This window comes from Ictalurus furcatus, chromosome 28 (assembly GCF_023375685.1).
Source record: "Ictalurus furcatus strain D&B chromosome 28, Billie_1.0, whole genome shotgun sequence".
In the NCBI taxonomy this organism is placed as follows: Eukaryota; Metazoa; Chordata; class Actinopteri; order Siluriformes; family Ictaluridae; genus Ictalurus; species Ictalurus furcatus.
The window spans coordinates 18,007,606-18,079,160 of record NC_071282.1 but is presented as its reverse complement, the minus strand read 5'-3'; the positions used below and the strand labels follow the sequence as shown (position 1 = coordinate 18,079,160).

General features: G+C 41.0%; 1 long non-coding RNA gene across 1 annotated transcript; it reads left to right on the top strand.

Annotated features, from left to right (window-relative positions):
• Positions 1-25,673: 25,673 nt before the first annotated feature.
• Positions 25,674-35,621, top strand: LOC128603948 (uncharacterized). Its single transcript, XR_008385111.1, has 3 exons — positions 25,674-25,743; positions 28,242-28,382; positions 35,172-35,621. It is a non-coding gene; the product is annotated as an uncharacterized LOC128603948 (long non-coding RNA).
• The last annotated feature ends 35,934 nt before the right edge of the window (positions 35,622-71,555 follow it).

Sequence of the window (71,555 nt, the reverse complement as noted above, 5' to 3'; positions counted from 1 at the left end):
ATATCATGTCATAATGCATTCATAAGGCATTACGTATGTCACAGTTCTTTATGGAGACGCACTACTCTGCTATCGTTATCACGCGTTATGGATAGACGTGTTCATAATACATTTTCATATCACCACTATGAAATAAACCCAGGCCATATTTGCATCGTTGATATAATTACCTATGAAGATGCACGACACTTCAAAGCGACACTTATTATGCATTATGCATCGCTAACATAGCAATGTAATGATTAGTATGCAGTGCTTATATTATAGAAACCTTCTGGTTTCTTCAGTTCTGATACAGTATAACGTGTTATAATCTGTGCACATAATGCATCCCGTTAACAATTTATAAATGCATTATAAACATTACGTTAAACTGTAATGCCTTTTCGTAAATAATTATTAGACTTTAATGCTTTATAACAGGTCATGAATGTTTCCATAGGTCATTATACATTTGCCTTTCAAACACTACTCACAGCGCATCGTGCTCTATATACAATAAATAAATAATTATATCAGTGTGTATTATGACTCATAAATGCATTATAACATGTTATGAATGTAGGCCTTCATAGAAAGTGTCAGCAACCATTTTTTTTTTCCCAACATTGTTTTGCTATGTAGATTCGTCTGTTCTAACTGGACAAGCTTTATAAAGGCTTTGTACATGCGTATAAACAATGCTTCGTGCTCAAATCAACACACGTGCTAATTACGTGTTTATGCGACAATCCCTTGGTAATCAAAATGACTTCAGAGGAAAAGAGAGTCTAAATGGGTGAAGAAACCACGGATTTGTCGGATTTGCATGACAAAGGGTGGAACTTGGAAAGACGTGCGATTGTTCTGGTGGCTTTCTGGCAAGTGTGTTACTAGCAGCATGGCGCTAGCACATGGCTCATGTTATCTGACAGTGTGAAACCATTTATAGCCAAAAAAGTGTTGTCGGTGGTGTAGTAAGACAGATTGCGGCAGGTCATCTACGGTGCCCCTCCCCCGCCTTTTCCCCCCCCTTACCAACTGGAAAATTCCCTCATGAGAGAATATAGATGGGGGAGAAAAAAAAAAAAAAGCGCAAACAACAACAACAAAAAAAACACCTCCTTGCACCCTTTCTCTTCTGACAGACAGGTAAGATGTTTTACAGGAATGGACTCTGAATTGCGACTATAAAGTCTGTAAAGTCTGACAGAGTTTCAATTGCAGTGTATAATGAAATGGAATAAACTGTCAGGAGGGATAGTTTATAAAGCGGCAAAAGAAAACGGACGAAAGAAGACAATAAGGGCTGTCCATATTGTCTATGATCAGCCTATGATGTTTTGTCCTATATTACACGTTTTTTTTTTTGTTTTTTTTTTGGACGCATTTCAATTATTGAATTAATAAGAATTGAACGAGTTTATAATTTAATCGCAATAAATGGATTTGAATTGGAATGTTTCTTTTTTTTTATCTTACTTCAAACTGCATGCCATATAAGTTGAACTGGAAGTGATTATATATTATTTGAGTAGTTTGCCTACTGTAGTAACTCAACATACTATATAATATAAGATGTTATATATTATATGATACGACATATAACTGAAACATTATAACATCATAATGTACTTCGCTTCACCGTATCGATGCTAGAAGACAACAAAATGTACCGTATTCCAGAAAACACGGTATGTTGTAATGTTGTAAGTGTATTCAACGATTAAAATTTGCTAAAATCCTGCCGTTCATAGAGATACATTAGACCTACGTAAGCCCTTTATGACAACTGACGTAATATGACCAAATGTTTTTAAGAAGGCTTATGCTAACCAGAGGTAAAATCATGAAGATTGCAGTAGTACCACTTAAGGGCAGTATTTAAATAGCTACGCAACATGTACATAAGACCGTTATGACAACTGACATACGGTAGAACAACAGTTAATGATGAGTGCATAGGGATACATTAGACCTACATAAGCCCTTTATGAGTCAGAAAAAAAGTAGCAATTGAAGGTGATGTTATTTTAGAGTTTGGTTATTAATTATTTGCTTTCATGCAAGTTTTATGACACTGTTACCATTGACAACAGCATACTGTTTTTGCATTACTGTTTTATCTAATCAGCAACCCCACTGAGGTTAAGAGTGTGTGTGTGTGTGTGTGTGAGAGAGAGAGAGAGAGAGAGAGAGAGAGAGAGAGAGGGTAAGTCTATGAGTGCTTGTATTTGTGTTTGTGTGTGTGTGTGTGCAAGTGTTAGTGTTTGTGCGTGGGTGTTTGGCTCATGTTTGATCGGTCTCATATTTCCCCAGGTTCTCTTATGAAGTATTTAGGAGGGCCTCGCACCATGAACCCTGGGGAACTCGCTGGTGAAGGAACCACAAGCACTTCCTCCACCTCCACTGATCCTCCGCCTACTGCCGAAGAGACCTCAAGTACTTCCTCCACCTCCACTGAGCAATGTTTTATACTCCTGCATGTGGATCTTTTTTTTTTCTATTTGTGTATTCTTGTATATTTGTGTATTTATTTTCACATATAATTTGTTCATTCTCACAAATGATTCATTATTTGTCATATGTTCCTTCTCTACCTGATGATTCATCTACCGCATGTTCACATGGGATTTGTTCACACGTGATCTTTGCTCGATTCGTTTATTTTCACACACAGTTCATCCATTTTTATACGTGATTTTTGTGTGATTAGTTCTTTTCACTCGATTCTTGCACGTGATTTGTTCATTCCGACGTGTTGTTTGTACGTGATTTGTTTACTTTAGGTGATATTTACACGATTCATTTACTTCACAGACTGTATTTTTACGCACGATTCATTTGCTTCACGTGATTCGTTGGTTTCCCCATGTGATATTTACACACGATTCATTTATTTCACACATGATTCGTTTATTTCACACATGATTCGTTTATTTCACAAGCGATTCATTCAATTTCCATATGTGAGATTTACACACGGTTCGTTTATTTCACACACGATTCATTTAATTTCCATATGTGATATTTACACACGATCCGTTTATTTCACACACGATCCGTTTTTCACACACGATTCGTTTATTTCACACACGATTCATTTATTTCACACACGATTCGTTTATTTCACAGATGATTCGTTTATTTCACAGATGATTCGTTTATTTCACACATGATTCGTTTATTTCACAGATGATTCGTTTATTTCACAGATGATTCATTTAATTTCCGTACGTGATATTTACACACGATTCTTTTATTTTCGCATCGATTCATTTATTCCCACGAATGATTCATTATTTGTCAGAAGTGCTTTTTATACCGGATGCATTCATTTTCACATGACACATGACTCACTTTTCACACGTGATTTGTTCACACGAATCACTTTTCACACGTGATTCTTACATGATTCATGTGTTTCCTCATATGATTTTCCTAACAATTCACAGTTGCCGATTTTTCAGGTTTTCTCTCGCACGTGCTCACCTATTCTTCACGTCATGTCGAAATATACTTTCATGCATGATTACAGGTCAATGTGCGGTATGTGATTTTTTTTTCCATTAGGCTGACATGCCTACTGTATATCTAAGATCATCTAAGAATACGTGTTGGACTCATTGTTAAGCCTTGCTGTCCCCTGACTGGTGTTTCACACTTTAGTTGTAGAAAGGGAACGTAGCATGACAGTACAGTACAGTACAGTACAGTAGAGTAGTTCACAGCAGGAAGTCTAATCAAAGATCATTCCTAAATATAGATGTTGGTAATAAAGCCAAGTCAAGCTCAGGGTCCTGCTGTAGCGCTCTTTTGTGACAATGATCAATGTGAAGTGACCGGAAAGATCAATGGACTTCGGAGGCTGATGAACCGCAATCGATAACAGCCGGCTTGCTGGATCTTTCTTTTACCAAGCTTGGTGGTTTCAGAGGCAGTCACGGTGATGCTGGGGAAGTCAGAGATGGAAGGGGCAATTACGGGATGGTTTTGTAATCGGAGGGAGTGTGTGAGTGTGTTCGCTGATGCTTTTTACACACTTGATGCCACTCTAGCCATTTCTTTTGTGCTGCACTTATTCATGCGGGGGGGGGGGGGGGGGGGGAGTTAAAAAAGTGTAATATCCATCCATCCATCCATCTTCTATACCACTTATCCTTTTCAGGGTCGTGGGGAAACCTGGAGCCTATCCCAGGGAATATGGGGCACAAGGACACCCTGGACAGGGTGCCAATCCATCACAGGGCACAATCACATACACACTCACACACCCATTCATACACTACGGACACTTTGGACACGCCAATCAGCCTACCATGCATGTCTTTGGACTGGGGGAGGAAACCGGAGTACCCGGAGGAAACCCCCGCAGCACGGGGAGAACATGCAAACTCCGCCCACACAGGACCACGGTGGGAATCGAACCCCCGACCCTGGAGGTGTGAGGCAAACGTGCTAACCACATATATATACATACACATATATATATACATACACACACACACACACACACACACACGTATATATAATATATATATATATATGGCTGGTATCATTTGCTTTTCCCTAGTGAGGCATGGAATCATGTTTTTTTATTCTGTAACCAAACCACTATACTAACCCCTCAATCAATCACAGAGTTAAATAAGCGTAACTGTAATGTGCTTGCTCGCTCTTTTCCTTCAGGTTTCGGTGCATTGTTTGTGGAGAGAAACTGCTGGAAATCCAGGTCACCTCGCCCACACCGGCTCTGAGTACTGCACTTCTTTCACACAGAAACCCTTTGTGTCAGCTCTTCACAGTGGTTAAAGTGTGGCGGTGTACGTGGACGTCTCGCTGTCCTTGCTTTTTTTTTTTTTTTTTTTTTTTTTTTCTTCTCCACTTTCCTTGGGTTGAAACTGCTGATGTTTTCTCACCATACCTGGGGACTTAACAACTAATTCTGACATCCAAGGGCAATTACGGGCAATTTTAGCCTTCAGTGGGTTTCTGTCAGTCGGTGGTATAGATATGTAATTTCTGGTTAATATTGGCTTTCTCAGTGCGACGGGGTTTGCACGACTGTTTCACCATTCGCTCCGGACATCTGGCAGCGATACAAGATGCCGGTATAACTATGCGAGGAATAAAACACTGTGTCTTGTCTTGTTCTAGGCAAATAATTGGTGTGACAAAGTGGAGTCATTGTTACAACCGCAAACTGATTGTTTCCCAATAACAGCACGTCCCAAAGTGTTTACTCCTCTTATACTACAACAATGACAGTTTACCGATTTATTAACGAATGACATATAGCCCTATAAACACTGCCCGGAATGAATATTTTTATGTATTTATCACACTTTACTTAAGGACAGTGTTAAATAACATTAACCTACAAAATCTTGAATTCAATGAACAAGCACGCTTTGTGCCAGATTTCATCTGTTAGAAGCAGCCTTTATAAATGCTTATGTATGTTTATGTCACTTCAGTTCGGTGTTAATAGGGCTACATGACGTGAGACCTTGTCATATCACAGCCAAGCCAAGACTCAGTTTCCCAGGAGACACCGCTGTCTACAAACATGGCCGCTGAGAACACGGCCGTACAACTCTGACAATCTCATCTGACCTCTGAAGCAAAGCAAAGTTGGGCCTGGTTAGTACGTGGTTGGGAGACCGAATGGGAATACTAGGTGCTGTAAGTTCTCAGCGGCCATGTTTGTAGTCAGCGGTGTCTCCTTGGAAACTGACTCTTGGCTTGGCTGTGATATGACAGACCTATATACCCAGACGCCATGACTGTTATCGTAAGTAGCCTTTATAACACTTTATACAGGTTTACATCAGTTCCATAGCCCTTCATATATGTTTATAAGCCTGCAGAAGACCTACATACTGTCGGCAGCATTACGAATGCTTAAGTAGGTTTATATCACTTGTCCTAAAGCTCTTCACGTTGACATTTATAGGGCTACATAAAACATACAGTATATTTTTATGTTTTAATTTATTTATTCATTTTCATATGATTCATTTACATGTGATTCATTTTCATGTGATTCATATTCATGTGATTCATTTTCATGTGATTCATATTCATGTGATTCATTTTCATGTGATTCATTTACCTTTTCTCTTCTCTCCTCCCTTCCCTTTCCCAAATATTTCATTGAGTCATACAGTATATTTTATGACAGTCATTACCTGTTAAAAGCAGCCTTTATAAATGCTTATGTAGGTTTATGTTGGTTGTCGCATGCACACACACACACACACACACACACACACATATATATATATATAAATATCCTAAAGTGTTACTTTCTGTGCTGACATAGATATGAACTCTTGCAGAGTACATTTCATTGTAAGCTGCCTATTAGCTAAAAATACAATGATGAGCTGAGAAATATAGCAAGCGCCTTTTTTTTTTTTTTTTCCACCGTGCAACTTGGTTCAAGAATTTAATCTCGACCACTTCAAATCCAGAACCTTGAATTATTCTCCCAAGGCATGCTGTTATGACTCCTGCTTGGCTGGAGGATGGCTGGATGTTTTTTTCTCTCTCTCTCTCTCTCTCTCTCCCTCCACACAGAGTTCTCAATAACCCCAGACTGTCATCCATCTTGCGTTCAGCTCATCTCGTAGCTGTCGGCGCTGTGTTTGAGAGCTTTGCACTGACCGTGGCTAATGCTTCTCTCTGAGGGAAGCTGGAGAATCTCCTCTTCTGACCCGCTATCGATCAGACTGTCGCTTCTTCTAGTTAGCACTCTTGGCGCGTTCACTGACCTCTGCGTCTTCTCACACTATTAAAATCGCCGATAAATCAAGACGTTTATCCCCATGCTTATGATCGGAATGACGAGAAAATACTGTTCGTTGTATCGCGAAGCAAAGTTTCTTCGAGGGTTGTTTTGGCATGAAGCATGGTAAGACGTTCAGTGTTAATAGGGCGACATTAGACCTTCATAAGACCTTTATGCCGGCTGACGTAGATTGTTTTAAGAGGAGATTATTCTAACCGGAGGTTTGATTGTAGCAGTACTACTTAAGGGCAGTGTTTACAAGGCTACGTCACATGTACATAAGCCCTTTATGACAACTGACATACTACTTAAGGGCAGCATTTATAATGCCGCATGATGACTAACATTTCATGAGGGCTTATATTAACAGGAGTTAACAGTCATAAAGATTTCCGTAATACTTTTTAAGGGAATTATATAGAAGGGCTATATGACATTTGTATACGCACTTTATGACAACTGGTATAATACGACATAAACATCGTATGAAGGTTAATTCTAAAAGGAGATCATTAAGATTGCGCTAATGCTACTTAAGGGCAATGTTTGATGACGTGTACATAAGTCCTTTATTACAACCGACATAGAATGTCAAACATGATCTATTCTAACTGGAACTCACAGTTAGAAATATTGTGGAAGTAATAACTACGGGTGATATTTGAATGACAATTGGAACGGCAGATTTGGTGGAGGTGGGTGTTAAAGTTCGGGTTAGGGTTTGCTGTATAACTATGTAAGGGCAATGCATATTACATAAGAATTTTATAACCATTGGCATAAAAAGACAAACATTTTATGAGTTAGCTATGGTGAAGTTACATCGTTGTAGTAGTACCTAAGGGCGGTCTTTACAGGGCGACGTAAGGCTTTCCCGAAACACATCATAAACTTGTATAAACATTCATGAAGGCGCATTCCAACAGCTGTCTTCGTGACAGACGTCACCTGTTAGAATAAGCCATCATATGTCAAACGCTGTACTTAAGAGGTGGAGTTATAAAGCTTCATGACACCTACATAAGGCTAAATAGTAGTTTCGCACCCTTTGGTATCCTCACGTTAGCAATTTCCTTTAGTTGAAAATCGAAGGTGTCGTTTTTGGCCATTTTTGTCTACTGTAAAGCAAAAGTGTACAAGCTCGGTCTCAAATCTCGGTTCCATTACAAACAATATGACAAATAAATAAATAAGTTACACGATCCCAGAGAGCGGTATCACTAGGGGGCTAAACCTCTCCCGAACCCATTATAAAAGACTTTGAAATGATTCTTTCAAAGTCTTTTGCACCGGGCTCGGGAGACGCAGCTTCAAAGCCGTACCCCTCCTGACTGCCTGACTTCTGCATGTTAGCTATTCTAGCCAGGTTTGGGAAGGAAAGGTGACTGTGGGAAGAGATGAAGAAGAAGGAGAACGAGAAGTAGAAACAAAGCATAAAGTTCATATTACTCCATGTTTTATTCATGCTCGGCAGTAAGCGGGACAGATAAGCCGCGTCGTGGATGTTTATGGACGGGTTTTATAAATGAGGGCTCGCTTTCTCCTTGGCTGTGTACTCCAAGGTACATCCTGAATAAAATTACCGCATGGATAAATATGAAATCCTTTCATCCATTCTGTTTTCAACCATTGCTAAAATAATTACGAACTGTTCACAAAAACGTTAAAAAAGGAAACAAAACGGCGTTGCCGTTTTGTATAGCATTGGCGCTAAACAGCATAACGTCGTTATCCACCGATCCCCAACCAACGTTAATGACTCGGTAGCACTTTCTATGAATACACATGCTATTATTACTCTTATGAACATGTTCTTATCGTGTTATAATGCAGTCATGAGACATTATACACATTGTTATAAGTATTTCTGAAAATGTATTACACCGTCCAGCTATCTGTATGATGCGTTATAACATGTTATAGACGCTTAGAAGTTGTTATGCCTACGGCCTTCTTTAAGTGTGTGTGTGGGTGTGTGTGTGTGTGTAATAGTCTACCACACATCATTCTTTTCATTCCATTGGAGCTATTGTTGGACATTAGTTTTTATCCTAAATCGAGCTTCCAGCGTTCGCTGTGAATGTGATTTCTACCTCTAAACTCTATCGTGAAGGTGGATAGTAAAATAAAAAATAAAAAAAAAAAGCAGTGGTTGCTTAATCCTTGCTGTTCTTCACGTTCTCTCTTCACCTAGAGGCTGCTTTCTCGCTGCACTCCTCTGTGTTCAATCATGAGACAACACTGCCCCCTGTCGGTATTTCTGTCGCTGTGCAGTTCTTTTACAGGGCAAGTTCAGGTTTAAAAAAAAAAAAAAAAAAAAAAAAAAAATAGGGGCAATCCCAAAAGGCACGTGTTTCTGTCATGGCTCTGTGTTTAATGGTGTGCTGTATGTTAGGATTGGATTGACATAAAAAATAAATTCAATTCAGTTCAATTTTATTTGTCTCAGAGCAGCTTTACAGAAACGTATAAACACAGGATGGAGATTTTAAGAGTGTGAATTTATCCCTGTTGAGCGAGCCGGTGGTGACGGTGGTGAGGAAAAACTCCCTGAGATGATACGAGGAAGAACCTTGAGAGGAACCGGACTCAGAAGGGAACCCGTCCTCATCTGGGTCACGACGGATAGTGTGAGAGTAAAAGAAAGTTCATTATGGTGTTTATATGAAGTCTGTTTGTTGAACTCGTCCACGGTTCACTAAAGGAGACCCGAGTGTAAAACTGTACGTGGTAATTGCAGTCCTAACGCCATCGCAGCAACCGTAATCCCAGCAACCACAGCGAGAACGTCCATGTGGATTTGACGTCCAAAACCGTTTCACGGTACTAAATTAGACATCAATTGAACTATACCACACGTTCGCACGTGCACTTTATATAGAAACGTGTAGGTTTTATTTAGTTCTGTGTCGTCTCATGGGGTTAATGTGTTAGTTTACGGTATGTAGCACCATGGTCCTGAAGGAACGTTGTTTCGTTTCACTCTGACAAGAAAAGCCACTGCTTCTCTTTTGTTAGCAACAAGCTAGCCAGCTAACTGTAACGAGCGACGCATATTTTCCTCCTCAAAACAACGCACTGTAGGGTCAGTGTTATTGATTTAACAAGCGAACATCTCCGTATGTTGATTGAAAGGACGAACGGAAATGCTCGTATATACCACCGTATAACCCGTTTAAAGATGAGTAACGCTACGGTGTTTACCGCTGGTGCCGTGAGCGGCCGTGTCGATTTGACGTCACTTGCTGAACTCCAACGTTCCAGAGCAGGAATTCTGAACTGAGGGGGCGTTTTCGTCGGGAATTACGAGTCACGGCCTCTGGTCGAACGTAGCATTAAGCATCTGTTTCTGCTCTTGTCAGAAATCCTTCTATACCAGTCCAAAGACATGCATGGTAGGCGGATTGGCATTTCCAAAGTGTCCGTAGTGTATGAATGGGTGTGTGAGTCACTGCGCCCGGGGGTCATCTTCACTCGTCTTGACTCAGTCTTGCCACTGGATCATGGCTTGCCACTGGATCGTGTTTCATGGACAGTGACGCCAACCTCATCGTGCTGGTCTTCCTTCTGGCACAGATGACCGGAGCTGAAAAAAAACCCCCAAATGACCTAAATAGACAATAAGCACACCGATTGGCTTCCTGCAGCTCGGTTCATCTTTACTGGTGATGATTCCCTCGATTGGTCAGAAGGTGTTGATTCATCTTCTATAACAGCAGCTCAGTGCGCTCGTTCGAATACGTTACGGTCGCTATAGTAACAGCTCATTCACGGGGACTCGTACAGCCGATTATAAAAACACGCGTAATCTTTGATACGGTGACGCTTTCTGTCGTGAGACGTTCACGTCACGAGAAATGAAAGAGAGAAAAAAGCGACGCAGGTGAAGGAACAAATTTTTTTATTTTGTAGCTGCGGTAGCAACATTGAATGTAACCATAAACGGATAAAAAATAAAGGAAGTGCTTTTTGCATTAAAAAATAAACACTATTTTTGAATTAAAATGCTAACTGTTGATTTTTGGCTTTATGGCTTTTTATTTCATTGGATTTGTGGAGTGTGTTGTGAATCCTACTGGATTTTTCTGGATTGTTTATTAGAATATAGACTGATTTCTATGGTATTGGATATCTATGACGTTTTTCTGGGTTGTCTGTATGAATATGGTCTTAGTTCTACTGGAATTTCTCCTGGAGTATTACTGGTACCTGCTGAAATGTGGTGCTGGTCCTACTGGGTTTTTCTGAATTGATTCTTGGGATATTGTCTAATGTATGTGCCATTTCTATTGGATTGTTATGGAATGTGGTCAGACTGGGAGTTCTTATTGGATTTTTATGGCTCGCCTTGGAGTGCGGTCTGATTTCTACAGCGGTTCCTACTGGAGTTTTATTGGTACGCTGTGGAATGTGGTGTGAATCCCATTGGCTTTCTTCTGGATTGATTATTGGAATATAAACTGATTTCTATGGTATTCCTATTTTAAAAACATTTCTACTGGATTTCTGTGGTTCCCCCATTGGAATATGATCTAATTTCTACGGGAATTCATCCTAAGTGTTATTACTCCCACCGGATTGTAGTCCGAATCCTACCGGATTCGTCGATTACGTGAAGTGTACCTTTCAGTCCTACGGCATGCGCTGGGTTTTACGGGAGTCTTATCGAGGTTCCGTGTGCATTTTATGTTCATCTGGCATTCCATGTAAGGCTGGGTATCATTACTTTTGATAGATTTCCACGAATCCGCCATGGCCTCTTCTGGAGGAGCTCCATAATTCAACCCACCACTCCCAATCGGAATCCCACTGGAATCTTCCATAAGGGTCAGCGGTTTCCTGCCACATTAAGCTGATTTTCCTAACTTTGCTCCTGCAGTTTAACAGCTGTGCACATCTTGCACCAATGCGTTTCAAGCTCTAACACCTGACTCGACTCATTAGCTCGTTAACAAACCTTTCGTAGGTTAAATTAAGCGTGTTAGAGCCGAAAACATAGTAAAGGTGTGCAGAGTAGGGAAGTGGGGGGGGGGGGGGGAATGCTTCAAAATGAGCACAAATAGCTTGAACATTTGGCTATGTGCTATTGCCATGACAGCAGGGCCATCTTCTTTTCTTTTTTTTTTAAATTCCAATCGGGCAAATTAAATTTAGGAAGACCATTAGGATGTACCCCTTAGGGATGTTACCATAACAACCTCGCACCAACCTCAGTCATTGTGCTAATAAGATCTCCGTCTCGGGAGGCTCAGATTGAGTGTGTCTCCATCTCTCTCAGGGAGTGTGAAAACCACAAGCAAACGCACTTGTGAGACAAGAAGAAGAAAAAAAAAGAAGGAGAGTGAAACAAGGAGGGAAAAAAAAAAAAAAAAAATGAAACGTAACCTTGTACTGTAGAGCCACACCAAAGCAGGAGTCCCTACAGAAAAGTCCTCATACAAAGCAACATGTTCCTTATCCCCTTAAATCATTCAGGGTTCCTCTCCACCACGTCCACCCTCGTCCACCGCCCCTTGTTTCTCTCGCTGCCGTGTGTGACCGGGTTCCTAACGACGCGTTCAGTCTCTCTTACCATTAAAATTATATAAGTGTGTTTTTTCCTCTCAGCACGGCACACTGAGATGAAGCATTATCTGTTCGGGAACAGATGTTCCACCGACCGATCGCGAGAATCTCACATCATCCGCATCATCACTGCAGCTGGGCTGTAATGGAAGTTTCTTGCTCTATAACGAATTTATGGAACGCATAAGCTCATTTCCTTTTGGATTCACAATTCTGATCGGTCATAACGTGTTAATTAATTATCTATAACAGCAGCTCTGAGAGGCGCGCCGGCTGTAATTCGCATCAGCGGGTGATACCGATGCGCTTCTTCTAATACGCTATAATGCACAATATATAACTTTTAACGGGGATTTCTATAGCGGAACTCTTCGCATTAAGGGATTTTAAGAAATACAATAAAAACATTCATGGAAGGAGTCTCTAGTGTCGGTGTTTTGTAACAGTCCGAGGTAAAGGTGTCATTTCTTTTTTTTTTTATCTTCAGGACGGAGGAGTTTTTGCTATGCGTTAAACTATAAATGGATAGAAAGCACCATGTGTTGCTGTTATGCAGACGTATACGGTATAAATGTGTATATTATGGAAGTTACGGGAATTAAGCAGTGCTTTTTAAAGCTTCATTTAATTCTCCGAAAAATTTTTTCCATTATAAATAATATCCATCCATTCATTTTCTGTACCGTTTATCCTACACAGGGTCGCGGGGAGCCTGGAGCCCATCCCAGGGGACTCGGGCATGAGGTGGAGAACACTCTGGACAGGGTGCCAACCCATCGCGGGGCACAATGACACACATTCACACACTGCAGACAATTTAGAAATGCCCATCGGCCTACCGTGCACGTCTTCGGACTGGGGGAGGAAACCGGAGTACCCGGAGGAAACCCCCGACGCACGGGGAGAACATGAAAGCTCCGTGCACACAGGGTGGAGGTGGGATTCGAGTTCCCAACCCTGGAGGTGCGAGGCAAACGTGCTAACCACTAAGCCACAGTTCCCACCATCATAAACGCTAGGGTTTATTTACTTTAATGTATTGTGGGGTTTTTTTTATATAAAAAATCATTTGTTCTATTTTTCCCGTAATGTTATTTTTAGGCTGTTAATACATTTCGATGTTTTGTACCTCTACACCTACGCTAGTAACACACACACTGTGGATGTGTGGATGGAAACACAGGTGTCCACTTTCAGGAAGCCGGAACTCGCGGCTCTGCTGACTTGTTAAAAACCACCTCGGCTGAACGAGTGTGCTCGCTGGCGAATATTTCATCATGACATGCAGATAATTAAGGCCACTCATTTTTCCCCCACCACCCTCTGCTCTCAGCCGCCTCACCACGTCGCTTTTTCTCCATGTAGAGCAGATACAGTAATACGCTGGCGATTTTCTTCCATTTTCCTCCATTAATGCGGTTGACTATATCACATTATTATCCAGCAGACTTGGGGATAATGGCTGGGGATGGTGGCTGCTGGTACATTGTTCGACAGAGTTTTGGACATTCAACACACACACACACACATACAAATACAGAGTGTGATACTCACTCTGTTTTCATCCAGGATCGTCGACATGGCAGTGAAATTACGCATCACGCTTTACTCCCGTCTCCGTCCGAATTACATCACGCGTCCTGGCATTTCGTGACAGGCGTCCTGCCTCGTTAGCGTGCGCTCTGACGGATATGCCCAATGGCGACATGCTGAAAAGCATCTCTAATGACCAACAAACTGGAATTTCTCGTCTAGACGTTTTACTGTTTATTACGCCTCGGCCACTAGGTGGCGTTATGTTTTCAGGTCGTGCGTCCGTCTGAGATCCTCATTAAGGCGATATCTCAAGATCGAGAGGCTGAAAGTTTGTAGGAATTATATGGAGTCATTATTGTACAGTAGCTAGCAGATGCACTGATTAGATTTCGGAATAGATCCCAACAGGGCTCAAGGTCACAGCAAGGTCAAATGTCTGGAATCGTAATTCTTGAAGATTGCTTCCTGTTTGAAGTGTATTTCAAGGGGATTTCAGGCGTTAATAACAAGCAGGACTAGACTTCTTGGTGGTGGAGGCATCTTCATCAGCGCCGTTTGCATCGAGTGCTACTTGATGTACTATTTTTTTCTCTAAAGCAACCCAGGAGCTGTTCTACATGTTTTTCAAAAGAAATAATAATAATAAAAAAAACCCATCATTTGAGCTTTAATGTTAGGAATGATGTTGATCGAGATGCCCGACTTTATCTTTAAAAGCACGATGAAATGAAGTGCGATGTACACTAAATAGACATGAGATGTACCAGTGCAGCGCTAGTCACAAATCCGCCGCTTTTTTTTTCTTTTTTTTTTTTAAACGAAGTGTTGACACCACAGCAGAGCTGACTGCTTCTAATTTGTCACTCGGTTAAACACATTCAGCTAGCGTTGCTCCTCGTGGGTTTATGTGATTATAATTCCCCACTGATCGGCACTGGCGTAGCGGTATAGCACGATATCCTCAACATTTTAATAATGAAAAAAAAAAAAACAACAACAACAACGACGACAACTTTACATTCACGTTTCACATCCAGTGGAGTTTTGCAGCAGCCTCGTTATCTCGCCGAGACGACGTGACCTTGACGATGTTCAGTGACGATCAAGCTGCGTGGAGGAACCGTAAAAGCGTCCTGGTATATCAGAACGGAGCGGATTTGCATAAATAGCCAGATGTTCACGTCAGCGGAGAGAGTTAGTGCACGAGTCTGGCTCAGTAGTGTGTAAGATGAGCTACGTGGATGTTTTTAATGATACAGCATCCAGAGTGGAGAACTGTTTCTTTTGGTTTAAAATGGGTTTGCTTTGGGTAAAAAGGCAAAGTAAAAAAAAATAATGAAAAATTCATTAAATAAAAGTCGATAAGCTTTTACGTTTCCGGAAAAGCGTGTAGTTCTACTGTATATTTAGTGATAATATATATATTTTTTTAAAAATTTTGTTTTGTTTTATTTGATAAAATTACAGTTGCAAAAAAAAAAACGTAGTGATTTATTTAGCATTCCTTTTTTTTCTTTCTTTATTGGGCTATGTGGCTATGTTTAGTCATGCAGCATAAGCTACCAAAGCTACAGAAATGGGCAAAATAAAAAAAATAAAAAAAAATAAAAAAATATGGAAAAATAACAAAAATCATGAGATGTTTAAAATGTAATTATATTACAGAAAAATAAATATGTAAGACAAACTTTTAAAAACAGCATCCAAACGAAATAGCAAAAACAAAAATAAATAAATAAATAAATAAATAAATAAATAAATAAATTCATACAATCACCAGATGTTAAGCATGTACTTATATATTTAGCAATAATGTTTTATTTAATTTAAATAATAAAATAACGCTAATTTTTTTTTTTTTTTAATGAATGCAGTTACAGAGACAGTCGTATTGCCTTTCTTTAATACGAGCTACAAGGCTGTTTTGAATGACATTATGCAAAAAAAAAAAAAAAGGAAAAAAAAAACCCACCAGATGTTGCTTATAGTTATCATTTTAGCTGCAACATTTCTTGAGTTTTCCTCCTTTCTTTCCTTTCCTTTTCTTCCCTTTTCCTTTTCTTATCACAAGCTGGAACACAGGAAACCACCACAGCTAAGCACGAAGTGATATATTTATCAGTATTTTTCTTTATATATAGAAGATTTATGGTTGTTGTTGAAACAGGAATCCACCTGACCCGCTTTGCCGTCGCCCAAAAAGAAAAACAAAACATCATATTTTTCCTTTTCCGAAGAAAGCTACGTGCAGTTCTGTTCTTCTGCAACGTGTGTCCTGTTGTGGTCTGCTGAGTTTCGTCCCCTCAGGTGTTCACCCTCCCTCACCCCCCCGTGGCACTGTTAGTTCTGAGAGAACCGAATAACACAAGACCTGGTTTTGCTGTAATAAGAAAAACAAACAAAACAAAAAAAAAAGGGCCGTGACTGGACTGTAACGATTTTTCACACAGGAAACTTCTCCGTCGTTTTCTCCTGCTTCACTCTGTGCTCTAACGTCCCTGTGAAGATGGAGGAATGAAACGAGTCGTGACTCACTCGTACACAATACGGTACACGATACGATACAGCGCGGTGTGTGAGCTAGAACTCGAAGGGAGATAAATAAATAAATAAATAAATAAATAAATCCTACTGTGCGGCTTGAGGAACGGCTGCATGAGCCTCTGAACAGTGTGGGAAATTGTAGAGCGTTGTATCTGCACACAATATGATGATTTGCGGTAAACTGTCATATACTGTAACATAACAGCTGGTTTACAGATGTGTTTCACCAAGTTTTAACAAAAGAAATAATAATAGTATATATATATATATATATAATGTTTTCATCATAATCGCATAGCGAGTGTTCTCCATTTTGAATGCTTGGATTCAAATTTTGCAGGAAACACCCTTTCTTTAACACCCTGCTTAGCCACCGCCCCTCGATGGATACGCCGGATCGCCCTTTAGAAAGAATAATTACAGGACTGTGATTTGTCGAATAATAGAGATGACATTTCGATGTTGAACGAGGGCGAGAAAATAAAACCGCACACTTTATTACGGTGTCCTGTGAGATTGTAATTATGAACAGACTGTCCAGGTCAATAAGCATGACCTCGTCGGATAACCTGGAATTATTTACACACTCGCATTTCAGCGTGATACATGCACAGGTTTATCATAAGAGAATAAAATGATTAGCTGTACTGTCATGCCGGAGCAGATTTAATATGTGCAGCAGACTAGAACACAGAGCGATATGAAACGCACAACACGCTGTTCATGTTCGTTAACGGGATCGACACGGATTCAACCTTCGGTCAGGGCTACAAACTAACACTACACCTGTATGGAGTTCCACGTCGATTGTTTCTCAGACGGTGTCGAAACGTCCTGTTACTCCCATCTTCAGTACACTGTTTCCGAAAAAACGGGGTAGTGAAGTACATTTTTATGATATAAAGTGTATAATCGTGAGCTTTTGAGTCTTCTCCTATAACGCCTGATGAGGTCGGAGAATACATGGCGAGGGATCTGAGAGCGTTCCTCCGTACAGAATCTCTCCAGATCCTTCACATTTCGAGGTCCACGCTGGTGGACTCTCCTCTTCAGTTCACCCCACAGGTTCTCTATGGGGTTCAGGTCAGGGGACTGGGAGGGTCATGGCAGGACCTTGATTTTGTGGTCAGTAAACCATTTCTGTGTTGATTTTGATGTATGTTTTGGATCATTGTCCTGCTGGAAGATCCAACCACAGCCCATTTGAAGCTTTCTGGCAGAGGCAGTCAGGTTTTCATTTAATATCTGTTGATATTTGATAGAGTCCATGACGCCATGTATCCTAACAAAATGTCCAGGTCCTCTGGCAGAAAAACATTCCCAAAACATTAAAGATCCACCTCCATATTTAACCGTGGGCATGAGGTACTTCTCCATATATCTACCTTTCTGTGTGCACCAAAACCACCTCTGGTGTTTATTACCAAAAAGCTCTATTCTGGTTTCATCTGACCGTAGACCCCGATCCCATTTGAAGTTCCAGTAGTGTCTGCACACTGAAGACGCTCGAGTTTGTTTTCAGATGAGGGTAGAATCTAACTCTAATATATAACTCTTCAAATATATTTGAAGTATAGAGACATACACCATAGGTTCTGTAAAGAACCTTCTTCTTGTCACGAACAATTTTTCATATTATAGGATTCTTGAGTTGAGCTATATGATTCTTTGGACATTAAGGAAGTCCTTTATGTTTCGTTATAGGTTCTTCAGAGCAGTGTATTGGTTCTTCAAGGTGTCATCGCTTAACAGGCTAAATTGAACCTTATAAGGTTTTTTTTTGTGGGACTGGAAAAGGTCCTCCTGGCATCATGTATCATACGAACCTTAATTTTAATTTCGTTCCTTAAAGCACTAACTAAGAGTTTTTCTAGAGAACGTATGATAGCATGGTTCCTCGCGGAACTTCTGTGAAGAAACATTTCTGGGATCTTTAAAGCACCAGTAAATAGATAATACTCTAAAGAACTTGAAAGTTAAAAGGGTTCTCCTATGGCATCAGGATGAAAAACCCTGTTTGGTTCCAACTGGAACCTTTGTTTTGAAGAGTGTACCACCCTGAAGTTGATCATTTTCCAATCACAGCTGTATACACTATGCCTGTATGTGCGGATTAGAAATGGGGTAATAAATAAATAAATAAATAGAAACAGTATCAGGGTTCGAGAAAGACGCTGCTGTTATTAACCTTGACACCTGCTCCGTCAGGTCGTCTGAGACACGTCTGTATGCTTTCAGGACATTCTGTAGCTCAGCTGGAGGAGAGGATCAAAGGTAAATACTGTCACGGGGTGTTGGAGAGTAATGGACGAAACCGATCTGTCTGAGCGCTTATCTCCCAGAGCAGCTGATTGTTATCCCACACGCCGTGTCCTCGCTCTTCAGCACTCCACGTGTGTTACACTGACCGAGCGAGATACCGCCTTTTTAACCGAACTGCATTCATCACGTCTGGCTTCGTTAAAAACGCTGGAGAGTCGTCTGGAAAGAAATGCGGTAAACATAAAATGTGAAAAGATAATAATAATTTAAAAAAAAAAAAAAACATGATAAAAAATAAATACCTGCAACAACCTGCAACAATGCTAATTCCTTCCTGAGTCTGTATCTTCTATCCCTCGATTTGTGGTGGCAGTGGTACCCCAGTAGTTAACGCATTGGACTCTTAATCTGCCAAGCTGCCACCACTGGGCCCCTGAGCAAGGCCCCTAACACTCAACTGCTTGGTTAAGGGCCTTGCTCAGGGGCCCAGTAGTAGCAGCTTGGCAGCGCTGGGATTTGAACTCACAACCTTCCTTATAAATAAGATAAATGTAAGGGCCTGAGCAAGGCCCTTAACCCTAAACTGAGCAGTTGAAGGTTAAGGGCCTTGCTCAGGGGCCCAACAGTTGCAGCTTGGCAGCGTTGGGATTTGAACTCACGACCTTCCTTATAAATAAGATCAACGTAAGTCGCTCTGGATAAGGGCGTCTGCCAAACGGACATTATTAGTAATTTTCTCAGATGTTTCTCCTCAACCTCAGGTAGGTACGAGAACTACATGTAGGTGATTAATGCTGAATGTGGAGCACAGAAACTCAACCCGGAACTCGACTCTGAATACCAGGAACTTTCCTTGAGTAACTTTTGGACTGTGAATCCAAAAATCTCGAGGAAAATTAGCGCAATGTTGGTAATTACGGTCTCTGCTAAACTGCATGTACAAACCGGTTAATTAGGTCCAAAGCTGTTGTTTCACACCGTGTGCGTGTGTGTGTGTGTGTGTGTGGCTCATGTCAACAATTGCAAATGAGGCTCGAGGCCCTGAAGACAGACCACGGCGAGGATATAATTGCAACTTCCTTATGTTCTCGCCTCGAAACACCTGCTTTTGTAGTTTCTCAGGAATTAGGGAAAGAGCACACATACAGTAGCGTTCTGTCAAATTCCTGAAGGAACACATGTGTGCGCGCACACACACACACACACACACACACACACACACACACACATTCGCTCACTCAGCGTGTGACGTGTGATCGGAATTCATCACAGGTTCTCCGGCGAGAAGCGAGATGTGAAGGCGCTTATAGAAAACACTCTCAGACTTCATGTGTGAATATGATCACGTCAATCACGTGTGATTTTGTCATTGATTATCACTTTTTTTTTTTAAACACCTGATTCATTTACTGTTACGTGAATATTTCCACTTGGTAAATTCAAGTTCACGTGTGATTCTCTTTTTTTTTTTTTTTTTTACACATCTTATTTCCGATTCTTTTATACGTGAAACATTTATCTGTGTATGTGATTTTTACACAATAATTATTTAACATGTTATTTTTACACGATTCAATTGTTTTCATGCCATCATTTCACACACGATTCATTTACCGTCACCTGCATTTTCACACATGGTTCGTTTACAGTATGTGATTCTTTTAGGTGATTCATTCATTTATATGTTGTTTACACAATTCCTTTATTTTATTTTCACTTATCAATGAATTTGACATGATTCCTTTATTCCTTTTTGGCTTTATTTATTTATTTACATATATGGTTCATTTATGTTCACATCTGATTCTTCTAATTGATTCACTTCTTTTCATGTGATTCTTTACGATTCATTTCTTTTCAACTGCTTCTTTTCTTACACATAATCCATGCTCTCATGTACTTGAAAAAACAACAACATTCCTTTAGTTTTATTTTGACATTATTTCTACATGATTCCTTACTTGTTTTATGCGTGTGATTTTTTTGTTTTTGCAAACGATTCATTTGTATACCCACGTGACGCGTGACACGATCCATGTATATGATCACATGATTCTTTTACACATTTGATTTACTTTTAATCATGCCTTGTTTTAAATTGTGATTCTTTCACACACACAATTTATTTATTTTTATTTTATCATATTACACATGTGACTTTTTAAATGATTCATTTATCTTCGCATGCGACCCAACACGGGATTCATTTATCTCTGCATGTGATTCGTTTACACGCGACTCATTTATTTTACTTTGACACGTTATTCATTCACGTGTATGTATGTATCATGTGTCGTGCGTTTATTTTTATTCGTCACACTTTATTCACGTGATGTCACGAGTGTTTACTAGGTCGCGTGCAATGTCACATAATCACGTGTGAAATTCATGGAATTCATTACGTTACCGGAGAGGACCTGGAGCCGGACTCGGTCCAGGCAGCCGGGCCGAGCCAGGTGAAGTATGTGTGTATGTGTGTGTGTGTGTGTGTGTGTGTGTGTGTGTGTCAAAGCCAACTCTGATGGGGTTCACCGGATTTCAAATGGAGCTTTTCATCACGAGGAGCAGGCACCGGGCTCAAAGCCCGAGCCTGGCGGGTCACACAGAGGATACGCATGATTTATGCATCCCGAGGCCCGGTGAGCTCTTTATATTACTCTGCCTTCATTGGAGAGTAATCGGTGCCTGTTGTGCACTTTTTAGAACCACCTCTGCTTTTGTTCCCCTAAACTAGAAAGCACGGCTGGAGGAGGAAGGACAGGGTGGCGGGGGGGGGGGGGGGTTAGGCGCGAGGATTCGGCCATCATGCATAAGGCATGACCGTTTCATCCTCATGCACACGTAAACAACACACAAAATGAACGCTGAGACCTCATAAGGGCTAAAGGTTATGCTGTGCATCATTCATTACCCACCAGCATTTTCACAGAAAATCATTATGCTACAAAGAACGGACACTGACACACACACACACACACACACACACACACACTCAGTAACCAGACAAGATTATCTCTTACCACACAATAAACGAAGTGATTTAATTTTCTGTTATTACGCCTTTGAAGACACCTTTTTCGATTTGAATACTGCGGCGTGAAAAAGAACTAAATCGTTTGATGTTTCCGGCGACCGCTGAGCCAAATCCCTCTCATTAGCATGGGTTCATGGGCTTAATCCTGTTTACTTTTCACTTGCTATCAGTGATGCTGTAATAACTTCTTCAGCTCCTCCGTAAGCACGTCGTGATTATAAAGCCTGGTTTCTATTTATCGCGTCACTTCGAGCGCGTGTGCAGGAGCGGCGGCGACACGAGCGGCATCGCCCGTGCACCCGCTACGCATCTTACGTAAGACTGGAGGATGAAGAGTGACGATAACTAGACGGCACGTCAGAGCCCGGACGTCCCCGGCCGTCAGGTTTCCAAGTGGAATCTTTCGTTATTTCACGCATGCGATGTTAAACGCACTCACAGTTCCTCTCAGACATTCCACCGTCGTCGGGATTGTTGTCATGAACTGCATCTCAAGATCTAAAACCCCGACCTTACAAATGAAGAAACGTATTTACTGATCTGACTCTGATTGTCATTCTCAAATCTGATTGGTCAGAAGGTGTGGATTTATTTTATATAACTGCACGGCTCGGACAGCCCTTAAAACGGCCGACTTCCTGATTCGTGCCCTGACTACTGAACTAAGGAGCTAGTTGAGACATACCCCTGAACGTAGGTAGGTGCGAGTGATCAGTGGGACATGTGACATGGTCATGTGACCTGCTGGGGCTGATGGGTAATGTAGTTCAGCACTGATTTTAGCCAAACCATGACACACGTCCGCGACAACAGGAACTTTTTTTTTTTCTCATGGATGTTCCATAACATGAAATGAAACTGTAAACAGTTAGAAAGTTGCCAAATGTTGACAAATCACTTTGGTATAAGTGGAATAACGCACTTCAAATGAACCGCTAATAATAATAATAATAATAAAAGGTTACCTTAAATGAACCATGGCGACTGCAGTGCATCACATCCAGCCTCGTTTAATGCGTCACACTGCCACAGTAAACCCGCATTAGCTGTTTAACTCCTCCTTTGTTTTCCTTATAAAGCAGTTCCCAATTAACTAAAGAGTCTAATAAAAGTGCTTTAACTTTTTAATTGTTTGCTATAAACTCTTAGGTAGAGGAGCAGGAAGATCAGGCGATGATGAAGGAAAGTCACGGCAGAAAGAAGCGTGCTCAAGCTTCAGTAAGATCTGCCAGAGAAAGCATCCATTTTCGAAAAGCAGAATCATTCCGTCGATGGAGATGTTGAGCGTCACTCGTTACCTGGACCCGAGCCTGCCCCAATTACAGCAAAGCCCACAACGGACGCTTCCTCGTGAAAGCCTTTAATCAGAGGCCCAGATGGCAGTGTTTGAACAATACACACCTAAAAGCCTGATTGTGGTATCGACGTCGTAGCACGTAGACAGCCGACGCCACCGCCTCTCGCGCTGTCCCCGTGCTCGCGCCGACACACCGGTGGCGCTCACGAAACCCGAACACCCGCGGAGCGCCGGTTTAAAAGATAACCGTGTCTGTTTATCTGGCGTGCAGGCAGCATTTCTCAGTGAAATTGGAGCGTCTCTTTTCTTCTTCTACAGATTCCGACGTTATCAAATCATTGCTTTGCAAAAAGCTTGAAAGCGTAATCTGCACTGCATGAATCCGGCGACTCAGTGAATCGCCCGCAAGCTTTTAGTCGGCGTCGCCGTAATTTCAGCCAGCACAATAATTCACCTCGGAGAAAGCTCGGCCATCGCAAGCCGGATTATAACACGTGAAGAGACACGTGAAGAGTCTCTTCTCTTTTCTTCGGGTTTCTTTACTTAAAGGTTTCTCTTCGACATATCGGGATTTAATAAGGAGGCTCGTTTCTGTTTTACCCGAGATAAAAGGAGACAAAACAGTGAGGAAAGGCGCCCGGCATAAAGACTACTGATGTAACCGGACACGAAAGCTTTATTCGAAAAGGACAGATAATGCATTAGAAACAAATCTGAATGAAGATACGACTGAGCGGAGCACTACCCGTTATTATTTATAGGTGTGATCCAGCGAGACGTAACAAAAAGGCCACGCTAGCTGGAGGGTTTTCATTCCATGTGACAAAGAAAGACATGAAAACGTTCATTCATTCATCTTTAGTAACCGCCTGGTCAGGCTTACAGTACAAGGGTTTAAATTAGGTGAACAGATCGTTTCCATTTTGGGAAATAACGTCGTTAGAAAACATTGTGGGCAGATACAAAGAACTGAAGTACTGTAAACTTCTTGTTTAGGCCACGCCCACTTCTGATTTAACTCTGAATACAGACACAGACGGTGGTACTGTATTACACACTTATAGGCTACTGTATGTATACTGTTTATCAACATCAGATGCATTCTCGAATTCTGCGTTCTGATTGGTCGGAAGGTGTTGGTTCATTTTGTATAACAGCCGCTCTGACAGTGTTGGAGGTGAAATCACAGGTTTATACACTGTTCATGTGCTTGTTCTAATATATTACCGCGGTGAGGTATGGGATCGAGGGGTTGGACACAAATGCATAAACTAAATGAGATATTTTTTTTCCTCTGTGTGTGCAGCGAGAGAGAGAGAGAGAGAGAGAGAGAGAGAGAGAGAGAGAGCTTTTATCGCAGTCAGAATTCTACTTACTGCTTCTTCTTTTGCAAAAGTGCAGCACCGTTCAATGGAAATAATGAGCGATGGTACATCAATCTCCGCCCCCCCCCCCCACCCCCACCCCCCTTCAGCTTCTTCTTCTTCTTCTTCTTCTTCTTCTTCTTCTTCTTCTTTTCATGCTTGAGCTTTTAAACCTTTTTGAACCAGAACCTTTCTGCTGTTTAATGAGCAAGGATGCATTTACTGGACACTTTTTGACTTTTCGGAGGTTATGGCAGGAGGAAGCTGAAAATTCCTGCCACGATGTTCGTTACGCCTCATCTAAATATTACATATGTTTTCCACCTTTTAAAGCTTTCTGTACTTTCTACATTCAATTATCTTGATCATTTTATAAATATGTTACATGAATTTATCAGGAAAAGGGAAATGCTTTGTCCAGTCTTCAGAATTCCAAATATTTCCAGACAAATTCGCTGCCACATCTTATGTTTCTTTTATTATTATTATTATTATTATTATTATTATTATTATTATTATTATGATGATGATGATGATGATGATTATTATTATTATTATTATTATTATTATTATTATTATTTAATTATTTTATTGTAATTTTTAATACCTTATTTATAATTCATTTTGACAATTAAATTTTAATATAAAGTTATTACATATTGGGTTAAAAAAAAAAGTAATGAAAATGAGAAATAAAATAAAATAAAATAATCTAAAAAAAAAAATTATTTTTTTAAATACAGACCTATAGCAACGGTTGTGTTAAAACAAGAACAATATCCTACTGTAATCAACTTTGAATTTTTATTGATTTTATTTTCTTTATCTTATTTCCTTTGTTATCTTGATTGGAAAATATATTTCCAGATTTATTTATTTATTTATTTATTTTAAAACATTCCACCCTTTCTATATCCAGTATTCGTGTTAACTTGCTAAATGTCTAAATGTCATGTGACTTTTTTCATGAATTGTGACAGAAAACGTCTAAAGAAAACAGAATCAGAACATAGAAGTAGTTTTTAACTACCAGAATCATGCATTTTTTCCCATTTCTGTTTGCAAGCCAGTTAGCTACACTCTGAAGTATGAAGATGAATTAACTTGGCACATTGATTGATGGTAGATAGTGACTAAAACACGTTCCTACTGCTGCCTTTTAAAAAAAAAAAAAAAAAAAAAAAACCCTGACTGCATCATGGTTATTGGTTTAATTGTACAGATAACACTGTGAATTAAATTCCTGGCTATGGCTCTGGTTACGTCTATGTTTAGAATGTTTAAAAAATCTGTGGAAGAAGAAGAAGAAGAAGAAGAAGAAGAAGAAGAAGTGCTAGTGAGAAGGAGCATCGCTGACTGCCATATAAAGGTGATTCATGGTTTTGATAAATGAATATGAGAGACACTGCTGAAAGAAATATATATATATTTTAAAAAAACATGTTTAGAACAGTGAGAAACCCTAAAAGAAAAGAACAGGATGGAATTAGGCATGACAAAAAGACAATTTGTTTTATAAATGGCAGGCATACACACTTTTATAGCCCTCAATAATAGATGAAGGCCTCGGGATCCATGAAGTCACTTGTTATTTTTTGACAAAAGAAAAAAAAAGAGAGAGAGAGAGAGTGCATTGAGGATATGAGAAAGTGAGAAAACAGGGCTGGGATCTGACACAAAGGACAATCTGTGTTATAAATGATGAGCAGAAGCCTGGACGGCTTGAGAGAAAATGGTTAAAAGTCAGAGCTGTGACCAGAAGGTCAAGACCGAGAGCCGCTGATGGACCTTTAATCAACACCTTTATCTTCATCTTTATCAGTTCCGTGCTGTGAGTGAAGTCTGACTCACTTATGAGTTCCTTTGGGTAAAAGTGTTTGCAGAGTGAATAACACATGAGGAAAGATACTGGGCTTCATCCAGAACAACAAATTCTACTGTAGAAAAAAAAACCCTTTCAGTGTAATAACATGTTAGCACGCAGAGTGATTATCATAGCTGAACTGCTTCTAATGTTTCCCCATTCAAACCCCATGAGATCAATTAAACAACCAATCAACCAACCCACCCACCAACCCACCAACTATCCAATCAATCAACAAACACACCAACCAATCAACCAACCCACCAACAATCAATCAACCCACCCACCTACCCACCAACCAACCCACCCACCAACCAATCAATCAGCAAACCCACCAACCAATCAATCAACCCACCCACCAACCAACCAATCAATCAGCAAACCCACCAACCAATCACTCAACCCACCCACCAACCCACCAACCAACCAATCAATCAACAAACCCACCAACCAATCAATCAACCCACCCACCAACCCACCAACCAACCAATCAACAAACCCACCAACCGATCAACCAACCCACCAACCAACCAATCAACAAACCCACCAACAATCAATCAACCCACCCACCAACCCACCAACCAATCAATCAGCAAACCCACCAACCAATCAATCAACCCACCCACCAACCCACCCACCAACCAACCAATCAACAAACCCACCAACCAATCAATCAACCCACTCACCCACCAACCCACCAACCAACCAATCAATCAACAAACCCACCAACCAATCAACCCACCCACCAACCCACCAACCAACCCACCCACCAACCAATCAATCAGCAAACCCACCAACCAATCAATCAACCCACCCACCAACCCACCCACCAACCAACCAATCAACAAACCCACCAACCAATCAATCAACCCACCCACCCACCAACCCACCAACCAACCAATAAATCAACAAACCCACCAACCAATCAACCCACCCACCAACCCACCAACCAACCCACCAACCAACCAATCAATCAAACCACCAAACATCCCACCCACCAACCAACCAATCAATCAACCAACCCACCAATCAATCAACCAACCAAACATCCCACCAACCAACCAACCAATCAATCAAACCACCAAACATCCCACCCACCCACCCACCCACCAACCAACCAACCAAACAATCAAACCACCAAACATCCCACCCACCCACCCACCCACCAACCAACCAACCAACCAACCCACCAATCAATCAACCCACCAACCAACCAACCAACCAACCCACCAAACAATCAATAAATCAATCAATAAATCATCCAGTCATTTCAGTAACCACTTTATCCTGCTCAGGGTCATGCCATAGGTTAAAAACACCAAAACCAACTGTCTTACAGTTCATTCATTCATTCATTCATTCATTCATTCCCAACCCGTTTTATAAAATCAATTAAATTTAATTCTCTGCACACTGACTGACATTTCACATTTAAAGGAAAACTGTGTCTAAGAATAAAGAATGATGTATATACTGATGCTCTAATTTTTTTCGTTTGTGCTATAATTTCTTTTCTATAATTGAAAATGTAATTTTTTTAAAAAGATTTATTTATGATACTAAGAAAATCTATTCAAGAGATAATACACACATCATCTGTAGCGATGCACGCTTAATCAAATGTCTTATCTCACAGCAGTTTCAGACACCAAACGGATTTAGGAAGAAACTCTTACCTAGGAAAATTTACTATCACTAAGAAGAGCAAGAACTCGATTAGATAAGTGTAGATTCGATTCGATTCGATTCGAAATCGAGTAGATTTCATTTTATTTTTATTCTTATATGACCCCTAGTATCTATTCAATGCCGTCTTCTACATGCATTTTTTTAAAAACCCTGGACCAACATATCCTCTGTACCTCTGTAGGACGTTTTAAAAGTCCTGAGTCTGGATTTAATTCAGAATGTGCCGTGATATATATATATATTTTTTTTAAACCGTCCTTCATCTGCTTCCTGCAGCTGTGTAGCTCAGAATAAACCTCACTTCCTCTTTTTAGTTGAAGGTGAACGAGTGGAGAGGGTGGACGGAAGGATGGAGGGATGAAGGGACGAAGGGACGAGAGAAAGGAACAGAGCAGGGATGGTGTCTCTCCCCTGGGCAGCCAGAGGGGTGTGCTACATCTCACCACTGGAGCGTGGTGTGTGTCCTTGTACGTCCGTCGTGTCTCGTTTTTTTTTTCTGGAATAACATTCATAGGAATAACATTGTTTCGAATCAGAGCCACAAAGTTGAGAAGAAGAGTCTTTTATAACACTACAAAGTGTATATCTAGTATGACCAATGAACACATTCATAAACTGTTATAATGCCTTATGAAGGCATCATACACAACAACCATAAACGGTAATAATTCATTCGTAATAAAAAAAATTTCAAAAAACAATATACAGTCTATAGTAAAGTTTATAGCGCTTTTATAAACGAGTGTGTCATAAGCCGCGTTTATAACCTGTTATAGACACGTTATATTACCAATACAAAATAAATTTTGCTCCAGCTTTTTAGTGAATTATGATTTCCTGATAATCTCTCTGATATTTGGAAGAAAATCAAGATGTTCTGCAAAGCTAATCGGTTTCTCTGCTATCAGTGTTATAATGTGTTATGGACACTACTTAATACATTTTACTTTACCGATTTATAACGCATAATAAAGAGAGCTATGCATTGTAATATATTTACATAAATAACGTATTACAATAATGACATATTGTAACGGTTATTATTATTATTATTATTATTATAATTATTATTATTATTATAAATGCATTGTTTCATGATATGAATGTGTTCATAGGTTGTTATAACTGTCCTCATAGGAAGCATTATAGGGTTTTACTATATATATATATATATATATATATATATATATATATATATATATATATATATATATATATATATAGTTGATTCTATTGCCCAGTGTGAAAATTAGTATGTGTAAAGGATCTGCAATGGCTGGTGTGAGGTCACATGATGATGTTGTTCTTGTTAGCCCAAGCTGTGATGTGCTATGATGTGCTATAAACCATGACGTGGACTTATATAGCGGTCACGTCGTCTCAGCCCTCGTTGCTCACCGCACTCTGAGAGTGTGTTCCTCTCAGTGACTGTGAAATCTCACTGAAAACAACACTGTGTGCCCCAAGCGTTACTTCCTGCAGCTTTGTTTCCCTTTTTTGTGAAGGTGTTAATGATATTCTCAAGCTCAACTGAACACAAGGGATGGAATCAAAGTTTGTACTGTGTACTTTCATTCTGAATCGATCTACAGGTAGCGCTTTCTTTGACGTAGTTTTCAAGATTCGGTGTTTCGGTTCGGTTAGCAGGTGAGTAATAGCCTCATGTTTAAAAACAACTGCTGGAAATGTATAGGTTATTTCACATCCACAACAGCAGAGGTCCCCCTAACCTGAATACTGTGACAGTCATTAGAAGTTCCTGTTTGCAGAGTGTATAAAGCCAGGTAAAAGTCTTAGACATTGCGAAAGTCTTGCCAACATCTCTGTTTGAGTCAGTTCCGAGCCTTGTATCTTCGAGATCTTGACCCTTGATTGTGTAACGACTACTCTTTGCATGGATCGCCTGTGTTTGACGTTGAGATCGGATTGTGGACTGGGATATGATCTTAAACCTCTCACACACGGACTCTTACACGTCCTCTGAGCAAACAACCCCGAAGTGATACGGAAATGTCTGCAATTCCCTGAGCCTTGGTGAGTCAGCATTTTTTATTTGTAATTTAGGACTACCGTGGTATTTGAGAGGGCCCCGTGGCTTAGTGGTTCAAATATTTACCTCGCACCTCTGGGGTCGGGGGTTCAAATCCTGCAATTTCCCACCCATTAACCGGATCTACCTCATCGGTCAGCTCGACCCCATACCATACAACAGCTACCAACCAGGGACGGTAAAGGTTTACACACGCTTCCTCTGAGACACGTGAACCCAGCGTGCATCACAGGGCAGTGTAAAACACTGAGGAAAGTGCTATCTGTCCTCTTCCGCATACATGAGCTCAGAGATGGCTACGGTTGCTGTGATTGACAGGGGAGTGAGAGTAAGCCCCGCCCATGTCCGATTTTGCTCTATTGGTTTCTGGTCATGGATAGTTGTGGGATCATTGGGATTCAAACTCATGATCTCCGGACCACAGGGTGAACACTTTTGTGCTGCACAACTTGAAACCATTCTACCATTACATCCAGCTTCGAATAATAATACGTAATGAATAAAAGAGGGCCGGGCGTGTCGTCACAGTCGAATAATCCACACTGGAGTGGTGTGGTACGGGACGAAGTCAAGCCATTGTTGTGAAGTTATCGTTACCACCAAGAAGTGGATTGTTTTCCTATGACAGCATAGCCCGAAGTGCTATTTAATTTCATATACACCATGACTTCCTGTCATGTCTCAAGAGCTCTGAATCCAGCTTCACACTGATAACCTTAAAGAGGACCAACGTTAGAGAAATATCCGGCTTCTCTGCTTTTGCAGTGCGCGGCCCATTCTGCTTCCTCTTCGTTTGGTAGCGTCACACTTGTAAATCCGTAAATATTGACTCGATATTTCTGTATATTTTCATGTTGTTGTTTTTTTTTTTTTTTTGTTCCACTGTCGAGGAACTAGTGGTGGTAGATGAATGGAGAAATGTATCCATTTTGTTGTTTTTTTTATTTTTATTTTAAATTACTGAACTCCTATGCTAGTGCTGCATGTCAGGATAGCCAAAAAGACTAAAATAGCACATGCACTCTTCATGGCTTATTTGAACGCGAGTCCCAGAATAACAGCGCGCCAAATCCGTCTTAGAGTCTTAGAGCGATATTCATAATATCAGTCAAATAAATGAATTAAACAAGAGGCAAGACTGTGAGTTTCTCTCACAACTCCAGCTGCACGTCAAATAACTCAATGTGGGGCCATGACCCCTAGTTTGGGAATCAATTTATTGTAAAATAAATAGATAAAAAATTATCCAGATAAAATAACACATTAGAGGATAGATACTGTAGTGAAATTGCTGTCAGTAAATTGCTGTAAATTGTGCAGTGATTTTTGCTTGGGAGGTGTTGACAGCATGGAGTGTAACTGATTGTTAGCAAATGTTGTTAGTGAAGATCTACAAATCAATTCCCGAGAGTGTTAACTCCAGTCTAATTTCTTACATACACATTAAACAAGCACAAATTCGCTCTGGCAGGAGGGGGATAAAAAGTGCTAAAGTGCAGTCCACTGAATTACAGACCTGACCAGGGCTAGGTTTAATTAACAAGCCTGCAAGTATTGTTTTATTTTGAAATTATACATGCCTTTTCGGTTTGCACATTTTTATCTGATGACCCAAATCACTTACCCTACAACTGTCCTTTTTTCAGTAGATAATTGTCGGAAAAGTAATACTATATTGTTGATCGAGCCACCAGTTGAAGGTGTAGTACATCAAATCGTGCCGCGAAGCCCCTGGACGTTATCCGGTGTTCATAGAACCAAAGCTCCATCCAGAACGTTCTATTAACTGGAATGTACTGTATTGGTCGCTGGCCGTGGTGCTGATTTCGCTCAAATGGTGCTCTCGGGCCTTGATTTTCTCCTCTGGTCTTTTACAATTCCCATCCACCTGCCGGTTCTCCACTATAGTAGAGTGAAGGCTAACCTGTGCTTCCTCTCTGACTCAGTAATCGGCATCTTTTCAAACTGCGCCTCGTGTTGCATCGCACGACAGCCTAACTTATTCAGAGGGTTAGGGTTAGGGTTCGGGAACAGACATTCCTCTTCCACATACACGAGCTTGCAGATGCCCCATGATTGTCTAGTGTCACTGTGATTGACAGGACAGAGAGAAATGTCCCTCCCACCCTTGAGAGTCCCTGATTTACAAAGATCCATCGCTCGTTATAGTTTCTATAGTAACAGCTCATTCACAGGGACTTTCATAGGAGATTCTCCATATAATCCCATTTAAAAAAAAAAAAAAAAACTATCATCGTTGATAGGCTGAAGTTTTCTCTAAGATGTTGATTTAACATTTATGGAAGGAGTCTCCAGTGTCAGAGGTAAAGCTGTAACGTTAAGTTTTCCGACATCTTCCGGACAGAAACGTTTATGCTTCAGTAGGAGAGAGAGAGAGAGAGAGAGAGAGAGAGAGAGAGGCTGGTTATAGCTGCTAAAATGGTTCAACGTAACGCTAAACAGATAAAAAAGTATGATGTGACTTTTTTAATAAGCAGAAAATATTTATCTTGGCAAAGACTCGGAATCAAACACTTCCTCACGCTCTAATACAGGAAAATAATCCACTTCAGGCCACATCACATCACATCACATCACATCACAGTGTTGATCCAAAACCGTTTGCCTTATGAGCTCGTTATCGAGTGATTTAAGAGAACGAAAGGAAGAGAAGCATTTCATTAAAACACAGAAGAAAAACATTCAGTGGCTTTTTGAAATCATGTGGCAGCGTCAGTGTAAGCACATTAATTTCATTAACTCATAAACTCTTTTATAACATAATGAACTCTTATTGGAGTGTTAATGGAGTGAACGGCTTTTATGACGGAATATTCCTGGCCCTGTTTTTATGACTGATTTCTGACTTTGTAAAGATCGGCCATTTCGCAAAGTAACCGAGTGAGAGTGAGAGTGAGAGAGAGAGAGAGACAAAGAGAGAGAGAGAGAGAGAGAGAGAGAGAGAGAGAGTCCATGAATGGTGTCCTAAGTGCAATCACTCCAGTATCCAGCCAGATAAAATATTTCAAGCAGCCTGATGGACGGTGGCTCATAAGTGCCATTACTGCAATCTGGATGACGTCTCTCTAAACGCTGTCACGCTTATTGACTTTTTCGCCTTTTCGTACCGTACACTTTTGCATGAGCCGTTGTTTTCAATACCCTGTTTTGCTTAATTTGATGACCAAATTGATGACAAAATCCAAAGCTCAGAGGACTCGACGCCTTGATCAGACTCACTTTTATCTTGCTTTTCATAAAAGCGTCTTCCGAAGGAATCTTCACAGACGGGATAAATATGAGAACAGATATACAGCACTTGTAGTTAGCGTAACTGTTAGAAAATTAATACTTAATTAAAATGCATTAATAATAACTTCTTACATTTTTATTTATCCGTTCCAAGTAAATGGTCCACACTTATATAGCGCATTTTTTTTTACCTTAGCGGTTCTACAAAGCGCTTTACACTGTGTCTCATTCACACACACACACATGCTAGCAGAGCTGTCATGCAAGGTGCTAACTTGCCATCAAGAGCAATTTGTTGTTCAGTGTCTCGCCCAAGGACACTTCGGTATGTGGAGTCACGTGGGCCGGGAATCGAACCTCCGACCCTACGATTAGCGGTCAAACCGCTCTACCACCTGAACCACAGCCGCTCAAAGAGTACCAAAGAGCCAAAGTATTCATAACCACTCCACAGTTGACTCGTTTCCAATAGCAACCAACAACATCTTGAAGTGATTTATTCTTCTTATACCTCAGCAATATACCAACACCGCCAAGTTTTATTTAAGATCGATGTATCCTATTTTTTAACCCTCACCAGCTGCTCTTTTTTCTTTTTCATGAGCTTAACATGGTGGCTTCGTGGTCAGCACATTCGGGGGCTGGGCGTTCGAACCCCGCCTCCGCCCTGTGTGCGTGGAGTTTGCATGTTCTCCCCGTGCTTTCAGGGTTTCCTCCAGGTACTCCGGTTTCCTCCTCCAGTCCAAAGACATGCATGGTAGGCTGATTGGCATTTCCAAATTGTCCCCTGTGTGTGTGTGTGTGTGTGTGTGTGTGTGTGTGTGTGTTACAGCTTTAACTCTGATTGTTATAAAGTGCTGACACTGGAGACTCCTTCCAGAAATATTCATTGAACATGTCCGTAAGAAACCTCAACACGTGAACGTTTTATACGTTTCCGCGTTTCGTCGCGTTATAGAAATGATAACGTATCAGAACGAGCGCGTTAATAGAAACCTCGGATTTGTGGCTGCGCTACTCGCGGAGCCGCACTTACGGGAAACCATTCGACGGCTTCCGATTCGCGAATTCACCAGCGCCGTGGTGATAACGATACCGAGGCATATGGCATATGATACGTATAACATCCCGTTGTCTGAACATGTCGCACTTCACGTCATTTTCTCATAAGCGCTGCAAGGAAGTGCTGTGGCGTACAGAAACATAATGAATCCTCTGTAATACAGCGCGCTAACTCTGCCAGCGTAATCCTCAGGACCTGTGAGACATGAAGCACACGTGTTCTCCAGAACCCCCCGGCATCACGCCGTGCGATGTGAGTCCTTGTAAATCGAAGACGCCTTCATTTGTGTGTAATAAAATCGAGCAAAGTACGTCACGTCGAGACCGAGACTCATTACGCGGCAGGAAACCCGTTTTGCCTGACGTCCGTCGGAGGCTCTGTCTGTCAAATTGAATTTTAAGAGGATCGCAAGCTTCCTCAGCATGGCCTTTGAGGCAATCCCGACAGCAATATATCTCAAATATCCGGCTGGGGAAGTCTTCAAATGGCTTCCAGTAGCTGTTAAGAGCGCATCGCTGTGTTTAGTATCCGACTCCAAAGTAACCTGGTCACCGAAACTCCAGTATTAAGGTGAAACATGTTGTACCACAGTGCTGCTGAATTCTCAATCCTGATTGGTTGATTTATTTTCTCGAACAACAGCTCTGACAGCAGTGCAGCTGCAAAGCACAGGTTTACACGAACGCGTTATTGTTTCTATAGTAACGGCTCATTCTCTGGGAACGGATTACGTGTGTGGTCGGTGATATGGTGAATGTTTCTGTAAGGAGATGTTTATTTAGCAGTCATGGAAGGAGTCTCCAGCGTCAGCGCTTTGGGAGTTGTTTCTTCTCGGTAACATTACGACCTGAGGTTTCCTTTTTTTTTTCTTTAATACAGAACCGAAAGAGGCTGATGAGGGAACGAGTGTTTATAGCTGCTAAAGCGTAAGCGACAACAGGAACTAACTTGTTTCACAGACATTCCACAACATTATATTTAACAACAAACGGATAAAAAGTGTGTCGACTTCATTCTATAATAAATGTAATTGTTGGTAAATTGCTGTGGTATAAGAGGAATTAAACAATTCAGTGTGTGTGTGTGTGTGTGTGTGTGTGTGTGTTTTATCCTTGTATCTGTCTTCTTCTTCTTCTTTTTTTGATTGCATCAGCGGTTTGAAAACTGCGCACACACCCTCTGTTTTAGTTTACAGTGGAACACCGTACTCAAGGTAGGACGCTCACTAACACACACATACACACACACACACACACACACACACACACACACAGAGGAAAAGCTGCAGACGCTGCAGGGATGGTTCCTCAGGGAGTGTGTGTTTGATAGGAGCCCCATCTGTTTTGACAGGCAGATGGCATTTTAAGCAGATCTAGTAATCAGGTGGAAGGGCACGGGGAACGCTCTCAGGGATGATGATGTTATTGGGACGAAACCACAACTGGAAAGTTTACGCTGTGAAGTTGGCGTCGTACAGTGACGTCTTAAACCGGTAACTTTTATAACGCTAATGAGTTTATGATGCTGCCGCGATAAGCTGAAAAACAGCTTTCAACTATGAAGACCCTTACCCATCTATCTATCTATCTATCTGTCCATCTATCTATCATCTATCTATCTATCATCTAAATGTCTGTCTGTCTATCTGTCTGTCTATCTATCTATATTATCTATCATCCACCTGTCTGTCTGTCTGTCTATCTATCTATATTGTCTATCATCTATCTGTCTGTCTATCTGTCTATCTATTGCTGGAAGAAAGGCAGAGGTAATTAAAGAATAAAAATAAGCATGGCAGGGAGAAAGGGGGTTAAGTGGAGAGTGTGTCTGTGTGTGTGAGTGTGGGTGTGTGTGAGAGAGTGTGAGTGAGTGTGTGTGTGTGTGTGTGTGAGAGAGAGAGAGTGTGTGAGTTTGTGTGTGTGTGTGTGTGTGTGAGAGAGTGTGAGTTTGTGTGAGTATGTGTGTGTGTGAGTGTGTGTGTGTGTGTGTGTGTGTGTGTGTGTGTGAGAGAGAGAGTGTGTGAGTTTGTGTGTGTGTCTGTGTGTGTGTGTGTGTGTGAGAGAATGTGAGTTTGTGTGAGTATGTGTGTGTGTGAGTATGTGTGTGTGTGTGTGTGTGTGTGAGTGTGAGTTTGTGTGAGTATGTGTGTGTGTGTGTGTGTGTGTGTGTGTGATCACAATGAATGAATAAAAGTGTTATTGGTGTGAGTTAAACTTGGGGGATTAATTAAACAATTAATATATTTATTGAATTGCTTACTAGCACAGTGGGGTTTATTTATTTATTTGTTTGTTTGTCTGTCTATTTATTTATTTATTCATTCGGTGGCACCTATCCATCAGTCAAAAACAAACAAATAAACTAACTAACAAGTACATCAATAAATAACTAAATAAATATGGGTATTACATATTAATCAAGGTTATTATTATTATTATTATTATTATTATTATTATTATTATTATTATTATTAAGACCGGACCGGATGGGATTGGTTAAGCAGCGCGCGAGCCCCAGCTCACCTGCGCCCCGCCGCTTCCATTCCCGGCCGGAGTCGCGCGCCCCCACGCGCCCACACGCAACTGCTTTATAAACGAGCGCGCAGCCTCCGCGCGCTTCGCTCAAAAAACACGGGAACCGGGGGAATGGCGCGGAGCGTGGCACGGCTCGTCCTCCTCCTCCTCTTTCTCCTCCTCTTCCTCTCGCTGGAGGAGTTCCTCACCGGGACGGTCACGGGAACCGGAACCGCGGCGGGAGGACCGAAGCCAGGCGGAGAGAAGGACGCGGCGGCGGCGGGTGCATGCGAGGTCAAGACGGTGACGGTGTCCACGCTGCCCGTGCTGCGCGAGAGCGAGCTGAGCGTGGGTTCCGGGAGCGCGGGCGCGGCGGACTCCCGGCTCTTGCTGTTCGTGCGGAGCGACGTACCGGGAGCCGTGTCGGTGCTGGACGATCTGGATAACACCGCGCTGCCCTACTTCACTCTCGGTGAGGCTTCGCCATTTATTTCGTTCTTCTTATTCTCTTTTATTTTGGTACCACGCGCCCTCTCTGAAACGCGGGATGCGGTGGAGTAGTTTGGTGCGTTTCTGTTCACGTTTCTGTTCACGTTAACGTGACTAATGAACACATGGTGTGTTTGTAACAACAGCGCGCGAGATACGGAAGAAACGACTGAGAGAGTTAATTAAGGGATAAAGAGAAGTGCGATGGAGGGGGAGGGGGGTTGTGCCCCCTGTGTGTGTGTGTGTGTGTGTGTGTGTGCGCGCGCGTGATCACAGTGAATGAATGAAAGCGTTATGGGTCCTGCAAGGTCTGTCTATCTATCTATATGTCTGTCTATCTATCTATCTATCTATCTATCTATCTATATATCTGTCTGTCTGTCTGTCTCTCTATCTATATGTCTGTCTGTCTGTAGGTCTGTCTGTCTCTCTATGATAGTCCTACCTCTCTATTTACTGTCCATTATAGCTCATTTGCTGATAGGACATCTTCACACCTCCTCATATTCTCAAATATCCACGATCCTAAATAAATAATAATAATATAATAATAATAAAAATCTCTAATAAGCTAATAAATGTCCCAAACTTCCACATCTCCAACACTTCTTATACAGTAGCTTCATGCCAACTGATGCAAAAATAATCATTCCACTAGACACAGTTGAGGAGGTTTATAGATTTGGAGCGAATTAAGTTTTCTCTCTCTCTCTCTCTCTAAAAAAAAAAAAAAAAAAAAAAAAAAAAAAGGAAAAAAAAAAGAAGAAGAATCTGTTCATCTTATCCCCTTTCGCAAACTGCCTTAGTTGTAGACGATCCCACTTTATTAACAGCAAAGTTTTATGTCCTTAGTTTTAAATATAACCTGGATAAATGTGTGCGGTTCAAATGTTTGTATTTATGTATTTATTTATTTATTTATTACTACAATTAATATTTGAATGCTGCTATAATATTTTGTCATGGTTTGCTTACTTTTCTATAAGATCAGCTCTGACAGTAGAGCGTTGATGCGATCGCTCTAAAACGTCATCGTTTCTATAGTGACGGGTTCGTTCACAACGGGTTCAAAACCATGTATAATCGTTGATATGGTGATTTTATGGAAGGAGTCTCCAGTGCAAACGCTGTTTAAGTTCCATAGTAGTAAACACAGTAAGTCCTTTTAATGAGTGGAGATTTCAAGGGTTACTGTGTTATCCTACACAATGTGAAGAACTTACTGTGTGTCTGTGTGTGTGTGTGTGTGTGTGTGTGTGTGTTTTACTGGGATATAAATGTCTCTTGGAAAATGTATTTTAATATGCAAAGAAACTGCATATTTTTTTTTGTTTTTTTTGTAAAAAGAGCCAATATTTTCGGATCTTCAGGAAGATAATTGACTTTTCCCCCCACTTACAGATCTATGCAGTAAGCTAATGTGTTTCTAGGCTGGTGGTTAGTTTCTCATTAATTAATAATATCATTCTCATCGCTTGATGGAGTGCTGCATCATTCAGAACTACTGCAGTTTGGTGTTGAATTTGTCCCATAATTTATTTATTTATTTATTTATTTGCAGTACGACAAACCACACCTCTGCTATTAATGTACTACCTGAGCTTGTGCAATTATCCAAATGGCTTGAAACTTGTTAATGTCATTGTCAAAGCACAAGCCACAAATTTATTTATGCTGACTGACATTATATTGCATGGTTTCGGGGGAGGAAAAAAAAAAAGAAAGAAAAAAAAAAGTCTCGAGTCAGTAAATCTGAGATGGAAGCCGTGGTTGTGCGGTTCGAAGCATCCTCCTGTGACCTGTGGTGTATTTTTGATGTCAGATGCCTTTTGAAAAGTCAGGAGAAGGAAGAATGTGATGTGTTGGAAACAACATCGAAAGTTTATCATAGTACCATGCGTGCGATTTAGCCAAAAAACCTTAAAAAAAAATAATAAAATAATAATGCAATACTATTTTCAATGAAAATATAAAGACCATATGTCGGGATAGAAGTGTAGATTCCACACGGGAGGTTAATATTGACGAAAAAACAATATGCCGTGGTATTGACTCGAGGCACTGGTGCAGCTGGGCCTGCACCAGCTATTCTCAATCCTAGTCCAGAGGGGAAGAATACATTTAATGGATTCATGCCCCAAATACGACCGCTGGAAAAAAAACCTAAAAAACAGAACAACTTTGAGGACTGTATGAAGAAAATCGTTTCCTGCCAGACTTGTATTCATCCAGGATGAAGAAAAGGCACTGGGAATCACGGCCAAGCTTTCATATCTTCCAGACTCTTAGGTCAAGACTTTCCCTCTCAGTATAGACCAAGAATGAGAATATCCAGCGATCAGATGTGTAAAAACAGACATCAGACAAAACTCTGACTGGGACTAACCGAGAGTCAAAGCATTAGAGCCTGGATCTAACCAACAGCCTGACCCATGCAGAGTAGGATGAATCAAGAGTCTAATCATTTGATACTAAGACGAACCGTGTATCAGAGCCTTAAAAATGGGTGCTAACTGATAATCTGAGACTTAGGAATTGGTCCAAAAGTCAAAGCGTTAAAGATTGGTACTACATGAGAATCAGAGCTTCAGAGTTTAGGACTAAGCAAGAAGCAGAGCCTTAAAGATTGGGATTAACCAACAGTCTTAACCTTATACACTAGAGCAAACCAAAACCAGAGCCTTAAAGTTTAGGACTAACCATGAATCAGAGCATTAAAGATTGGATCTAACCAAGAGTGAGAGTCTTAAATAATGGGATTAACCAAGAGTCAGAGCCTTGATGATTCGAATCAAGACGAATCAAGAGTATGATCCTTAGTGACTACGATTAACCAAGAATTGGAGGTTTAAACTTTTTGACCAACCAAGAATAAGATCCTTAAAGATGAAGCTTTACCAAGAATCAGAGCCTTTCAAATCGGGACTGACCAAGAGTCATAGCAACGTCTGATCCTCACAGATGGGACTAATCAAGAGCTGGCTCTTTAGAGCTTGGGACTAACCAAGAGTGGAACCCTTAAAGATTGGGACTAACCAACCGTCTAAACCTTAGAGACTAGAGCAAACCAACACCAGAGTCTTAAAGATTAGATTTAACCATGAATCGGAGCATTAAAGATTGGAATCTAACCAAGAGTGAGCATCTTAAATAGTGCGATTAACTAAAAATGACCAAGGAACCAAGGAACCATTCTTGGAAATGACCAAGAATCAAAGACTTCAAAATTGTGACTAAGCAAAAATCAGAGTCTTAAAGATTGGTACTAAAGATGAGTCCGAGCCACGGACATCGTAGGCACCAACCCAGACTGGAAGACTTGAAGATACAAAAGGATCAACGGTCACTGGAACTAATTCTTACTCCAGGCCTAAACTCCTCCTCTCATGTCACGGCATTAAACCATATATACGCTATACTGTCCGTAGACGCTTATTAGCATTGCAGTCCAGCACTGGATTCGAAATCATCTGATTAATTATTCAGCATATTCAGCTTGAACTCGGTTTGATTATTAATAGAATGCGCATCACTGACTGCTTTACCTCTGTTTTGGTCAGCACTCGTTCCTAGGCAGAAGGATTTCGCAGGGTTCAGGGACATGTACTGAGCCGTAGCCTGTGGTAGTTTCGATAATTAAATCCCTCGTGTGTGTGATGTTGCGAGATGTTTTTGGATTATAATGGAATCAGAATCAAATAGTTACATAGTTTTCAATGTTTATTTCAGTGTTGTACATTTGTTTACTTGAATTCGTGTGTGTAATTTCAGGGCATAAGATGGTATCCCAACCTCCTACCCCCCACCCCATAGTACTCGCATAATCACACGTGTTTAACGTGAAACGTATCGTCACCTGTGTGAGAGTGTACGTGTTATGGCCCCGAATAGATTAGCGAAAGACTAGATGGCTAACTTTTGAGTCATAAAGATCTATCGACGTTAGCATACGGTGCTAACTAAGGTGCAAATTTACAGAGTGGCGATTCATCCGATTAAAGTTAGTTTAATAGGCAAACACACTGGCCGCGGCAGAATGAGGCTCTTGTGTTAAATGCCTCTCTGGCTGTGTGTAAAGTGCTGGCCGAGCAGAGAGAAGAGGCTGGCATGGCGGCCCACAAATCACATGCTTTCTCTCATTAACGACAGCTGCCTGGATATGAGTCACCGCTCTCTGTCCTCCCATTTGGACGAGCGTCGAGTCTGCTCTGCTCTCCCAGTTCCAGAGATGGATGTCGGCGTATAGGTTAACGCTGGTGGCTAATTTACCCAGACTTTCCTCGGGCTTGAGGGTCCCCGTGCATCATGACACCTGGCTGCGCTAAGCCTCTGCCTCAGAGGCAAACGAACACGAGGGACAGAAGTGATGAAATATGTCTCCTATCTGTAGAAAATGTTATCTGCCAGAAGGATTAGAGGTTTCGGTAGCTGACAGGTGGAAATGGGTCACCTGGGCTGACACGCCAGTCAGGATTACCAGCTCTTGTTTGCAAAGGTTCACTAAATGAATCTAGTTTGAATGCATTTGTTGTTTTCTTCTGGTCTGTTCAAGTTCGCAGAGCATGAGGTGAGCCAGTTCTTATCCGCGGGCCAGTGCACGTTACGTGAACGCGATCGCATGTGAAAGTGCCCCGAAACCGTCCACGGCAACTCGAGTAAACACTCGTTTCGTGTGCTAAAATCGTCTGAAAAATGCAGCTTCTAAAATAAATGAAGGAATCATTATTTACAAATAAAATACACAAGTTGGGATTGCTTAAGTATTCACCCCCCCCCCCACCCCCCCACACACACTTTGTTGTGAAACCCCTTGAATCAGTTCTCGTGCCATTAGTTGAACGGCGTCAACTTGTGCATCATGTGATCTCGCGGGAGATCGTTAGAGATCGTTAGAGAACGTTCCTAAACAAACAGCATGGCGAAGATGAAGGAGATATCGAAACGAAACGAGTGCAGGACAGAGTTCAGGAAAGGTATCAGGGTTTGGTTATCCCAAAATGTGAACATCTGGGGGACGGAAATCCGTTATTAAAAATGAGAAAGAAAGACGCAGGACCGCGCTGATGGCTAGAGGAAGCCGTCCGCCAAAAGTCAGGTTTCTAATTGTAAATTACAGTCACCGTTACTTCTTTAAGTGATCGGGCGATAAACATGCGGTAATCATATGCCGTGTGGATAGAAGAGTGTTCGCAACATATGAGAATGAAACCAAGATAGCATCTAATGCTAATTTTGATAGACCTTTGGCTGTATAATTATTCAAAGAATAAGATTATTCCAAAAGTCTGAGAGTTAAGAGTAGTTCGAAGACTACAAGAGGTTGGAAAGTTGCGGTGTTTACATGAGGCAGTGTACATCCAGGGAGGTTTTTCTGGACAAAACATCATAGTACTAACCAAACCTTCACTGCGAAGCATTACAGTACAAATTGCCAATACAAAATATGCTGAACTTGGCTCAGAACCTTTAACCTGAGTTATTTCAACCCAACAACCCGAACCGGCCCTTTCGGATTGAGCTGTTCAGCTTCAGGTCTCGGTGTCCAAACCATGAGGGTCTTGGCTTTCAAAACGAACAGAGCAATACAGAAAGCCTCAACAAAACCCTGACCTTTAGCGTCTCCGTGTTTACCACGCGACTAGGCCTTGGCGTGAAAATTTACATTTACAAATGTTCCGGAAAGAAATGGCAGGACGGAGAAAGCGATGGTGAGAAAATATAAGATGCTGGAGTTAGGAGTAGCCTCTGTGAGCGGCGGAAAGTGGAGTGTTTAACTGAACCCGGCTCCGAGACGAGGCCCCAATCTGTAAGCGCCGCCATGATTTATTACCCCTGGAATGGAAGAACATTGCGGAAGGCAGAGTTAAGATAAAAAGGACGAGACGGAAGCTTTCATTTGGTGAGTCTCTCTATCCGTTTCTACATACACATTGAAAAGGACAGACGGCGACTTCAGCACCTGGGCGCTGTTCGGGAGGATGTTTAGATTTCTAATGTAGTAGGATGAAACGTTTTGGGATGCTGTGGTTGGAACGGTGGAGTGTGCTTAAATCGTGTCTAGAGCAAAGGAGGACAGCTGCCCAGATGTGAACCCAGTAAAGTATTACACCGGACCAAACCGAGGTCTTGAGAAATACCGTATCGGAGACGATAGAGGTATGAAAACAAAATAGCCGTACTTCAGCAGTGCTAGTTTGTTTGTAATGAGCTTGAGGAAGATCCTCTGTTGAGGTTTATCCAATCACATTTCTGTAAATTATTTAACCAAAAGTGGCTGATAGGATCAGAAACTAGCTAGAGGGCGAGAGACCTTAGCTCCGAATACGGAGGGTTTTATTAGACTTTGACAGACTTTGCATCTTATTTACGCTCTCTGGTTTGGGCAGATTGGACTACAAATTGGTAACGCAGAGCGCCAGTATAAAACGAAACAAGCACTTCTTTCCAATCGTCTTATTCACGACTCGAAACGAATAATTAACGGTTGCATGTTAAAACAGAAGTCTTGATGCCACTCAGTCATGTTAGCTGCTTATCCGGGGCGGTTTATGTATGCATGGACCTTCATAAATTTTAGTCGAATACCGCTGCTCCAGACGTAGTAATAAAACGTAGTGTTCTAATGCTGTATATCCTGACCCGCCCTTCCCCAACCCAGTGGCAGCCCATACAAGTGGGCGGGGTTTAAGTAGCTGAAGTTGTGTAGTTTGCACAAAAATGCAAAAAAACAAAACAAAAAAACAACAACAAAAAAAGATTACAGCAGGATGTGAGCTAATATAAATAAATAATAATAAAAAAAAATCAGAAATGCCACAATTACATCTCTCACATGTTCCATTAATTTGGATGACCTTTTACAAAATGTCATGCTAATTGAAGGGGGTTTCTCTGCAGAATTGATTTTTCCTCCACGATAGAGAAGAGTAATAAGCACCACATGTTAGCGGGGACGGTGTGCATCATTCTTTTTTCTGTTTTTTTCTGTTTTTTTTTTTTTTTTTTTTGTATGTATTGTTTAATTTTCCATCCTTTTCTGTGCTAGTACGTTTTTCTAAAATACTTCTAGTATTTTTCAGGTACTTTTTCAAGTAGCTTTCACAAATTTTTGACTCTGGTACAGCGAGACGGATAGCAGAGACACCCGAAACCCGTTGTTTAGTAAGAACGGTCCGTGGAAAAGCGAATTCGGTGAGATTGGTGGAAACGAAACGCTAATTAACTGAAGGGGAAAGGTCGCGGGACCTGTTAGCGTTTTGCTTTGTGTTGACTTTCGATACCTCGATTCTGGTTTGAAAAATCGTCACGGCGACATCGTAATTACTACTCCGATGCCCTGACTTTCTCAGACGGGGGCGTTTCAGTAACACGCAGTAATGGCGTCCACCGAGACGGTAAGATTTAACTGCTATTCTTCCGTGTAATTAAGAATGAAACTTCTTGTTATTGAAGATGAACAAATAACAATGAGAAGTTTTCTCACGCCATCCGTTTTTTTTTTTTTTTTTTTCTTTATCTCCCACAAAACAAAAACCACTTTGTAGCGCACACCATGTTGAATCCCGACCTCGTAAGCGCAAACTTCCGAAGAGCTCCCGAAGGCAGCGTTCGTCCAGGTGAACTTCGACCTGTGATTCCGCGAGCCGTAGTCCCGTGAGCTCCTCGTGACCGTCTTTGATCGGCAAACAAAACGGAGGACTTTCCATGCATGATCCGTGGTTGTTTCCTCGGTTCTACAGGATGTTGTGTGTGAGACGTGAGAACTCTGAGTGGAAGCGATGCTAACATGAAGTCCTGAAATGTTTTTGCTACATTCACTCAAGCGACAGTTTGGTCTGATGGATCGTTTGCCTAAATGCGTCAAGCATAGACGTCCATTCCACACGTTCGAGGCCATTTCACGGGTGATTCTGGCATGCTGACGCGCTAACAAGGAAATGTTGAAATTTGCTCGTTTTGGCTTCTTTATTGGACTCGTTTTGATGCTAAGCTACACAAACTGGAAGGAAGTCAACTGAGAGGATGGCTCGGGTCCACACAGTACCACCCTCTGAAGCATGTTTCAATCTTTTGTTAGTGTAAACTGGCTCTAAGACAGAGGAATATAGTATAGGACGAGTGTTATGGGAGTGTGGAAAGAAGAGTAGAATCGGTGAACGGAGGTCATGGCTGCTGGGTAATAATAATATATATTTTTTTATGGCTGTCAAAGTGTCAGAAATTGTAGGGAAGCTGTGATCCTGCCACCACTGAAGCGTTTCTAACTGTGGGCTTGATTTCCCGTAGCTGACTTTCGGTGTTTTCCCAATAGCGTGCTTTATAATTGGCAGAATTTATCTGGTCTGAAACTGGGTTTTTATTTGAACTGTGGAGCTTTTTACTTTTACACTTGCTCTCTATTTTGAATTTGCTCGGGGTTAGACCGGGTTTAAAAACATCATTCGGATTTACGGCTTGTGGTTTTTCAAAATCGGAACTCTAAACACACACGTCTTTCATTCTTAAATGGCTACAGCAGTGTTTTCTACAGTGATGTGAAACACTTCATGCCCAGCGTAACTATTTAAGTAACATTCTAGCTAGTTAGGTTCTGCTGATGCTAGCTTGATGGCAGTGATTAGCCGTTGATAGCCAAAGTTAGCCACTTAACTGTAATTTATGTCCAGTACTTCAGTAGAACGTCGGACACGACGTGTGGTATTACGGTCCGTATCGCAACTCTACTCTACGCCATGACGCTTAGGAAGTGGGGGCTCAGCGATTAAGACGTTGGATTAGCGAGCAGAAGGTCGTGAGTTCAAATCCCAGCACCGCTAAGCTGCCACTTCTGAGCCGTGGATCAAGGCCCTTAACTCTCAACTGCTCAGTCGTGTGAATGAGATAAACGGAAGACGTCCTGTATAATGCCGTCCGCCAAATGCCCTAAACGTAAGCTGAGCTCCTTCTCATGGACGTGACTGCGATCGGCTAAATACGCAGTTTGACCGCTCAAAGTGTCTGCTTTTCGACGGATATCTTGGACGCTTCGCTCCCGGCTTAATTGACATAAAGTCTATATTTTTGAGGTCTGAATTCCCATGTCACACATCCCAAGTTTTTAAAAGCGAAAACATTTATTTATTTATTTTTTTAAAAAAAAGAAAAATACCAAAAAGGAAACTCTATTAAATTGTCACAGGCCAAAAAAAAAAAAAAAAAAAAAAAAAGTAATACGACATGTATAATTCAAGTATATGAAATTCCCTACAGCTTCCAAGCTCCGTATCTATATCCAAGCTCCTGACGTTAACTTTATGCAGTTAGAACAAATCAATACCTCTCGCCTCCCTCGTTTCTGTTTCATTTAATGTGCGTTTGCGTTTTGTTCACTGTCACTAACACCACTTTTTATTGTTTTATTTATTTATTTTTTTATTTTTGTTTGTGTGTGTGTGTGTGTGTGTGTGTGTGAGAATGTTTGATTAATCCCTGGTGTCTTGGTGAAGCTTGTGCAGGCTTAAAAACTTCTTAAAAGCAAGACGTAAAAAACCCTCAGAAGTCTTCCCCAGTGATCCCTTTGGCATCGCTGGCCTTTTATTCCAAATATAATATCAAAGAAAAATTCTGCTTCTATTCATATTAATGGACCAAAATCCCTCCTTCGTAACCCGTCTCTGGGGAGGATTTTTATACTGTAGAAGAAAAAAAAAAGAAAGAAAAGGTTTCGCTGCTTGGGACCTCTGCATGTCAAGCTTGTTGGTAATCTGCCAATCCGCCGAGCGTTTATTTTATTTATTTATTTTTATTTTTTTTTAGCTGGATGAATAATAAGAAGGGAACAAATCCACGATCGGTGACCCATAAAACCGGCGTACAAGCTGCTCCATGAATACAGACTGAACGGAGATGTGGCTAATATACAGTACTGTACCTGCTCATGATGTAGCACCTGGATTCAGGAGTACCGGCTGTGATTTAATGATAATGATGCCGAGCAAGAGAGTTAAGATTACTTCTATAAGATTTCGTTTGAAATATTTACTATCTCAGGCTCTACCATCCAGCCTTCCATGAAGACAAGCGTGAACTCCCTAGGCCAAGCCTGAAGCGGCTTCCCGGAAGAACTGGTACAAGACTCCATCACTAGAGAGTTATGGATGGATGGATGGATGGATGGATGGATGGATTTATTGTATTATTTTCAGAGCAAATACAAATAGATGGTTTTTTTTTGTTTTTGTTTTTTTTTTGGTGCTTGCCGATACCTGTAACCGTGGAAGCTTGTTTCTGCCATGTATGAGAAAATATTACGCAGATATATCTCCCAATTGCGAATTTTTTTTTTTTCTTCAATTTTTTAATTTTTTTTTACCTGGCAACTGCGAATTGAAATGAATGTTGTGGTTTGAGACTGGGAAATGGAAGCACTAAGTCGCAATTGCGTGATATTTAAACGTAACCGTGAGATAAAAAGGCGCAATTGTGTGATATTAACGCTCGGTTGTGGAAGTTTCAGTGGCGCGAACATAACCCGCGATTACGAGATGAAAAATGTTGCGAGTGTGTGATTGACTGATTGATTGATTGATGTGTTTATTTTTTAACTTTCAACTGTGTGTGTGTGTGTGTGTGTGGGGGGGGGGGGGGGGGATCGTTCCAGGTGCGGGAAACATAACTCACAATTACGACATAAATTTTTTCAAATAAATTTTATACATTTTTTAAAAAAAAATTGCAGTTGTGAAAAAAAAAATTGCGTTCCACCTGTGTTTACTTGCAATTACGAGAAAAAAAGTCACTATTATTATTATTATTATTATTATTTTTTTTTTAGTTTTGTGAAACATATACCTGAGAACATTTTAGCTATGTTTATGTTTCTCTGGTTTACATACAATCACCCAAGAAATACACACACACTTATGCTACTAGACTTGTTTTTGTTGTTTTTTTTTGTTGTTTTTTTTTGTAACATTATAAACAGTGTATTAGCTAGCTAGATTAGATATCTTGGACGAAGTAGTGTTGGGGAAGAGCGGGTTTTATTTCAGCCGTACGTAAAGTACTTTTCTTTTGTTCCGTTCCTTCCGAATCCCTCATTGTCCATGACCAATAGCAGCTGATTGTCCAATCAAAGTACAATTACACGTAGGAACGAACGAAAGAACCGTAATTTGCTAACGGGAAGCGCAGCTTTTCTGATTGCTACTCAGAGAAGACATGGCACGATTACAGATTTAACAAAATAGCAATCACGGACGTCGTCGTTCATCTGTCTCTCAGCGAGTGTGTTCTTATGTGTAATGTCAGATTTACGCCTCTGATGAGACCCTGTGCTAAAACACAGAGTTACCGATCGGTAGTAGAAATTCTTTAGCCCTCGCATTCAGTATTGTCAATGGCAGATCTTTAATTATAAGGACGAGTTCACCAAAGCAGGGCGTTAGAGGTGAGGATAAGCAATCCTGCAGGGTTCAGGAAATGTATTAACCCAGTGAGCACTAACTGACCAGACACGTCCATCACTGGAGCGGCCAGGTCTGATTTAAACCAGCTTTCGGTCCATCTTGATTCGGATCTTAAATAGGAACACGGCAATACCACGTTCTTTAGTATGCATACAAGCTTTTTGGTACTGATACTGATACTGAAATGAGTAACCTAGTTAATATTAATTAATAAGAATAGCCATGGATTTTTTTAATTTTTTTATTATTTTTTTTTTTTAGCTCAGTGTCCTGCTAGCAACGAGCTCCTCATGCTGAGTGTTTGAGATGTTACGGTATCTTTAAAAGAGAGTGTGAGGATGTACACTCCCTCCAGGATTTCAAGTCAAGCAGACTCCGCGATATATAATAAAGGAGTTTGCAATTTTTCAAAAATTCTCCGCAGATCCGGGCCGAGACGCGTCACGTGACGTCACGACGCACATTCGGTCAAGTCCCCCTTCGATTCACGGGTACAGCTAAAAGGTCTCGTTCACCAATAAAACATCACTGTGAAAGACATCATAACAATTTCGTGAGAATTCGAGTCATTTTCTGCAAAAAAGACGTACAAAAAAGTTTTTTTTTTTTTTTAAAAGGCGCAGCAAAATCGAGCATTTTTGCCCACAACAATCATTAAAAAAAAAAAAAAAAAAACCTCACAGTATATGAGAACAGTAGCAAGAGCGAGACCAGTGTCGCTTGCATCTCAGTGCTCAGTGCTCGCCTAATGGAAGTGCTCTCACTCGTACACAACACTTTCTCTGCACGCTCGCTTCACTGCTCAACACTCGCTCATTCCTATTAAACATTCTGTTCGAACGGCCTTATGTTTTCTCGGGTTACTTGGATCGTAGGGAGTTTGCAGTGTGCTATCGTCATTTGTGAAATCTATCCAGATCGCCGTCATTTGTGACGTATCATCCGTTTGTTTTTGCGAGACAACATACACCAGGCTTACATCACGTAGTATCACATGTCGGTGTCTGTCAGCACCAGTACCAGTACCGGTATCAGTACCGACGGATCCTTGTTGTCTTCGAGTGTCTTTTGAAACCTGAATTCGTCTGATGTGGAATGTGGATCGCTGATATTTCTTTGGCAAATAGTACACCGAGTTCCTCAAGGTTACATGAACAGCACTTATTTGTGTTTCCAGGAAGGGAATTGAAATTTGAATTAATCCCCTGCTCTGACGAGAAACCGTCGGTATTAACCAAACTCTCTCAAATATTCACTTTGAACCAAGGCCAGCTCACAAAGGAAGTTAATCTAGAACTTAGCGTACGTAAAGCTTATGAGCTGGTTTCTGTACGTCTTGTTTCTTAGGAACCTTTCATATTTGAAAAAGAGAAAGAGAAAGAGAGAGAGAGAGTAAACCCTCGTTTCTCGTTTTCCCTGGCAGACAAACGAAGCGTTCGGCGAGCGAATTGATAAAATACGCATGGGTTATTTTTATTGCTTAACAGTGAGGAGATTGAATCTCAACAAATCATCTCCACAAACCCGTTTGGCATTACCCGTGTGGTGTGGAGCTGAGCTTTATAAATGGATTTAATCAATGTTCAGGCAGCAGCCGAGGGGGGAGTCGTGGATTTACGTGCACTTTTGATGAATTAAAACCGAAATTATTTGACAGTAGACATACTGCTCGGCAAATAAAAGCGAAAACGTACAGCGTGTTCGAACAAAGGTGGCGCACGGAGCAGAATCCAGTTTGACTTTCTTTCAAGTCGGTGTCAAGTACGGTTATCATAGTTTTTGTGTCATTTTTTTTTTTTCTTTTCGTTTGTTTTGTTTTTTGTGTTTTTTTTTGTGTTTTTTTTTTTTACAGACTTCTCGCTGTCGAATACGAGTAATGTATTTTTTCTTGTTGTTGTTGTTGTTGTTGAAATTCTCAGCTTCTCTGAACGGTTTCATCATCCTTGTACGTAAAAGAAGACGTGATAATTAGTTTCCGTCTCAGTTTTGTCGGTGCGAAGGTCACATGCCGTATAATCACTGATGTGTCTCCGACGCACAGCTGTTCCTGATGCTTAATCGGCGTCCCTGCAGACTTAATCCATTTAAATGTACGAATTAGCATGTGTATACTGTAGTATATCAATTCTGCAGGATCTAACGATTGATTTCGACTCGCCATCAATAAAGCAGCTCTGTTTTACCATCAGAAACTTTCACTTTCACGACAGGATCTCTGGTGCTTGGATGTATGGCCTGATCTGCACTATTTTTCAAGCTAGGCACACTAGCCCTGGCTTCATTATTCTACTTATTTTAAAGGTCAGGTTTCATTTTCGAAGGCCATAAACCACATACTCATCCATCATGCTAAGGTTATTGGGTTGTGGGGAAAAAAAAAAAAAAAAAATATATATATATATATATATATATATATATATATATATATATATATATATATATATATATATATATATATATATATTACAGGTCCTCTAAAAACACATGGTTTGGAAAGAGTAGTGGAAATTCGACTCAGGTAGGGGAGTTTATGTAGCTATAGTGGGGGGGGGGCAGTGTATGGTTGAGAAGATATTCTGTTTAGTTTACATTAAAATATGAAGTTGATTTCATCGAAACTAATTGGAATAACTTTTGTAATCGCTAGATCGGATTATGTAGCGTGATGCTGATCGATTCGCGTAGTATTATGGTGAAGCAGTTACATCAGGAAGTCTGGTGAGGAATACAGGCCCTGACGGAAGCTGCAGTATAAGACTATCGTATTCAATTAACACGCTTAAAACATGTAGGATAGAATAGTGTAGCGGTAATGTGGCTGTTGCAGAACGTTGTGTAGTACAGTAATATTGGATGTTTTTTTTTTAAAAGATAATGTCACTTATGGAAGCAGAAAAGTTATTCCGATACCAACTGGGCCTGTGTGAAAGTGTATTTACGCTCGTAGTTACTAATTCCTCAAATCTATGAAACTGCATTCATGACGGGGTTCAGCCGGACGAGACACAACCAGGCCTGATTACTGCAAACCCTGTTCAATCACATCGATGCTTAAAGAGAAGGAAGTTGGTTAAAAGGTCTTACTGAGTTACACACTATATGGCAAAAATGGAAAGAAATTCCAGAAATGATGAGGACGAAGGTGATTGAAAGACATCAGTCTGGGGAGGGTTACAAAGCTATTTCAAAGGCTCTGGGACTCCGAAGAACCACAGCGAGAGCCGTTATCTCCAAATGGAAAAACTCGGCACGGTAGTGAACCTTCCCAGAAGTGGCCGATCTTCTAGAGTTACTCAAGGAGCAAAGTGACGTCTAATCCAGGAAGTCACAAAAGAGCCAAGGACAACATCGAAGGACCTACAGGCCTCTCTTGCATCAATAAAGGTCACTGTTCTTGACCCCACTATCAGAAAGACACTGAGGGAAAATGGCTCCATGGAAGAGTGGCGAGGTGAAAACCACTGCTGACCAAGAAGAACATTAAGGTTCATCTGAATTTTGCCAAAACACACCTTGATGATCCTCAAACCGTTTGTGAGAATGTTCTGTGGACTGATGACTCGAAAGTGGAACTGTTTGGAAGACAGGGGTCCTGTTATATCTGGCGTAAACCAAACACCGAATTCCACAAACAGAACACAATACCTACGGTCAAGCATGGTGGTGGCAGTGTGATGGTGTGGGGATGCTTAGCTGCGTCAGGTTCTGGGCAACTTGCTGTAATTGAGGGAAGCGTGAATTCTGCTCTCTACCAGGAAATCCTAAAGGAGAACGTCTGGTCTTCAGTCCGTAAGTTGAAACTCGAGCGCAACTGGATTATGCAGCAAGATAATGATCCAAAGCATACGAGTAAATCCACCTCCGGATGTTTCCAAAAAAGCTAAATTTACGTTTTGGACTGGCCTAGTCAAAGTCTTGAGTTGAACCAGTTGAGATGCTGTGGGAGGACCTTGCTCGAAAACCCTCACGTGTGGCTAAACTAAAGCAGTTCTGCAAAGAAGAGTGGGCCAGAATTCCACCACAGATCTCCATTTATCGGAAGTGCTGCTCAAGGTCGCACACCCTGCTTGAAAACTAGTCGTACCCTACCAACATAACCATGGAAGAACTTTCTGAAGATTATCGGATTATTACAGATTATTCATTCAGATGACCCCCCTGGCTCATGAGCGAACTCTGAACGGGTTTAATATGACAAACATCCTAAATCTGTCCTGTCCACCTCTAAACCAAGGATAGACCGATTCTCTTCATCCGCTCGCACGTATCCGTCCTGTCCTCGAAAGTCTTTTCAGCCATTGTCATTATAAAATGGATCAAAAATATGTGTAACAACCTCGGTGCTGTATTTTCTAAAGAGTTTGCAAGCCCGATATCAGCAGCCGGCCTTTGTCTCGTCTCATATCTCGCACGTTTTGGGGTTTTTTTTCCCTCGGAAAATTGAAACCAATGGTCCCTGCTCTTATCATGACATCAGCAGAAAATAAAAAAGGAACTTCTGTCTCACTATCTGTTTTCCTATCCCTTCTCTCTCTCTCTCTCTTAGCCTTTATCTCTCAGCTGTGCTGCCTGGATGAATCCGATTCTGACAAGTCAGCCTTTAGATAGATTTCAACTGGGCATTGTCGCTGCGGGTTATTGTAAAGCGCCGCCGCAATGCTGTGTATAACTGTCTCTTTCTACTCTGATTTAGTCAATGCGCATCTCTTTATCTCTTCCTTCAATTTGAGGCCCTTTGGGGGGGGAGGGGGGGAGTCTTTTTTTTTTTTTTTTTCCTCCCGTTCTTGTCCTGGAGATCACTGTCAGACGCGGCAGCCTGAGGGGCTGCACAAATTCAAACCGCCAGCATCCTTCCTTCTGAAGATCTCCGAATCCCCTACAGAGCCGACGCAGAACGACTCGTAATGTAGAAAAACTCTGATAAAAGCCTGAAAAGAGAAAAGAGGTGGGGTTTTTTTTTTTTGTTGTTGTTGTTTTGTTTAATAAAAATCCGATGTTGAAAATAGGACTATCTGTCACGCTGGGATAAAAGTGGCGCAAACGATCGAGAGATAAACAACGCAGCGCTTGTGTAAACTTTATTTGCGCTTCGGATGGCGTCGGGTCCTTCGGGGGCGTATTAACCTGACACTGATTTATAAAAGCGCCTCCGTTTAGGGTCTTGATTTATACCCCGAGCCATTCGCTTCACTTTCTACTTAATAAAGCACCATGTGGCTGCAGCGTAACGGAGCTGCTCTTTAACTGGAATTATAACCCGATGACTAAAGAGGCCTCGGACCTGTTGATGAGCAGCAGCAGCGGTGAGATGTTGGCGTACTTCAGCATGTTTTCGCCAATCACTTATAAATTCCAGTGCACTAATCATGTAGTCCTTCATTATTATTATTATTATTATTATTATTATTATTATTATTATTATTATTTCCATGGAGCCCCTCAGGACAGATTTTCTAATGAGCATAGTCCATTAATATTCCTCGATTAAATAATATTTTAGCTATTTATTTCGGATTTTTTCATCTTTTTCTAAGATTCAAGTGGTCAAACTGGATAATAACTATAAAACATAAATAAATATAACTTATAATATATAATGATTGATAATGATGATGATGGTACCGCACACTGTGAAAAACAGTTATCTCGGTATTTCAAATTAATAAATTAATTCTTTTTTAAAAAAGGTCATTATTTTAAATGAATTTGACATTACATTTTTGCTTTTTTTTCAACTTATGTCATGATTGTAAACGAATATCTCAGGATATAATTTACTATGAGGGATTGTCTCATTATTTCTGACACCGCTCTCTTTTTTGACACGTTATCTCATTATTTCAAGCTACTTCAAGATAGCACGTCTTCATTCTGACTCGGTCAAAATTCTTTTCGTCTGATGTCTCTTATTCCTTCCGACGTACAACTCGTGATTTTTTTTGACTTAATTGTTCGTTATTTCGAGCTATCTTGTTGTCTTGACCTTGTCTCGTCTCTTTAACTGAATCATTTGTCATTTCGAGTTACCATGTACCATTTATTCCAACTTCATCGTATTGTCTTTTCATTTGAACTTGATATCTCATTATTGTGAATTGTTATTTCAACACTGTGGCATTATGTTCATTTAATAGTTCATTATTTTGAGTTATCTTGTATATTTATTTATTTATTTATTTATTTTTGACCTGTCTCATTATTATTTCAAGATATTGAGTCTTAACTGAAACTTAATTTCTTGTTATTTCGACTTAGAACGGCATCATTTTACCTTAATACCTTGTCAGTTGGAGTTATCTCGTTATTTTGGCACATTATCTCATTTTTCCGCCCTTAATAGCTTATTTCAATACGTCATCTCATTACAGCGTTTCAACTCAATTTCACGTCATTTCCGTTTAGTAGGTTATTTTTGAATTATTTTTACATCCCGCTGTATGGACGTTGTTGTTTCAAAATATTATCTCATTGTTTCCATGTCATATCTTGCGATTTCAAGACAATATGTAGTTATTTTAACATATTTATTGATGTCTCTTATTTTGATAGCAATACATAGTATGTATGGAATATCCGTGTATAATTCCTATTCCACATGCGTGTGGTCTGTCTCTCTCTCTATATATATATATATTTATACACAACAATTATTTAAAAAAAACAAACAAACAGATGCACCCGGTTTTTACAGGAAGAACATCAGCGAATTGCACGAATCAAAGAACGAGAAAAATGGCGGACGAGTCGTAGCTTGGCGCGACTCATCTCTATTCAGGACGTGTACCACAGCATTGGGTGTCGAGTGCAGCCGCCACCTTCGACACACTATTATACCCATCCAAACTGCTCCACGGATTTTGGCGGATGAATACAGGCGCGTTCTCGTGCGCTCACATCAGATTCATTGATCTGATCTGAGAAAACAATGCAGCATGCTCGGCTGCTCCGGGCCAGTTCGCCTTTTAAGCTGGACGAAGACAGGACGAAGACAGACGGAGACAGAGAGAGCGGCACGGCCCGGCGAGCACGGCGTCTCTCGTGATAAACCGGTAATGACAGAGCACGCTCCGATGACAAGGCTCGCTAACGAAGGTCATCCGAGTGGGACTATTAGAACTGTCACCTCTGCCAGTCTCATTGTCCTTCATTCGGTCCCCGAGCGCCTCGGCCGTTTGTTTTGTTTTTTTTATTTATTACGGTGTAATATCGTCTGCTTGCCGTTGATCCAACACGATCTTGAGATCGCACCTTCTCATTATCCAACTGCGTGTCATCGATTTGATTTGATTTGATTAAATCCAGCAGTCGAAATCGGACAAAATCGATGCTGCGCTCTGATCCGACGTTTCGAGCCAGGAACAAGGCGCAAGTGCGCGGGAAAAGCGGTGGAGCTTCATTCCGACGTTTTCTTGCCACGTGTCACCGAATACGACGTGGGAATCTCCGCGTTGACCTTTTTAATAGAAACATGCATCACTCAAGCAATGTTTTATACCACCAAATCTAATCGGTCAGAAGGTGTTGATCAGCACCGGTTTACATTAGTGCACTCGTCCTAACACGTGATTCTTTCTGTAGTGGCAACTAAAAAAAAAAAAAAGTCTGATATGTTATTGAGTTATATGAGTCTCCAGTGTCAGTGCTTCGGAACAGTCAGAGGTAAAGCTGTTTAAACGTTAAATTTCAATACGAAAATCGAATGGTTGGGAAATCGCTGGGGTGTGAGAGGAATAAAACTCTTTGGGATGTGCCGTCATGGGGAATTAATCAACGAAAGGGTGGCGCGATGAAGCAGAGGTACTGTTAGCACCCCTCCCGAGCTTGATCATTTTCCTAGAACAGCACATCCACGTTATTGTTTATTCTTTACTTAGCCAAATGAAATAAACCCCGGGCGTGAAAGACGGGAACGTGCCAGACGATGCTGCGAGATCACCACCGCCATTCCCACCTCTTGGGGATTTGAGTCCTGAAGTGATCTCTCAAACACATCCGGTCTCAAACAGCGCCACTGTTTCATATCCGCCATCATCATGGAAACATCCGATATCGATCAATACCCGAATATCCGATGTCGCTATCATATCGCAAACGGAAACAAAACAAGCGCAGTCTTCACTTCTCAACCTGGAGATGCTTTAGCGTGTTGTGTTCGTGCGTTACGACCGGAGTCTAGACAGCTGGCTTACAGCTGGAGTCAGGCTCAGACAGGAGGCTTTGTGTAAATCTCAAAATCTCGTCTCAAAGGTTTTTTTGATATAAAAAGACTCGGGGTCATTTTGTTTGCTGCTGTTTGAATACATTGAAAGCCTGAGTATGCTTTCTGGGCATGGAGCACGGTGTGTTTACTGAATTCATACCGGTGGTGAAAGAAGTACTCGCAGTACTCACTGTGTGGTCAATAAACCTTTGGTTAAGACGTCTTTAAACAAAGTGGTGTGCAGTTTGGCGGTATAACACACGGGCGACTTTTTTGTCAGCGGCTCTACGGGAATGGATCGTTAACGCAACCAGTAAGTAACATTTTTCTTTTAGTCAGAAGTTTTCACTCTCAACTAGGACTGGGTGATCATCGATACTTGGACATTTCTACGATGCATATCACGATATATGTGTGTATATATATATATATATATATATATATATATATATATATATATATATATATATATATATATATATATATATATATATATATAATTTATCTAACAACACAGCTTCATTATGTTTTACTCCTTACTCAGCTAAATGAAATAAATCTAGAGTGTGAAAGACCGGAACATACCGGAAAACTGCTGCGAGATCACCACAACCAATCCCACCTCTTGGGGATGTGTACCAAACTGACTAAAATGCACATCGCATCAAAGTAATCTCACGCACATCCTGTCTCGAACAACGTCAACACATCCTGTCGCAAACATTTTTCTGATTTTTTTTTTTTTTTTTACATTTACATTTTTTATTTATTTATTTTATTAATTAGAAGTTTTCGCTTCCAACCAGAGCTGGGCGAGGTGACAAAAATATCATCTCACGATACTTGAGGACATTTCTACGATACGCAATGTGCATCACGGTCTATAATTTAGCCGACGACCTGTCTGCAAAACAGTAGTAAAATAAAATCATTAAACCGAGTCTACAAAGACAAAGAAAATGAAGTAAAAACAAACAAACAAAAAAAATACATCACCATACCAACGATATCTCCGAAAAAGTGTATCACGATATCGATATTATATCGATATATCGCCCCAGCTCTGCTTTCAGCATTAACAATAATAAATGCACAAACTCTAACCGTAAGACATTTTAACATGGGAGTACACTACAGCGAGTCATCACTCCCGAACACACCAAAAGAGGCATCTTTTCCCCGCGATATAAACAACAGATGAATTTGGAACGATAAACATTTGCATATCTTGAGCGCTGATATTAACGGTCACGTTCTGGAAGCCACGCCCCTTTCCTCTCCCTCGCATCGGGAATCGTTTTCTCTCTTGAAATGTGCGTCCTCGCCTTCGGTCGCGGTAAATAGAGAATGTTTCGAGTTCGTTAGTGTGAAATACAGTTTATCGCCGACTACGTTCGACTCGGCTAAAGTAGCACATGTATGTCGATAGCACGAGTATGCTTTAGCCGTATAGCTAATATACGGGATTTACGGTAACCACCAGGCGCTTGCGAGGGGGAAAACAACCTGCTGCTTGTGTGTTTTAAGTTAAGATATAAACATCGCGAGAGTTAATACGCACACTTTTATTAATTGCTGCAAGTAACATTTTATTTCTCAGTAGATGATGGAGTATTTAGCCAGGAAAGGTTGGGTTGTAAGTTTGAGCTTGCAGGATTTTAGGAGCCATCCGATAATCCAAACTTACTCATTTAAAAAAAAAAAAAAAAAAGAAAGAAAAGAAGAAGAAAAAGAAGCAGAGGAAGAGGAAGTAGAATAAATTAAAATAATAATAATAATAAATTCAATAATTAAAATAATCTATGATTGAAAATAATTCATGGAATAAAAAGAATCGAATAAATGAAGGACTTAAATGATGAATCCTTCCTCGGGTTGCATTATTAGTACAGGTGTTGCGTCAGCTTATCATTCAGGCTACACAATATTACCCAGTTTTCTTCAAACATGCCTAATTACCCCTGACGAAAGTCCTAATTATTTCCTTCTTTAATTCACAACTCGGTCTCGCAGCGTCTAATTAAATACAAATGACCATTCTAGGTCATCGTGTTTGTGCCTGGCCCCCCTGAAGACGCCGCTGTATAACGAGCGCGGTCTTCTCCAAAGGCATCAAAGGCGGAAAAGAAAGTCCCAGCTGCAGTCGGCGGGAGTCTAGCTGACAGCTCTCCTCCGCCAGATGAAAGTCGGCCCGGTTCGGGTTTGGAGTGCTGCTGTTGTGGTGATGTAAGCGTGGTTTTGAAGGTGACCTCGAGGGCTCGGCAGCCCCTGGCGGTGCGTTGTGACTCACACTGTGGAGTTCGGGGGTTAACTGGAGGGGATTTACAATCTCTTCACTTCTGTTCGAGAGAGGCGGAAAATAGCGACTCGGAGTGATGCGTTATCTCTCGATGGCTAACCCGGGTGGTTCTTTCGCTTCTTTCGGCCGGGTTTGATCGACGGCGGTTGTCGATCAAAACCGAAAAGATGGAGAATGTGCTTGCGGAAGCGTGTTCTCTTGCGTGAATGAACTTACGAGGACCGGGTATTTGTGTACTCGCTATTGTGCGATAGCTCTAAGCGAGTTTAAACCACTTTATTGAATCATTTGGATTATACAAATACTCAAGCGTTTTGGATTTCCTGGAGATCTCTCTCTCTCTCTCTCTCTCTCTCTCTCTCTCTCTCTCGCTCAAAACCATAGAAACCGTAAAGTAAAACTCCTCTGCCCTGAGGACGTTCTCACGCTGGGAAGCTCCACAAAGCAGGGTGACTTTTAGAAAGCTCTGACCCCTGAGCCTCCTTTCGTGAATGTTAAATAAATGTCTCCTAAGCAAAAAAAGGAAAAAAAAAAAAAACATTCCAAGAAACATCAAAAGATTATACATTTTATTTAAATTGAACATCAAGAACAGCACGTTTGTTGTTATCATCATCATCATCATCATCATCATGTCTTAGGTTTGCTGTACACGTAAACGTTTGCGTTCTTGAGTATTGGAATGATGATGTCACCAACCGAAAAACATATTGAGGAACTCACTAGGTCAATCTCATCGCTTCACTTTCTTGCTAGTTGTTTTTATTTATTTTTTAAAAAAAATTGTTTTTGGTTTAGCAGTCGACTCAAACACTTACGTACGTTTAATTCACTGGACTAATCCGAAAATGACGCAGGGTATACTTTTAAGCCACGAAAGGGCCCAAAAGTGTCTCCCTGGGGCAGTCCTGGGATCTGATCTCACCACCACCTTCCTGCTTACCTTTCCTTACCACTAACTGCTGATCTTCCAATACAGACGGAGTTTAAATGAATTCAGTCCTGGTGTTCACATTAAAGGTGTGTAAGTGTTTAGAAAAAGAAGCCATTTTATTTTCGCCTTTGATCACGAATAGGATTGTCAAAGCAAGCCCTGTGCAAAAACACAGCTGAGAAGCGTGAAATTCAATCCGGCGCTTTGCTCCCTAAAGAATCGATCTAGTTAGCTACTAACAATGGAGCGAAGGTGATGTTTATGGAATTTGATGGGATGGATTTTGGTACATAATAGCATTACAGCCCTATTAGGCTAGCACCATAGCAGGCTTTTCCTTTATGGTGTAAATTATTCACGGATGTTCCTTTCATTTGCATAAATAAAGGAAATAAAATCAATGAAATAAACCACCTCCGTATGCAACTAAACTTGAGACATAACAACTGCGAGCTTTATGCAATATAGTGAATAGAAATTAAATCCATAGCTAGCGTTAGCTTTTGTAGAGTTAGCTAGTTAGTGTTTAATAATTTCGTTTTTATTTTTAATATTAGATTCATTCATTTATACGTGTGTTAACATTTTTGTTTAGAGGTTATTATTATTATTATTATTATTATACATACTATACTGTATATCTGTAAAGTTGGCGTATTCCCAGCCAATATCCTCTCATCATCTCACTATACACACTCCTTTATCTTTCTCTCTCTCTTAGCTTTGTACACACACACACACACACACACACACACGTACAGATTCGTCGCCGTTCTACTGTACCTCATCCCTCATTATCATGCGAGACAGTCGCTCTGTCTTTGCCACAGTGTTGAGTGTATCAGTGTGGCTGGTTTGTCTGTCTCAGGCTTAGCTTTGATACCCTGCAATTAGCTGGCTCTGTGTTACGTGGTTTTTTTTTTTTGGTTGTTTTTGTGCGTGTGTGTGTGTGTGTGTGTGTGTGTGTGTGTGTGTGTGTGTGTAAGTCCACCGCCGTAGCCAGCCATGCTAATATACCTTCCTGCTCGATTTACAGTCATTCTTAACGCTTCACACCGGTTAACAGCACAGTTGGGGTTTGTCTGTCTTACCTGGTCTAAACCTCATCTGTATTAATCATTAACGTCCTTCACAGAGACCCGTTTTGTCCCATCGAGCGCCGAGACAGCACCGCTGAGGAACAAGCAGCTCGGGCTGAGTTCTTGACATTTGTCACCAATTTGAAAGTCTATTAAATGGAGCGAGTGAAGCAGAAAGAGCAGAGAATAATTACATTTGAGATACGGGGTAGAAACAATGCTCAGTCTAATAATAATGATAATAATAATAATAATAATAATAATAATAATAATAATAATACAAATCAGACAGACGTTATGGTGGACTGTATCAAAGAATAAAAAAAAAAGGAAAAACGTTTAAATAACAAGGTCAGAAAGTGTTGATGAATTTTCCATAAAAAAAAAAAAACAAACTCTCAGACAGTAGTGCAGGTTTATATAAATGCTCTCCGTCTAATACGTTATCGTTTCTATAGTAACAGCTGATCGGCAGGGACTTGTATAGTTGATGCACCATATAAACGTGTGTGTGGAAAGGAAACAGAACACACACACACACATAATCATTGAAATAGGGAGGGTTTCTTTAAAGAGATGTTTATTGAGCCTATAAGGAAGGAGTCTCCAGTGTCAGGGCTTTGGACCAGCGAGCCAAAAGAGAGCAAAAAGAGAAGGCTGATGAGTGAGGGAACGAGCGAATGTTTATAGCTGCTATAACACAAGTGATAACATGAACGAAGTTGTTTCATGGACGTTCCACAACGTTAAATGTAACTATATGTGGATAAAAATGATGCGTTCGAGTCATGTCGGGATTTACGAGCGTGTTTACGAGTTGAACGCACACGAACTCCACCGCGAAATCGTATTTACTGTATATTGAATTTTTTTTGTAGTTAATTCATTTATAGTTAATTCAGAGAAGGAACTCTGACCATCTTGCTCTGATCGAAGTGACTTGAACGCACCTGACATCATGGATGCGTCTTCCGAACTCGTAAATACGAACTTCCTAGGAGGATTTGAATGCATATACAGGGGCAGTGGTGGCTTGACGGTTAAAGCTCTGGGTTACTGATCAGAAGGTTGTGGGTTCAAGCTCCAGCACTGCCAAGCTGCCCCTGTTGGGCCCTTGATCAAGACCCTTAACCCGTTCTGCTCCAGGTGGCGCTGTATCATCTCTGATCCTGAATGCATATACAGGGGCAGTGGTGGCTTGACGGTTAAAGCTATGGGTTACTGATCAGAAGGTTGTGGGTTCAAGCCCCAGCACTGCCAAGCTGCCCCTGTTGGGCCCTTGATCAAGGCCCTTAACCCTTTCTGCTCCAGGGGGCGCTGTATCATCTCTGACCCCACCTTCCTAACATTCTGGGGTATACGAAGAAAAGAATTTCACTCTGCTGTAATGTATACGTGATTAATAAAGACTCATTATCATATACAATACTATATATCGTTCACTAATAAATAACTAAAGTGAATCTAATCATCGACAGATTTCCGTGGCGTAAGAGGAATACGATCCTGTAACTCCGCTTCATCACACCACCCTGTCTGTCGTTGATCATTTTGAATCGAACAGCACCACGTTCCTTGCATTGATCTAAACAGTGAAACCAACCTGTAGTGGACAGCGTTGGACCAATCAGAATCCAGAATTAAACAGCACTGTGGTACAGTGTGGTTCAGAAGGTAGGCTTTATATAAAACTCATCTAGGTTGTGTGTGTGGTGTTCTGTCTGGATTCGTGATGCACTCCATCCTGGTTGGAAGTGCAGTTAAACTAACATTTCCTGTTTGAATTCTTTTTTCCTTGCCAACTGGCTGGATCTGATCGCAATGGCTGGCTCTCTGCATCATCATCATCATCCCCAGGCCATGAACATCTGTGTATTTGATGGCTGGGATGATGGCGCTCGCTTCTCTTCTTAAAGCTCGATGAAGCTGAAGCTGAAGCTGGAAGATACAGCAGGTGCACCACGGACTCTGTTTGAATCCCGTCTTCACGCTAGCAAGCGACCGTTCATTTTCTATGACGTGTACGTACGTGACACGGAGACGTGATTTCCTGCGAGATTTATGCAAATTATGTGTCATGTGGTGGAAGAAAAAAAACCTTCTAATTGTGGTTTCTAAATAGTGACATCAATTTGACAAGTTTGGAAGGAAGTAGCTTGACAGGCCACGCCCACAAGTGACAAACTACACATGTGACACGGGTGTCAGAAAAGTTTCAACAACTAGACGACATGGATGTAGGCTATTATTATAACTATACTATAGCCCAAATCACCTCCGGGGGGGGCGGGGGTCTAGCAGTTTTCGCCTCCTAAGGCCCGCCCATGGTATATGTATCTATATATAGACCGTCGCTGTTAAGCCATTACGTCAATCCTGGTGTGAAAAGAGAGACCGTGTTTCTCTTGTTCTGATGCTGACGTGACGTTACAGCGCCTCCACCATTTACATTTGTGTTGCCCCATATGACGAGCAAGCGCAGGATACGTGAGGCAGCCATCTTGTGAATGCGCAGTGAAAAGAAAGTGTAATCCAGGCTTTAATCCAGAAAAATGTATTTCTTTAGTATCTAAAGAAGAGTAAGAAGGTAATGATGATGATGATGATGATGATGAAATACATTTTCAGGATTTTTCCTCCTTTCTTTCCAGTGTGCAGAACACTTGTCTTGTATAAAGCATCTGCTTTTTTTTTTTTTTTTTCTGAAGCTTCCTTCCATCTTCTTCTCCTAAGATCCAGCCTGGCATTTTGAGTAGTGGACCATTTGTGGATATGATATTAACGTCAATCAGAAGAGCTTTGTCCATTGTTGTGAGGCCGGTAGCTCGTCAGAACACAGTGATTGATCTGAGTGAAAAACACCCGTGTGGAAAAACGCCAGATGGAATAAAGGGATGCTTGAGTGATTCATGATTCCTTTTAGCAGCCTAGCCAACGCTAGTAGGTAGGTAATTCAAACCAAAAAAAAAAGAGGTACAATAATAAAACACCGCAGTTTCTACACCTGAGGAAACCTTGACCTGCGTAACAACCTCCAGTGCTTTAAACCTTGAAATCAAAATGGATGTTTCAGAGATTTTACTTCGATAGACACCAATATAATTTAGGGGGAAAAAATCATTTTAGAGATTTTGTCATTTTAACCTGCTCATTCTGGGCTTGTGAATGTACATATATGTCCCACCCCTTGGGTGTGTTATATGATCAGACCGCTAGCAGCATTTTTGGTGAGTATTCAGCTGGACGTCTTCCTACACACCATTCCCTTTATCAAGTATCGCTTAGTTGGAAGATGGTGAAATTTGGGTGAGTTGGCAGCTATGTGACTTTTACCAACTCGGAGAAGATTGATGCCAGAACGTCGCTACATCAGACTGATCTTCATACACCGTCTGGGCGTCTCCATCAGTAAGAGTGGTTGTATTCATCAGTTAAGGATGTCACCTTCAGCACCGCTAACGTTCAAGCTCAACTCTCACACGTACGGCGTAAGGTCTTGCTCAACTCGCGGTTAGTGAGCTAGTGAGCTAAGCTACTGTCAAGCGTGTTTAGATCGGTTAGGGGTGTTGTGTATTTCAAACCCTATTGGCTGCTGTGTACATCAGTCAACACACGATCACTCGGACTTCCTGTTTGAAAAGGAAATACGTCGACGTACAGAGTCGAATCGCGTCCCTCCGAGTTATTTCACACGGATTTTAAGGGACTGATGGAAAATCTCACAAGCCGACAGGACTGTAAGTGTACTTGTGTTTCATTTCCCCAGAGTGGATTGGAGGAAATGAAGAACCAAGGCCATCTTTAATGTGTCATACAGTTTTAGAATTTTTTTTTACAAAGTCCTTTATGCCCTCAGGCTGGAGACCTCCTGCGCAAACCTCAACACATCCAGGGGCAAATCAGTTCTTAAATATATCGGGGTTAAAACACTCGTACGTCGTGTTCTGGCGGGAACTCGGTCGTCGGCGTCGACGTTGCTGAAGAAGAACCTAAATCCGACCACGTCGGGCTCGCTCGGTCAAATTTGTACACCGCTGTCATGAAATCAGATTGGATTTGACTTGAATGGAGGGATTGTCAACCGTCTTTTGGACGGTAAGCACGTTATAAGGGCCGGAAATTCTCGCTACAACCCAGCAACCATCTGGGATCCTAGATACACCATAGCAACCAATTAAGACCCCATAGCAGCCTACTGGAAACACCGTAGCAACCAGTGTGAATTCCATCGCAACCAGCAAGCAATACTCTAGAAGCCTACTGAAATATGATCGCAACCACCTAGCAACCAGCTGGGATAGCATGGTTAAACAACTAGTAACACCATAGAAACCATATGACAGCAACTGCAATCTAGCAATGTACAAACAACCACCTGAAATACTATAGCAACCACCTAGCAACACTCGAGCAACCACTTAGAATATGATCCTGACCACTTAGCAACACTCTAGCAACTAGCTAGAATACAAATAGCAACTTCCTAGAAACACTATAGCAACCAGCTGAAATACTATAGCGACCAGCTAACAATCATCTGGCAACCCACTGGAATATGATCGCGAAAGCCTAGCAACCAGCTGGAATGTCATTGTGACCACCTAGCGACACCCGAGGAGCCACGTGGAATACTGTAGCAACCCCCTAGCAACCAGTTTGGACAGCATAGCAACCACCTAGCAACAACCTTGCAACCAGATAGGACAGCATGGCATATGACTAGCAGCACTTGGAATGTCATAGCAACCACCTAGCAACGCCCCCGTTTCTGTCAAGCCAATGCCAAAGTTCATTCAGGACAGGTTTATTTATAATCGCACAATGCTCTGTAAATAAATTGAATATGCAGTGAACATAAGGAAACAAGGATCATGTAACGTTTTCGCAGTCGTGGCTTTGCAGTGTCGTGGATCTGCGATGTTTCAGGAAACAGGCGTCTCTTCTCCGTATATCACGTCTCCATAATCACCCTCACTAATGATCCCATCTCTTATCTAATTCCAGTGCAAATGGACCTCAGCTGCTTTCACAATGCCTTCAGAAGTGATTTGGGTCTCGGCTAATGATGTAGCGATTCTCCAATTTGTGTAGTGATTGATGGCGAGGATGCCGTTTGAATACCGCTCCGATTTTATTTACCAGTTGGACGAATATAGAAGACCGAGTGAGCCGAACTGTACTTAAACTGCTCCGCCATCAGCCGTTTTTATTCCAGCGATACTGACTAGAACTCGATCCTCACCATTTAGCATTTGCCACGCTACATGTTCGTGTAGTCTGAGATTTCGTAGAGTTGGTGTGAGTGTGGAAATCTCTCCTACCTGACTCTCACACGGGCTGAAGCACCTGTCTAGGACAACCCGTGGCCTCATTTTTTCCTTCCATACATTCCCCATAGCGCTTATCCTATATAGGGTCACGGCGAGTCTAGAGCCAATCAAAGGGTACTCGGGGCACAAGGTGTTGGGGGGGCACACACACACAAACCCCGGAGGTGTGAGGCAAACATGCTAATTCCTAAGCCACCGTATTAGGCCCCTAATTATAACTATAAATAATTGAATAATTTTTAAAAAATCTGATTTTTATTAATCAGCTCAATCAGTCAATCTTAATGTCTTGTTAAATACCGCAGTCAATTCTGTCATTATTTCTTGAATCAATGTTGAACACGGGTTCATACTGAATTCTGAAATGAGTGTGTGTGTGTGTGTGTGTGTGTGTGTGTGTGTGTGTGTGTGATCTCACATGCTCCTGACGAGACTAAGAATATCTCTAACTGAATCTGGCTCGGGATTGGCGCTGAGCTTTTCGCATGCAGCTAGTGTAAATATTATGATGTGGCCCTGATAAACCCATCAACCTTTCACACTTCACTCTGCGCATCTCTCTCTCTCTCTCTCTCTCTCTCTCTCTCTCTCTCTCTCTCTCTCTCTCTCGGCCACAAGGACAGACTCGTCATTTATTTATTTTTTGCCGTATCGATCACGCGAGTCCGTAGAAGTCTCGAGTCTATAAAACACTCGGTGTCTCCTAATGGCTTTCCAAATCCGGGCCTTTATTTAAACGACCGGTATTTTTAGAATATCGATTTTTTTTTTATTTATTTTTTATTTTTTTATCATCACTGTTATGATGTGACTAAAGGAAGGACGAGGAGATTCTGTTTATTCTTTGAACGTCCTTTTATTAATCGCGTGTGGAGAAGGATTAAGAACACGAAAGCTGTTACGGAGCTCGAAAATGATACTCTAATGAACAAATCGAGTTCATTCAGTGCTAGTCAATTCTGGATTCCGATTGGTCAGAAGCTGTTGGTTGATTGTTCTCTAACAGCAGCTCCGAGAGTCCTGCAGGTTTATATTAATGTACTCGTTCTATTACGTTATCGTTTCCATGGTAACCGCTCATTCACAGGGACTAATTCTTCTTCTTTTTCTGCTTCTTCTTTTTGTTGATGTTCTTCTTCTTCTAGTTTAACTAAGGAGATGTCTTCATTAATAATTTCTGTCTCTCTATCTATCTATCTATCTATCTATCTATCTCTCTATCTATCTATTAGTAGTAGTATTGTTAATTAAAGCAGCTTCAGATGCAAGTTTATCCTTTTTTGTTTGTTTATATTATTATTATTATGATTATTATTATTATTTTGTTTGTTTTGGTTGCTTGTTTATAGAATTATTATTATTGTTGTTGTTGTATAGTTGTTGTTCTTGTTGTTGATGTCTTTGATGTGGTTTGTCTGTTTGCTTGCTTGATTTAATTAAATTACACTGTGGCCAAAACTGATTCTGCAATTAACCCACATTCACCGTTTTCAATGTCCCGAGTAGAAAATTCTCCAAATTTGGTCTCCCGATGTAACTAAACGAGCAGCTGTGGCTCTAAAGTGCGCTCTCATCACCCATCATCTGTGGTCTATTTATTTACAGGAAGCAGGAAGTATGAAATGGCCACTCTGGGTTGATGACACCAGCACGGCTCCGACACCACTGGAGGGAATTGTGGGTTTTCGCGCTGAGTCACGGGTTTGGCTCGTCGCTGAATTAGTGCATGCGTTTAAACACAAAAGAAGCGTGCGGGTGTTTCTCAGTGCTGAACATTAACGAGTTTTTTTTTTGTTTTTGTTTTTTTTTTTGTTCCGAGCTTACAAAACGTCTGCGCACAGATGGCAAATCTGCTCGTTTGATTTTTTTGTTCCGTACAGTGGACGATAAAAGAGATTAGTTTTGCGATAAAATGCGCTCTCCGAAGACAGTGTCAGTATTCTTCGACTCGCTCTGTACGCAGGATTTGGGATTTTGTCCTCGTGTGTCTGCATTGTCGGTTGGAAAAGAGCAAACAAAGGATTGAGAAGATCCCGTTATTTAATATCGATAGTTATAGTGACGGGCGACGAGCGGCGGTTAGCATGTTTCCTCGCACCTCCGTGTTTGGGGGTTCGATTCCCACCTCCGCCCTGTGTGCGCAGAGGTCGCATGTTCTCCGTGGAGCGCTTTAGAGGTTTCCTCCAGGTACTCCGGTTTCCTCCCTCAGTCCGAAGACATGTGTTGTATGCTGATTGATTATCATCTCTAAATTGTCCGTAGCGTGTGCGATTGTTTCCTGCAGTGGGATCCCACCCCATCAAGGGTGTCCTCCGTCTTGTGCCCAGAGTTTCCTGGGATATTCTCCAGGACCCCTCACGACAGGATAAACGGTGGGTCGTGGGGGGGATTGGGGGGGGGTGTGTTCAAAACAAATAGGCGAAGACTAACGTCATTTTTTTTCCACTTCTTCGTAACCGTTCCACTAATTATACATGACTTGTATCCTTCCTGTTTCTTGTTCCTTGCTTCTTCTTTTTTTTGCAGAATTCCTCTGCTCTTTTGATAATCTGTGAAATCAGACGGAGTGTCGCGGCAGGTTTATGATCTACCGCCTTATTTAACATTCATTAGAGGTCCTGCTAGCGCCGAGCCGAACAGGAAAATTAGACGCGAGGCTTTTTAGCTTCGAGCCTCACTCATCTTAAAAGACTCGAAAGCCTTCCCTTTGATTCTGATGTTGTCTGAGTGTCTCTAAATATATTCTAGTGTCATTTTATTTTATTTCCCAGAGTAATTCTGGAAATATGGGCAATGAATCTTCAACTGATACCGAAGTGCTGTTATAAACGTTGGCTTTTCTTTTGGCTCGAGGCTCATTTCTTCGCTCTGTGTAGCCTCCACACGAACCATTTCTTGCCTCCTGGCTTTGAATTTTTGCACGTATTTCCTGTCTGGTCTTCTGCGTCCAGGCTTTGGGCATCGCACCAGTCGTTCGTGCTATCAGCTAAGAACACATTGCACATCCGCAGAGAGCTGCGCTTGAAGCTTTTGGTGGACATGTGACCATCGTAGCCACTGAAGATTAGCGCTAAAGCCGATAACCGCTGTCGAACAGGGACTCCATCAGCGGCGCCTTCTTCAGTTCAACTTGTGTCCTTAAATCCATTCCCTGGGCTTGAGCGTCAATTAGTAGATGTTATTTCTGACTGTAAGGTCATGGCTAGGTCAGATGTCATTGTATATGTCTCTTCCTGTGGGAAATTTTATTATTATTATTTTTACTTTTTTCATAGTCGCTATTGCAGCGCTCACCTTGAAATATTACAGGAGACAAAAGAGCTCACTGACTGTCTCAAGTTTCTCCTAAAAACACACACACACTCACACACACACACACCGAATTCTGCGCCTGCCCGATAGAATTGCCCAGCGGATATGTGGTCCAGCTTTCACATATCGATTTCTGTCATAAGGCGAACCGGGATTTATAGTGCTCTGGATCGCTGATTGCGCTGTGAACGGGTTTTAGGTGCTGGGAATATTTGCAGCCTTTCATTCTCCATGTAACAGCTTTATAGATTTTTTAAATAATAATAGTCTCGGGGAATGCGGGGCAATGAAGCCTCGCCTTCACGCCGTGACAGTACTGCTGTCTAAAGACTGTCTTCTAAAGACAGCATATGATCTTGTTTAAAATAAATAAATAAAAAGTCTAACCTTGTTTGTCATATCATGTGTTCTGTAACACAGCAGTGTGTGTGTGTGCGTGTGTGTGTGTGTTGACTGTAATGTTTTGACAGGATTCACTAATTTGTGTTTTTGATCAAACAATGGCAGCATGCGTTCTACAAGTTATTATATACAGGCTAAAGACTATGTAAGATTAGTCGCGAGCTTTACCTGACCTTTGGACGCACTTTTACTTTCTACCTTATCGATGACGTGTATCAATCAATCAATCAATCAATCGATAGACATGCAAATAAACTAATAAACTAATAAATGAACAGCATGTAAAAGAACAAGATGTATTTTATAGTTAGTTCGGTAGGTAGCTGGTTTAAAATAACCAAAAAATGTCCTTTTATTCACAGTACTCCACGTACACTTTCTGTCAAATTGTTTGTTGATTTTTATGTTAATGTTTAGTCACTATTGACAATTAAATAACGAGAATTTAAAGTAATAATAATACTACTAATAATAATAAGTGTTCATCGAGTCTCTAAATCTTTGTATTTACGGACTTCTTCCGAAGCCTTTCCTGTGAGACTGTAAGTTACCGAACGCTGAAATTTGTGCTACAGCTGATATAAGACAATATTACTAACACAACTGTAACACAAATATTCTAGATGTTGTTTAGATTGATCCAGATTGACCTCTTCAAGTTCCCTCTTCTTTTTTTTTTTTTTTTCTTCAAATAAATAAAGTCACACACATTTCTCAGTTCACTCGTACTCATTTCTTACTGAGAATTTCTAATTCTAGACTTGAAAATTCAATCTATTTGTTGTCGTTGGGCCAAAAACGGCCATATATGTTTTTCAGAAAAATTTGGACTTGCATTGTAGCTAGAATTTATCAGCTAAAGCACAATGACTGCTACATTAGAGTCATTTTTTTTGTACATATTTTGCATATTGAATTGGAGGTACGTAGTAACTTAGTAAAAATGGTGAATTTTGTATAGCAGGACTTTAATAAGCAATAATAAAAAGGTATATACAAGTTTTAGAGCAACATCTGCTTCTATCCAGATTCCATCCCATCTTTACGTCTGAGAGAATCTCTAAGATACTCTTTTTATATCCAATCATCTCACTGACCTGTTCCCAGTGAACCTCATTAGTTGCAAAATGTCCGTCCAGCTGTTTCTTTTTTACCAACACTCACTTTTCCAGCCTTTCATTGTCCCGTCCCATTTTTTTTTTTTTTTTTTTTTAGACGTGTTGCAGCCATCAAATTCAAAATTACCTTATTTTTTTCT